Genomic DNA, 63,575 nt, shown 5'->3' with positions numbered 1-63,575 from the left:
CTAATCTACGTTATTAAACACTAGTGGAGATAATAAGAAACAACGTGTGTCCCTATCCGGTTAACAAAACCAGTGACTTGATAATGTTCTCACACCACTGTTTCTCTGCATCCGTGCCAACACATTTGCCAATCTGTTTACTCACAAATGACAAAAACCAGAAAGTATCGTGTGTTCATGTATTTGTTGCCTTACAGCTTTAAAACTGCATCTTATCCAAAAAATAAGACACTCGTTATATTTGTTACGCATATAATAACAAAATGCTAACCAAACCATGGTTATAGCCTCAATAGGAAACGTATTCTATGATCAAGGATTGATTTAGTTGCTCTAAACAACAAGTAACTAAGAAAATTTTCAACCTTAAGAATTTGATCTGCAACTTAACGCAAAAAAAAATTCAGTAGGTGCCAAACTGATTTAAATAAGTTCTCTTTATGTTGAATTGTTATCTTCCTTTTGCTCCGTTTTGCGATTTTTCTTAATTTTCCGGTAAAACTTCGAAAAAACTTCTTTTTCGAAAAATGTAATTTTTGGATTGAAGCAGGTCTCTTGAATTTTTATTTGTTATGGAGGAATATGGGTCAGTATCGTGTATAAAGAAAAGCTTCTTAAGTATTGCTTCGTTATGATTATGGTCTTTTAAGGTTAAAAAAATGTCTCGATTTTCAAGTCAGCTTCTTATAGAAAAGCTTCTTAAGTATTGCTTCGTTATGATTATGGTCTTTTAAGGTAAAAAAATGTCTCAATTTTTTCTTGAAATTTGAACAAAAGCTAAAATAAAAAAACAGTATATACAAACAGTGAGCTGTCAATTTTTGCATGCACTTTTCCAAATGTTAAGAAAATCGATTATTCAGCACAAAATTAAATCAAGAAAGCATGCTCTCAGAAAAATTCTATTGAAAAAATATTCTTAGAACTCATAATTTTGAATCATGATATTATTAAAGTATGAAAGACAGAGAAGAATAACTTCCAGAAAAAAAGGTATTTGACAATCTCAATTTAGGCATGAACGTTTTCAGTTGTTCTGAATCTGAGAAATAAATGCAGGGAAACCTTCGCCTTGTTTTTTCGATAGCAACGATTTTGCAAGCTTTCTTAAGTTGTCATGATTGTTCACCACAAAATGTTTTCAAAAAATTTAATTAAAATTTTTTAGAATACAATGAGTGTTCGATTATATCAATTATTGCTTAAATTATCCCTGTTAGAAATGGTTGTTATTTGTTATATGAGGGATTTTTCTTTGGTGAAATTTGTTTCTCTAAGAGTTTTTAGTACAATTCAAAGTGAGTTTAAACTAAAGTTAAAAAATGAGTCTAATGGTCATTCTTTTGAACAATAGTAGACTAAGTGCGAAAGATTCTGCCCAAAAGAAGGTTCAGAAAAACTTACTGCGAGGTGAAACTCTGGATATTGTGTGAAAGAAGTGAAGCAAAAATGAGCCAAAGTTCAAAAAAATTAAATGTTCTTTAGCTGAAACAATTCCTTTTTATAGGATATGCAGTTCAACTCTTCTGTAAAAGTTTGCAAAATTTACCATTTTTTTTGTCACAAATTGAAGTTCCGAGTTAGACACACATAAATTTGTTTGGAAAGGTTGGTTGGAAAGGCTGATTGTTTGGGGCAATGTATTTGACCAATATTTCAGAACCTGAACAAATTAAGTTTTGATCGAAGTAAAATTTAGATACCTAATTTTTCATGTTTTAAAGTGTATCTGAGCTTTGTTGTTTCCATGGCGATCTTCTGACACTTTTTTTGCGTTCTTCTGACATTTTTTCACCTGTTGTTTTTGTCGTTGTTTCTCCGACCTTATATGAATGTGAAAAAGATTAGTTCTGCAATGCTTTCTCTAAAACTTTGAATTCTAAATACAAGTCTGGACCAAGTCGTATAAATCTATTGCAAGTCTTAACTTCGACTTATGCGTCCTGGTAACGGTTGCACTTTGAATTGCATGTGTAAACCTTGATTTCCATTTTGAAGCGTACCTCGTGACAAAAACTTGCAACAATAGTTCTAACTGTGAAAAGTAGCATTATCATAGCTCGTAATCATTACTCAAATATTAAGTGCTCCAATTTGACATACAAGGATATCCAATTTTTAAAAATATAATCAGACAATTGTGAGACATATTTGTGTTCACAAAATTGAAGACTAATTTTGTTGGTTTTTTGTACACTTTATCAAGTGTTAGGACCATCCATTGCAATTTTCCCATCTTGAAAAGGTCGCTGTTAACACTTCTATATTAATTTATTCGACCGTGGGATAGTTTCACAAATGTAAGAGACATTTAATTATTCACTGATAGTTACTCCCTAATCTAGAACTCAATTTATTTTTTTAAAAATATGCTCGGCCATTAAAAATAATACATCAAGCTGAAACCCAATTTACCTTGAAATAACCTAATGATGACTTAGCTGATAAGCCAAACTTAAGTTTGATTGAAAATTGGCAGCTAGAGTTAACAACAATTGCGCAACTAACACCTAGTTTCCTTGCATCAATTAGTTTGTCAATATGACTGAGCTCAGACTATTATGTTTTCTTAAATTTCAAGATTTCTTGTTTTTTGGCACCTTGGCAGTCACCTTAGTCTAATTTCTGTTGCTGTTAAGCAATTCTGGCTTGCGTTTCTTAATAGCTGCTTATGCAGGATCGGAAGCAAAAAAAATAACGGTCACTTTAATGACACAGATCGACAATCGTTGGATGAAATGCTCTCGAACGATATGCAGGGCAAAATCGAGGCTTGTAACTCAGAGGTTTTTATGGGTTTATCAAAAACCCAACCTAGAGGGTTTGCGCCCGCGACCTCACGGCTTGCTGTCTTAGATCATAACCACTAAGCTATTTCTGCTTTGATACACACTCGCATACAATCGCTATTTTCGGAATCAGAGCAATTTAGGCCACGGTAAGAATAAAGGGGTGACAAATAATTTGAGAGCGAAGAATGTTCTAGAACAAAAAGCACAAGAACAAAGTTTTTGCTTAAAAAGACACTCCAGTTTACAATAATTGCTTCAAATTTCGTTCGACGACAACTAACACTATTTGTGAGAAGACTTTTTCACCACCATGAAACGACCTTGCTCTACTTTAATTGGCTATGAAAAGACTCTAACTGGGACGTTTAATTATAGTCAATATTGACCTCTGCCAGACTTTTAATATCTTTTCATAAGTGAACTGCAACAATCCTGACGCTGTGAATTTTTCAATTAACTTGCATTGTAGTTCTGATCCAGTCAACCAAATAAGGCACACTGGCAAAGTAACTGCCACCCCTGCAACTGTTCTCCAGATTGTCAAACTGGATGTTGTAATAACTGGCAACTCCCAGAACACACTCAGGCAGTCCAGTTGAGCAATGGAGGGTATATAGCGGACTTCCATCATCCATATAACATATGTTGGTGTCCAGTCCATGTAAATGTGGAAACGTACAGATTTGATCTTCAGGACATGAATCGAGTTCAAAAATCTCTTGTGAACGAAATTTGCTCTCTTTCAGTGTCGTTGCTAACGGGAATTGCTTCATCTCATTAAATTTCGTAGTGATTAAAAAATTTAAAGATTTACAAGAATCTTGCAGGCTATCTTGCAAGAGAATACATACTTCTTGTAAGATTCTTGCAAGAATCTTGCAAGTTTTGTATCATCTTGCAAGATTCTTGCAAAATTTGAATCCGCTCATCACTAGGTTTGCAAATGTTGAATAACAAACACGGGTCGAGATTTTGTCGATAAAAAATAGGCATTGCTGTGCCTAGCGGTGAAAAAAAAGTTCACGAAATAGCGTCAGCACCTTTTAGTTGAGCATACTGGGGGGGCAAACAGAAAAGACCCGGAAAATATACCAAAAGAAATAAAAAAACATGTTTGTAACATCTTAAAAAATTTTGATTCAAACAGCATTTACAGTTGACAACCAAAAAAAAAATAATTTCAGATTCAGACCCCTTCTTGTTTTTAGGCTTTTCGATTTGTTTATTAAAACTTAGACAAAAATCTATGGATTTGTTTCGATAATGATTCTTTGTTTTCATCGTGGCAATGTATAAGTCAACAAATGTTGTTCGCACAGGGGAACTCACGTGATTTATTTTTTTGTGTTTGAATAATTTGTTTCTGACAACAGCCGACAAACAACTAAACTGAATTTAGGTGAAAATTGTGAAATAAAGATTCGACTAACATTTAAGCCATATTGATGATTGGAAAAAATTGCCATATTGATGATCTTGTGGAAAAAAATAAAACTTGCAAATTCTTGCACGAAATTAAAAATGATATGCGAGTCAGCGTGCCCTAAAAAGAACGTTTGGAACAAGTATTGATTTTTTGAAGAGACTTTTTGAAGAGATTTTTTGCAGCTCCAATTGGCATTAGGAAATTCTTTCAGGAATGAACAAAGATAATAATTGTGCCACTTTTTGTTTTGTGATAATAACAAAGATAATAATTGTGCCACTATGTTTTGCCTGCTGGCTACAAGCTGGGGTTGAAGGTTTGTTGAAAACTTTTGACACTTAACCATCTGATTAAACTTACCCAAATCTTAATGGTATTGTGTAGCTCTGAGTTTTGCGGATTAAATTTTTTGTACTCTCACAAGACACTGACAAGATACATTTGAACAAACTCATACCCCCATATCTTACATAGTAAACTTCCCTAATACAAGTCTTCTTTTAATGTTATCATTATTAATATCATTATCAAGTGAACTTCTGAAGGATAAACTTAAACAGTAATTTAAATTACATGAACACGAAGCTCAATGAAAACTTTCGGACTGAATTTGATCATAGTGAATTATAGTTTTGCTTCCACACCGCATTGCCCGATTATAGGACATTAGGCCGAATTTAATGCTATTCGCATACCTTTTTGCGGCTTTTAGCAGTGATACTTCGACTCGGGCTTCCCCATAATCACAGGCTCTCCCACGCAGGTTTTATTTCTCCGCTCAAAACGATGAAGAAAATAACGGCATTGGGAATACTTTTTACGAAAATGCAGCTCAAAACTCTTACAGATTTTTGGGCTGCAATGGCCTGTGAAAGGGTAAAAGAGTTAAGACTTGCAACTTTTTACCCCATTAACAGTTCAAATATAAGTAACAGTGGTATATTAATTTTTCCACTGCACCCAACTTTTACATCATTTTATCACTCGTGGCGCCCTATTGCAGCCCCAAAAGACGTAGGAGTGATTTTACTTAAGAAGTCCTCCCATTGCATCGTCACTGTTACATCACTTCACTTTACCTCCTCCCCTTGCCGCTACCTTCTTACAGCATTTTACCCCTTTTTTAAAAAAAAGTCTCTCACTGTTGAATTTATCAACCCCCCTTGGAAACCCCACTCCTACTCAATTTTACAGCCTCTGAACGAGGTAACCACCTGGGTTGACTTCATAGTTGAAAAAGTTGCAAAGTTACAACTTCTTATTATGTCGTCTATGAAAAGTTGTATATCTAGAACTTTCATATAATGAAAAATGTAAATAAACAAATTTATAGAGAAATCATGAACACGGCTAAAACAAAGCACAAATAATGTTTTTCAACAAAATTAGTAAGAAAAAATTGAAAAAAGTTACTTCTCAGTTATACCGTATTTATGGAAAAGTTGTAGTCATAGAACTTCATAATAAAAAAAAATGCAGCCTAGTATTTAGAGATCACAATAGCCAGATGTTTCGAAAAGTTGTTATTCTACTGTAAAGTGAAATCTGCGCCTCAGGTGACCTTTTTTAGTCATAAAAATTCATAGAGCAAAACCAAATTTATGTGCTTCTTAACAGCCAAAATTAATGTTTTGAGTAACTTGATAAATTTATTTCGGTGCCGATTAAAATAGTCACACGTGATTTATGCAATATGAAAAGACTCTGGGTCGACCGATATTGGATTTGAAAAGACCGTAGGTCGACCGATATGGGACATGAAAAGACCGTTGATCGATGTATGAAAAGACTGTTGGTCGACCGTATGAAAAGACTTTAGGTCGACCATTACTAGGAGGTTGACCGTGTATTTAAGGTAAGGAAACACCCCTCCCCCCGGTCGACTTTATAAGTCTTTTCATAAAGTCGACCTCTCAACTAGGTAATCATAGAATTTTCCTTATAAGATAAAGTAGTAATCATAGAACTTTCCTTACGAGACAGTTGTAACCATAGAACTTTCCTTTATGGTAAAGTTGTAACCATAGGACTTTCCTTTATGGGAAAGTTGTAACCCTAAAAATTTCGGACAACTTTTTTCGTCTATGACATAAAGGATCCATAAGAGGAGGAAAGTTCTAGGATAACAACTTTTGGTTTACCCGGGCATACACTCTCTTACATTTTTTTCCCCTGAACAGCCCCACTCTTGCACTATTTTACACCCCTTGAGTAAATTACCCCACTCTTACATCAAGATTTTGATCATGTGGGTAATTCCCCAAGAAACCTCCCACTGGAGTCAAATGTAGCCCCACTCTTACACCATTCTAGCCCCCTGGCAAATTACCTCACTCCTACATCACTTTAACCCCTTAGACAAATTAACCATTCACTCTTACAGCAGGGTGGGAAGATTTTGGGGAAGAGGTTTTACCCGGGCTGTATTAAAATGGTGCCAGTAAAAGGTGCGGCACTTTTTTTAGTCACTGATTATATAAAAAGTGGTTTGCATAAAAAGATCCGATAGTAAGAAAAATCAATTCCCTTTTAATCCATCTGGCACTTCGATGTTATGTCTAACCGTCGACCCCATTCCACAAGTGCCAAGGACTGTCCCGTGGTTTACTGGCTCTGAACAGAGAGCAATAATTCTGTATTTTGGCATCAATAAGGTACCATCTGTAAGTCTTAATAACGCAATATCTTCTGTGTTGCTCTCATTGATGTTACTGAAGCAAAAAAAAATAACAGCTGTTATCGCATTTACTTTCCAATCAAAATGGAGACAATTTCGCCAAAAGCAGCTGAATGCTCAAAAGGAGTTCTCTCTTAATCATAATCAGGTACCAGGGGGCACACAAAAGCTGTACTATCATCCCCTGTAATTAAAAAACTCAAAATCTTGCAAGAATCTTGCAAGCCATCCTGCAAGAGAATACATACTTATTGCAAGATTCTTGCAAGATTCTTGCAAGTTTTGAAACGAACGTGCAAGATTTTTGCAGAATTATAAGTCCTGCTGGCCAGATTCTTGTAACATTTTGGATCCAGCTTGCAAGATTGCAAGATTTTGAATGCACATTTTTTTTTATTTCGTGGCTGCAGGGGGCAACTGGTCGAGCTGACAATGAACGTTAAGCACAAGGAAGTAACACAAGAAAGAAATGTCGGAAAATCATCTCATTTCAATTTAAAAAACCCGACTTTTTGATTTTTCCTTAAGATTATTCCCTTACAAATAGCTAGAGGAGAATTGAGCAGAGCACGGGGCAAAAAATCTGGCTCAAAACGCTCTCTCCAAAACAAAACAAATTAGAAAACGAATTAAAGCAAAATAGAGCACATAAAACAGCTAAAACGCCCCCACGATACAGAAACACACACACACACACACACACACACACACACACACACGCAAAAACATACAACACATACACGCATACACACAAACACGCTCAAATGCACCACCACATCACACACCATAAACACTCTTAGCTCATTTATTATTCTCACTATGCTTTTAGATTGACTGATAAGCTAATATCTGATTTACCAGAAAGTTAAGTTGGACTTTCTTAGATGAGCCTAAGTTACAAATTTACAGAGAGAAGAAAAGGTAAAACTTCAAAAACAAACTGATACTTTTGAAGTGAAATACTTACTATTGATTTCTCTATAAACAATTCGTTTGATAAAAAATGAGAGAAAAAGGTTGAAACTGGTTGTTTTCGTCGTTTATTAGATAAAATAAAGTTAAGAAAAAGAAGGATTTGGATTACTCGAGAAGGGTTCTAGTTGCTTGTTGGAAAATGGTATTTGAACTTAAAATTTTAAAAGATCTGCAAGATCCTTGCTACATTCAAAGGCTATTTTGGGAGAAAAAAGTCTATTAGAATCAGTTCTACTGATCGAAACTATTGTAAAAGTCAATTCATTTGGTTTTGAATTGGTTTTAGCTACCAAAGAAATCCAAAAATTTTCAGAATTTGAAAACTTGTTTAATCAAAATTAATTTGATCCAAAGTTGTTTTCTACGACAATAGTAATCTGTGCTTTCCGTATTGATGTAGCTCACAAAAATCATATGGCATTGCGATTGCCGATATATTGGGTTTTGAACTGTTATTCGATAAAAATTTTTGTGAACTTGTTGAGCTTAGTATGAGTAATCAGATTCAAATGATTGCATAAAATTATGATAGAATTAGGCAGTATCACTAATTGTTAATGAGATAAAATCTTAATTACTCACTTACTATTAATGGCATGTAAGATTCTGCTGTTGCCATCGAAAAATCTCAAAGACCAATGCAAAGCCAAATTATTGGATATTCTCAGGAAGACGATCAAAACCAACGAAAATCCAAAGTTCTAATTTTTAATCTTGTTACGATTACAACAGTAGCATAGTTATTCTGTGCAGCTGAACAGATCACTATAATCAACCACTCGTTTCTTAGAACTCTTCATATGGCAACAATGACAAAAACCAATTAGCGCAAAAATTAAAAAGAAGCAATCCTACTTCAAAGCAGAGTTCGGCTATCGTTGTTTTTTAGTATTATTTATTGGGCTCCAAATTTTTCTTTCAATAATGGGTTCCATTTTTTTCAATAAGCTATTATGCTTTTGATATCGGAACGAGATGTTATATATTCGTTTAAAACAGAGAACAAAAAAATTTAGAACAGCTTTATGGATCCAGAGTGGGCCAACAAAAATCATTGGGTTATCCTATCCAGACTTATTGGTATCTAATTAAACCAATGAGGCTCGGTAATGTGCGTTTGCACATAATGTTCCGACCCCGCTCATCTACAATTTTGGTAAAACTGTCTAACATATGAGAAACAGAAAGAAAACCGCCGAAAAAATGGTGTACGAAAAAAAAATTGCCCCCAGCTCAAATAAATTAGTGGAGTGAAAAAAACGTTATTAAATTAATGAGATCAGCCATTATTAAGAAAGCAGATCAAGACGAACAACAAAATTAAACAACAACAACAACTAACGTTAATTACATCCAAAATCTTTGTCCATTTTTTTATTAAAAAAGCTTAACAACAAAATCAAAACAGTTTTAGATAAAACTGATGAAGTTCATAAACATCTTACTTTACTAGAAAAATCTGGGATCAATCCATAATAGGGCTTGGTAACAATTAGACAAAAAAGAACAAAAACAATAAAGTAAAAACTGCGCATATTTTTTTTTAATCAAAAACAATTAATTTCAAAGTAATGAAAACCATTAGTTATCAGCTGAATTTATCCAACGGGCTTTAGATCACCTATGCTCCTATAGGAGAGCATTAAGACATGTCATTATTCAATGCAAGAAAACGCTGTCGAAGCCGTAGAGCCATACAAAGAAAGACATCAAAAAACACTTTTGTCTTTTTCCAAAACAATTTTTTTTCAAGGTCATGAAAGCTATTGGCTACAAATGAATAAATTTATTAGGTTCCTTTATTGGTCCAAAAAAAGCAATTGAGACATGTAATTAATCAGAATATGTCTTACGTATACAAAAGAACGTCATATCGACAAAAAGCAAATTTTTTTAACCCGTGTCGAAGCCAGCAATATCATGAAGAATTCTTTGAAAACATTAAATTTTGTACTCTTGCGCCTTCCCTCAACAATTTTAATGTCCCATGTGACGTGCAACGATACTAGGTAACAAATAGACAAAAAGAATCTAAATGTGATATAAAAAGTGTGTTTTATTATTGAAAACATTTGTTTTCAAAGTCATTGAAGCAATCAGCTATCAAATAAAATCAGAATAAAGGCTGATTTATTTCTCCATAAGAAGCCAATGAGAGTTTTCAATATCCAGAAAAATCCATACGACTTAAAAGACAAAGTAAAAGCGACAGATAAAGACAAAAGTAAAAAAAAATAGTCAAATTCTTCGTGAAAGTCGTGTTGAAGCCGTTAAAACCGTAATCTATTCCTACGAAGACTTTGTTATGTTCAATTGTGCATAATTTTGAAGGCCAATATTTGATATGTCAACCTTCAATAATGTGATTAAAGTGACAAAATGAGGAAAAAAAACGTTTGAAAATAGGCAAACGCCTAAAATTAAAAAAATTGAAATCTATTGGTATCAAATCAACAAAATCATGACGCAAAACCAGAAATAAAGACTAAATATAAATTTGCTAGAGAGTACAGAATTCTTTCTTAGCTGACACTAAGCTATAGAATGACCAAATTAGGCGAAAAATAATAGCAAAATCCAATAAGCAAATTTTTATTTAAAAATCAAATAATTTTAAATGTCAAAATGACCATAAGCTTTGGAGTAAAAAAAATCAAACACATTATTTTTGAACTGCTTAGGAGGCCAATGGTACCTATCACCATTGAGCTTTGAGTTGAACTGTAGGGTTCTTCACATTAGCATAAAAAAGGGTGAAAATTTTATTATGAGACCGACAGATTAAAGTCGAATTATTTCTAGATTGTTACAGTTCAATATCGGACAAAAACTAGCCTGTTTACTTCTATTCGTCCTGTAAGAGCACTTAATGGTTTTGAATGTTATAGATTTAGATAATTTTTAGTTGAAGTCAAAAACAGATGCTGCGTTTTTGATATCCATTGAGTAAAGTTAGCAGGTTGTTAGTGGTTTTTGGGTCTCTACTCCTGGCAAATTTAATCAAAGTTCACTGAAGAAGCTTATTTCGTACAATTTTTGAGTAAAAAGGCTGACTTTTTGGAATATTTTGCCAAAATTTTAGCCAAAAGATAAAATCAATTTAGTCAACAATATTTATTTGTCTCTAAATATAAAATCGACAACACTATTGTCAACAATTTTAACAGTTAAAATAGAAGGATTTGGATGACTCGAGATGGTTTCTACTTGCTTGTTGGAAAATCGTCTTCGAACACAAAATTTTGAAGTCAGTTGCAAGATTCTTGCAAGGGCTCACTTTCAAAGTCTTTTTTTTTGGGGGGGGGGATATATATTATAATCAGTTTACTGATCGAAACTCTTGTAATGTTTATTTGGTTTGAGAATCGAATAATTTAAAATCAACCTCTCAACCGATTTTGGTGATTTTTTTAGCCTGGGAAAATGTGGTTTCAATTCCCGGTAGAGCGTTTCAGCGCTGAACCAGCATATTTCAAGTGTAAAATCTTAATTCAGTTCTGAAACATTGCATCTCCAGAATATTTTAAATTTCTTTATCTTCAGTTTTTCTTCATTATGATAATGTTGAGGCCATGAAGTCAGCCAAGGCTAACCGTATCCTGTACAGTCTGAAAAATACTCATAGCTAAAAATTAAGTCTAAGCAGAGTAATGTCATACTTTTGTAGCTTATAACTGGTAATTACTATAGTAGTATACACGCTATTTATACATTAGCTAGTTTGTAGGCAATTACCACAAAGCCCATTTAGCTCAGTGGTTACAAATTGCTACGCAATTCAAATGTTACACGCAAATTAAATGTTAAAAGTACCCACGCGGATATTCGAATCGTATATAAATCAAAACTTGTTGGCCGAATTTAAGCTGAGCATATTATTTTTGATGTATTAAATCTTACTCAAAATTCAAGACTGGCCCGTATAGATTGTGACATGAACAGATTACTGCGCATTCCAAAAAAAAAACAGAATGCCTCTATACTGGTTCAGCGCTGATTTACTCTGCCACCATCCTCCGGGTTTTGTGCTCAAGTGAGACCAATATCCTAAAATGTTTATAAACGCATTGAAAACCAATCGCAAAATTATTTTTTTTTGCAATTAAAATGCTTTGTTACGCTGCAATGACCTTGAACATTCATTTAATGTAATATTTAAAAACTTAATTAATCAAAATTAATTTGCTCCAAAGGTGTTTTCTACAACAATAGTAATCTGACAATAGTAATCTGTTTTTGGCTCATTGATGTGGCTCACAAAATCATATGGCATTGCGATTGCCGATATTTTGGGTTTTAACTGTTATTCGATAAAATTTTTTGTGAACTTGTTGAGCTAGGTATGAGTAATCAGATACAAATTATTACACATATATGAAATTATGATAGAATTAAACACTATCACTAATTGTTAAAATTATGATAGAATTAAACACTATCACTAATTGTTAAAATTATGATAGAATTAAACACTATCACTAATTGTTAATGAGAAAATATCTTAATTACTCACTTATTAAAAAACTCAACGTCCAAAGCAAAGGCAAGTTATTGGATAATTTAAGGAAGACAATCACAACCGAAGAAGTGCCAGTATTCTATTTTTACTCTCGCTACGGTTACAACAGTTGCATAATTTTTCTGTGCAGCTGAACAGATCACTATAATCTACCACTCATTTCTTGGAACTCTTCATATGGCAACAGTGGCGAAAACCAAGTTGCGCAAATAGTAAAAAAGTAGTCTCACTTCAAAACAGAGTTTGGCTATCGTTTTTGTAGTATTATTTATTGGGCTCCAAAGTTACTTTTTTCATTAACTTATGCTACTGTTGTTATCGGAACGGGATGTTATATAATCGTATAAAAAAGAGAACAAATACAACAAAAACAGCATTATAGACCCAAAATGGGCCAAATAAAATCAACAGGTTATCCTATCTAGACTTATTAGAATCTAATTAAAACAAGGAGGCTCAGTAATGTGCTTTTGCACATATTGTTCCGATGCCGCTCATTTACATTTTTGGCATGGCTATCAACCATATGAGGAACAGATAGAAAACCTCACAAAAAATATTGTATGAACAAAAAAAAAGCCTACAACGCAAATAACTCAGAGGAGTAAAAAATGCCGCATTAGATTAATGAGACAAGCAATTATTAAGAAACCGAGTCAAGGCGAACAACAAAATCAAACAACAACAACAAACATTAATTATATCCAAAATTTAAGTCCGCTTTTTTAAAAAGCTTATTAACAAAATCAAAATAGCGTCAGGCAGAACTGATGGAGCTCAAAAAAATCGTACTTCACTAGAAAAGATATGTGACCAATCTATAATAGGGTTTGGTAACAAATAGACTAAAAAAGAACAAAAACAGTAAAAAAAAGTTTTAAAAATTGCGCTTTTACTAAAAACAAATATTATCAAACTTATGAAAGCCATTACTTATCAGCTACAATTATCCCACATTATGATGATCATGTATGCTTCCATGGAAGGGCATTAGGACATTAGTCAATTGTTATGCGGTTACAAAAAGATCAACAAACAAAGACAACAATTCAAAATTCCAATAAAACTTGCAAGAAAACGCTGTCGAAGCCGTAAAGCCATACTTTGCTATCAAAAATTGCTTGATTGCGCCTTTTTCAAATGCCAATATTATTGTATGCAACATCTAGATAATGAGACTTGGAAAAAAGTCTAGTCAATGAAACTAGGATAAAAAAAGACACATTAATTTTGAACTGCTTAGGAAGCCAATTGTACCTATCACCAGTGAGCCTCGATTTGAACTGTTCTGTTCTTTACATTAACATGAACAGGATTGAAAAAATTTTCATAAAAGATCGACTGATTAAAAGCCAAAAAAAATAATTCGAGATTGTAACATTCCAAGAATGGACAAAAACTGGCCTTGCTGGTTCTATTCGTCCCTTGAGAGCACTTAATTGTTTCGAGTGTTATATATATATATATATATATATATATATATATATATATAAATATATACAAATATATATATATATATATATATATATATATATATGTATATGTATATATATATATATATATATATATATGTATATATAGATAAATTGTTAGTTAAATTTCAAAAACAAATGCTGCGTTTTTGATATTCATTGAAAAAAATTTGCACAAAGACGTTAAAATTTGATTTCCATAGCACTCGAATTGAAACTGGAAGTACGATTTGTCTCCTTTGCAATTTGTAAAGATAATTTTAGTTTTTTTTGGTGTCTACTACCGGCAAAATTAATCAAAGAGGACTGAAGAAGCTTAATTCGTGCAGTTTTGCACGGTAAAGGCTGAATTTTTGATATATTAAGCCAAAATTTCAGCCCAAAAAATGAAATCAAATCAAATCAAACTTATTTGTGTTTAGATATAAAACCGACAAAACTTTTGTCAACAATTTGACAAATGTTATCAAAATTGACGACATTTTACGCAAAAATTCCGGAAAATGTGAAAAAAAAGTAACTCAAATTGGCCTAATTTTCGCAAAAATCTTGGCTTCGATAACTCTTTCTAGAAAATGAAACTACAGAAATCGTTTTAATTCCATATTCTACGCTGGACGGGCTTTTTAAAGATACCACTCACAACTCTCTACGATGAATATATCGTTCAGCCAAAATTGACTGAACAAAAAACCCCATTTGAAAATATAGTTCCTCCCACCTCAAGAGGGTTCGGAAGAGAAAACTTTTGTGACATGTTTAATTGAAATATCCTATTAGATAGTAGATACAGAAAACGAGAATCTAAGTAGTTCTAAAGTTAATCCTTTGTCGATTTTGATCATTCATAAATTAAGCGTTTTTACTAGTTGCCCCCAACCGTCAACTTTTAATAAAACACTTCTTTCGCCGCCTGAAAATGAAAATAAGGTTTTTGTCGATATTTTTGAGACATCCAATTTCAAATTTCCACCCAAGAACTCTGAGCAAGGGAGTTGAGCAAAATAATTAGTGAAGATAAAAGAAAATGTTTATTTTAATTTGAGAGTCGAATAATTTAAAGTCAATTTTTTAACCAAAATTGATGATTTTTTTAGCCAATGTGGTTTTACTTTTGTGCTCAATTGAGACCAATATCATAAAATGTTATAAACGCATGAAAAACCATTCGCGAAATATATTTTTTGTTCACAATTGAAATGCTTTGTTACTCTGCAGTGACCTTGCACATTCATTTGTTGTAATATTTAAGAATAATAGCTTACGTGCGGGAGGAAACATTTCCAAAATTTTTTCATTTCTTTGCGGATACCTGCTTTGCAAATACAATAACCCCCCTTTATCGTCTTTCAAAAATGGTTCCAAACGTAATTTCTCAATGAGCAAAAGTTTGGTTCCGAGCCGTTAAGTTATTTAAATAAAAAATCATTTTGAGTCCATTGCGCTGCTCTATGTGTTGATCAATAAACTTTTGAACTTGTATAATTAGAATTCCTACTTCTGCAAATCTGTAATCTAATTTTAAAGTTTTTCAAGAAAATTTGAATCGCTCGCCGTTCTTAAAGTGCACATCCACTAATCAAAATTTGAAGGTAAACTTCTGAACTTTAGCGACGACTTGACTATTGTTTTTGTAATTGTTCTTTTGTTTCTGATTCTCTGCCCTATGACATCGCCAAACTATGACGTTTGGTCCTACTCACTTTGAAAATAAGCAAAATACGCAGAAAATTTGATGACGAAAAATCATGAGGACACCAATGAGGCCTGCGCTTCAGTTCTTTTTGCGACCCTCAAAAATCTCCAGTTCTAAGTTCATGAACTGTAATTAAAAAACTCTAATTAGGGTCAGCAGAAATCTCACTGTAAAAGAAAAGTGTATCAGGAATGCAAAATAAACTGATGCCGAAAAACAATGAATGAGATATAAGCGGTAATTTGTTAGTATTTTTTTGCTGAAAATGTGGAAGTTCAGCACCTAGCAAGCGTCTTGTCTGTAAAAGGAGAAACCAATTTTCTCTAGGTTTTTAGCGGCAGGTTATTAATGAGACAGCAGTGATTTCAGCTCACATTTTTTTCGGAGATACGGCGTTAATTTGTTATTATCCCGGACTGAACGCCAAGTTATTATCAGTACTGATCACGTCTCATGTCAATTATTATATCAGTTCTCATTCAGAGCCATGATAAGGTCACTTTTTGCACTTGTCAGTCTAAAGGCAAGTCTTGCCAAGATGTGGAAGTCTAAATGCGATTCTTTGCCACGACTCTGATCACCTGGGGTGCCAGTTGATAGTTTTGGAAGGCTTTGGGGTGTTTTCAAAGCAGCTCGGGAAATTGGACAAAAATTAACCTCGAAATCGTGTTATGTTACAAAAATTTTTGAAATCAAAATTTTCACTCGAAATTTTTGAAAAATTGGCATTGACTTGGGAATCAACTTGCAAGTGTAATCCAAGTCTTAGCCAAGACTTTTCAGACTTGCAGACTTGTTTTTAGACGTGCACAGTAGTGATATGTGCATGTAGACTTGCATTTAGTACTGATCTTGACTTGCACTTCAGTCCGGGATAGCATAGAGTATCATTGACGACTTCTAGATATGCAACTTCAGTACAGAGTTAATCATTAATGGGTCTTACTTTGGTGCACGGAAAATATGGGACACTCGGTGCCACTTAGTGGCGGGTTCCCACATCCCATGAATTGAAGCAACTTCCACCGCCAAATTTTCGTCTAAAACAAAGGCATTCGTTTTTTATAGTTTTTAATATTGAAAAAATACATAGTCAATAAATTTCATAGAAAGAGAGCGATTTCTGAGCACAAGTTCCGTGGATCAGGTATCGAAATTCAACCCAACCCGGTGGATTTTGGAGGTCGTCACTCTCTAGATTGTTACCCAAAAAACTTCGAAGCAAAACATGATTGAAGCCCGAACTTAATTCAAATGCCGGAAAAAACAGGAAACACAAGAGGAAAAATTGAAGATCAACAGTGAATTATAAAAACTATTGATTAAAATTTAAAACCGTAAAAGTTAAACCCTAAACTTTTGTGACAAAACGTTGCTTGAACTGTGAGGTACAGCGTGAATTTAGACAAATCCGCAGAAATCCGTCGGAAAAAAGAAGAAAAGAATATAAAATGCTCAGATTAATTTATCAACAAATGTTTCTAAAGTCAGTTGGAGTACTTATTATAATAGTACCTAATTTCTCAATTGTGGGAGTTTTACCAGATTGTTTTGACACCTTAAAAGATAAATAAAAGTAGCAGCGGTCGGACTTTTGCACTCTAATAAAAATAAACCCTAGCAGTTAAGGAGTTTAAAATTTCTGCCTATTTTGAAATTTCTTAAAATGAGGAAAAAATCAGAAAAATAACTTTTAAAAAACCAATTTTTTTAACCCCTAACAAGTTATTACATCTGCACAAATTCGGAAATTTTACAAGAAACTAAAGTTTTTTAAATTCAAAAAATTGACAACAAACTTGCTAACCTTTTCAAAAACTGTCAAAAAGATTGTTAGCCTCATAAAAGCTGGCAACAAAATTGCTAACCTTAAAAAAATTGGCGGCAAACTTGCTAACATGTTTCCACAAATCGCATCACCTTATTTCTGATGTTTTAACGGATGCGTTTTCAGCATCTTTGAGACTATAATTGTTCAGCAGCTTGCTTGAGAACTAATTCACTTGTTTCGGTTCTAGTAGTTGGTAGCGCCAGTTATCAACTTCAGAATAATCAACTTTCGGGCAAAAAATAACTTGAGTCAAAATAAGAAATAGGTCAATTTCTTAAAAACAGGTCAATTTTCTTAAAAATAGGTCAATTTTCTTAAAAATAGGTCAATTTCTTATAGTTTCTCGCTGTTTGTGCTGCAGAAAAATTATAAAAAATTTTTAAAAGATTCGTGAGACGACAAAAATTATCTACTTATCAAGAATCAAGAACTATATCAATATCAAGAAAGTTTCTAGAAAATCAAGCTCTTTATTTATACTTCTAATGTGTTTAATCAAAACTTCTTTGGGTTCCATGTGCTAAAAATTGAAAAATTGCTCAAAGTTTTAGTCGGGTAAAAAGGAACTTCTTAGTAATATTGTTAAAAAATGAATCTGATCTGTGGGGTTGGGACGTTCAAACTATGTTAAATTTCTGAGTTCTTCTCCTCGAAGAATACGGTAAACGTGACCCACTATTTTTTCTCCAAAAATTCATTTTTAAAACATCACTCCATTGAAAGAAAAAAGAGGTATTTGAGACATTTGTAAGAAAAAGACTTTTGTACACTCAAAATAATGCATAGATAAATTTACCTGATTAGTCATGGCAGCTAAGATCATGTGCCATTAAAATTTACCTGAAAAAATTTTCGCTAAACTTGCGTGCCTGCAGGTAATTCCCGGCAGCTTTTGTTGTTTTTTCAAATGAATAAATTTCAAGCAAAAAATTGTAGAAAAAAATAATTTGTAAATTGGATAAATAGTTCTCATGAAGCTTTGCTATTACTCTTTCCAGCTGAAAAAAGGAACAGAAAAATTTTGATTTTTTAAACTCTTTCTCTGATAGTTCTAATCGTGAGACTCTTGTAATGAATGGGCATTTTTTATTTATAAATAGAAAATTGCATGCCCTACTGAGGAATATCTAGGTGAAATTTATCTTCATGGATAAAAAATAGTGTATGAAACTTTGCAAGTAAAGAGGAGCACAAATATTTCAAAGGTGTTAATATAGTTATAATGTAGTTTTATTGTAAAAACTGAACATTTTAAATAACAGTTAGTGTTAAATTGTCCAAAAAAAACAAATGAGTTTTCCCATATTGAAAAAGAGTTTAAAACTTATATCAATAAATTAAAAGATTAAAAGCAACGATAAAAATATACAGAAGTTAAAGCAAAAATTGCTGCTTAGGACTATCAATAATTGGCAAAGAAACCTCAACACAGATAAAAGATTTCCGAAAAATATCCAGCAGAATGGTATTGAAAAAATATATACTTTATCCTTGATAACTCGTTGGCATAACTGAAGATCCAAATGTACTCGTAGTAGTCCCATCAAAAACACCCCTGGCTGTTAAATTCAAGATCCGCATCAATTAGTAAACTTTAACTGAATTTGGCTCTGTTGATCAATTGATATCAAGTTATAAATATTCAAGCTAAATTATTAAAAAAATTAAGACAAAATTTTCAGTGAAATGTCTTTCTAGCCCGGATCATGGTAACATAGTAACTCAGCGCTGAATCATAGTATTTCAATTCTGCATTTTTACCCTGCACAGTACTATGTTCATGTCCTTTTTTACACTGATCATGGTAAAAATACAGAACAAAAAAAAAGGTTACTCTGAACTTAATCTGCGCAGACTATTTTTACAGTCTGTGCAAAATCTGCTCAGCCGAACTTTACAGATTGCACAGCCGAACTCTACAGACCGCATGTCTGAATTTCAGTCCGTTTTTAAATACCTACGGCTGAGGAGCAGTCCGTTTTTAACTACCTACGGCTGAAGAGCAGTCCATGATCTAGTACCTACGGCTGAGGGGCAGTCCATGATCTAGTACCTACGGCTGAGGGGCAGTCCAGGATCTAGTACCTACGGCTGAGGGGCAGTCCAGACGGCTGGACCTTCGGCTGAAGGATGATCCATGGGACCAGACCTTCAGCTGAGGCGTAGTCCAGAGGACCAGACCTTCAACTGAAGTGGAGTCCGATGGATCGAACCTTTAACAGAAGATCATTCCAATGAGCCACCCCTTCGTCTGAGGAGGAGATAAATTTAATTTGAATTAAATTGAAGCAAATGCTTAAGAATCATTGATTTATTAATAAATTTATAAATATTTGCAGTTACTAGTTCCAGTTTTAATTGAGTTAGTTGTCAATTTTATCTAGCCAATTTATTGTATTTAAAATGGTTTCGGGCAGTTTTCTGTTCGCTTGATTAAATGAATGGCTCACAAAAGTGGGCAAAAAGTCAGAGAATGGGTTTAAAACGTGACTGATAGTTACAACAAGAGAACTGTGGGGGTATTGTGAAGATGTGGGGGTATTGGGGTAGGTTAGTTAAAGTTAGTTAGGGTATAGGTAAAAGTGATTTAAAGCCCCGTGTGATTAGCGATTGGGCAAGCAAGAGAGAGATGGGTCGAAAGTGGACCACTACATGCACGCGAAAGTTGAAATCAATTTATTTTCTCAGCGACCTCAGGCTACATCTGGATACAGATCCGATCTCACTTGGCACATGTTTACTGTGACATGAGCAGTGACCCACCCAAGACGTACATAGATGCAACAGGGACCTCAAAGTGGGGTGGTAGTGCGTACAACATTGACTTAGCTCTACACAATGAAGTGTCTGCGAGTCAGCAAGACCCCGGACTTTAGTACCATAGTATCTCAGCACTGAAACATTGTATTCCAGTTGTATATCGTCGGCCCAGCACTGTATCTATTTTCGTTAGGCTAAAAACTAAAAGACATACAAAACTCCATTACAATCTGAAATAAAAACCATAAAAATTTGCAATTTCGGTCCCAATTTGTCAGGTTCCAGGCACTCGGCGTGTTTTTTCTGGTTTCGGCGTGTTTTTACTGGTTTTGGCGGTTTTTTTTGCTAATCTTAATACGTTTCTTGCGACGTTTTAAGATTGTAAGTCGTCGTCATGCTCAAAAAGTGCATCGCCCAAAATTTCAAAATTTTTTTCGAAATTTTCAATTTTTATCATGATTTTGCTATGAACATCATTGGAATCAAAACCAAGAATGCACAGTCTATTTTCAGAAAAAAAGTATCTATGGGACTTATCCTGCACATTATGAGTGCAAAATACTCTTAAGATACACTGATACAGTACTGGGCCGACGATATACAATTGGAATACAATGTTTCAGTACTGAGATACTATGGTACTAAGGTCCGGGAGACCACTTAGCAAGCCCTAAACACTCAACAAAAAATCGGCCTAGAAAGCAGCGCTTATTACTCAAAACCTTGCATTTATTGAATATGCTGCTATGCAAAGTTTCTGGCAAATAAAGTAGCAACATTATCTTAAATAAATTAGCTGGACTTTCTATAATTACTTATTAATCAAAAATTGATAGAAAGCTATAGAATACCAGAGAAATTGATTTTGTAGATTAGGAAAAGATAAGTACCTTGACTGCACTGTTATGTATTTGTTTAGATAACCCTTGTAAATTACCGCAAGATCACAACTAAGGGCCTCAAAATGAGTTTCCTTAAATTTTCAAATATTGGGGTAAGATAATATTTGACGTTTTTTTTCTACCCTCTAGTTTAATTCAGTCAAGACTTTGATCCCGTCTCTCGAAACTTGTACCCAGCCTTTAGTGTAACTAAAGTGTGGGAGTGAAAAATTGTTTTTTAAAAGTAAAAAAAAACCGAGAAAAACCGAGAACCGGAATATCTTGAAAAATGCTATTGCAAACTTTTGACAATTTGACAATTTTGACAATTTCTTACCAATTTTAAAAATTTTTTCTGCAACTTTGGGATACTCTTCAGAACGTAAAGTGCCCTCGTATCCATCAACTCCCTTCGGGCCATTAAGCTCTAGATTCTAACATATTTATAACTGAAGTCTAATTTGCTGCCTGAATTCAGTTGATTTGCCTTCAGTTGATTAGCGCCTAATTAACTTTTTTTTACGCTGAGTGTTCTAAAATGATGTTGCATTTCAAAATAAGCATGACACTATACTACAACTTTTACTTCTCTTTGGGAATCGCTTTCTCTCGGCTTCTCTTCAGCCCGTTAATAAGTCGAAACAGTCAAAAGCAGTAATCTAATTTATACATATTGTCTGTCACATTCAAAATTGAATTTTTTCCTTACATTTTGACGTTCGTTTCTCTTTGACGTGGGCTACACATTTAGCCGAAGTCATGACAAACGCAGCACCAATAATTGTAACGCCACAAAACAGGCCTGGGAACTGTCCGGATATTTACACCCCGAGTCGAGGTGTCAAGGCTAAAAACCGCTTAAAATGAAAGAATTGCGATGAATGCGGTGAAAAATGTAAGAATTGCAACTTTTAACACCTAATACGGCGAATTCGTTGAAAAAACTTCACCGCTAAGAGCCGCCAATCTTGAAAAATTCACCGCTATATTTACCAAGCATCTTCAACGCAGAAAATTTTGCAATAATAAAGATTTATGAATAGCGGTGAATGGATTGAGAGCGGTGACAAAATTGCCGCTACAAACCGCAAACGGTACAAAACTTTACCGCTAAGTTAGCACATTTTTCTATTGACTCAACTTTTTAATGATGGCGTTGAAACTTTTCACTTGCCATTTTCATTAAACTTGTTCTAGCAACCAGCAGATAAATGGAAGACTTTAAATTTTTATTAATTTCTAAAGAATCTTTAAGTCTTTAGGTAAAACAATTTATATAATTCACGAAAATGTATTTTGTTACTGTTTCTGCGTAAAATGAGATAAAAACTCAATTATATTGTTGTTTTTTTTGTTTTTGCTACTCCCACAGAAGAAATAATTTTTCTACAAAACCTCGACATATTTGAAATGACGTTTAAAAATTATAATTGCTATATTCTCACATCTCATTAGGCTGTACAAACCATTATAAGCGCAAAAAAACAGACATTAGTTTGTTCACATTGGCATTGATTACAAAAATTATGTTTGCGGGAGCTGGGACTAGTTTCCAGGCCTGTCGGTTTGTTGTCCTCCAGAAACAGCAATCGGGCGTAAAAGGGCATCGAGTGCGAGTCCACTCCATTGATGATATTATTTGCAAGAATTGATCGAAAGTTTTGACTAGGGAATAGCTGATCTGAGAAAGAGTGGAAAACTTCTCCAACGTTTTTCTGCAAGAAAGCTGCAAACAGTGTTAGGAGGATTAAATTCATTTTTTCACGCAGGGATAATAAAACTAAGTGACGGTCTCAAGCGTATTGTCATTAATTGTTTGCTTAATTGGTTGTGATCAAATTTAAGATCAGCGTCAAACAGTTCACAATTATTTCATTGTTTGTATCCAGAATCAGTTCTAAAAGGTTTGCAAGTAAATGTTGCTGTTAGGTTTGCTATTGTTCATTAGGACTTCTATCACATTTATTGGTCAATTAGAGTTCGAAGTAAGTTTAATTGATGATCAACTGACATAAATCTATTTTGTGAGTTTCCTGTTCAATCAGACTCACTTTAAATGGGTGAACGCAACCCAGGTTGAGGTCTCGGGCGGAAAGCAAGCATGTCCATCAAAAGACACAAGCCAAACTTTAAATGAACACCAAAAATTACATGTTGGCGATTCTATCTATTACAGAATTGAAAGAGGTCAGGCCACAGGCCAGGTAGCATATAGACTACATGACCATGTTTCAAGTCGCCAAGAACTTATGGCTCTTATCGAGTACTGCAAAGCGGTCCAAGATGTTGAGCCAAAATTTTGAAGTGATTTCTGCTCGTAACCTTGCTTACAACACGCAACGTGCAAGTTTTAAAATGGCAAAAGTTCATAGAAGTCAGCTTCTGTCCAGGTATACGGGAACTTTGGGCATTTTAACTCGTCGTACCGCAGACTTTTTGGCAATTTAAATGAAAACCATTAACAACGAGTGTGGAATGAAGTGTCTATTGCGCTGAAATTATAAATGTGCGTGAGTGTGTGCTTACTGTTCCGACCCCTCTTGAGAGGAGGGAGTAACTACATACTCAACTGGGTTTTTTTTGGTTCAGACAATTTTGATCGACCGATATATTCATCATAGAGATTTGTGAGTGGTGTCATTAAAAAGCCCGTCAAGCGTAGAATATTGAATCAAAAAGATTCTTCTGAATTTTGTTTTTTTACAGGGAGATATCGATGTTTAAACTTTTGAGAAAAGAGAGTGAGCTCCGTTAATTTTTTTTTTACATTTTTCCGGAATTTCTGCCTAAAATTAAGCCAATCTTGCTAAACAATGTAAAAATTGATAACAATAACACTGTTGATTGTTTTTTAGAAAAAAAAATTTTGTCGACTATTTTGATTTCATTTTTTCGGCTAAAATCTTTCGCGAAATATTTTGAAATTCAGCTTTTTTCATAAAAAATTGCCCGAAATAACCTTCTTTAGAACACTTTGATTAAACTTGCAGAAAGTACACACCCAAAACAACTAACAAAATCTTTGTAAATTACAAAGGGAACTAGTTCTACTCGACTAGTTCACTTTCATTGAGAGTAGTCGGGAATTAAAAGTTTGCCGTTTTCTGCTTTACTCTATGATTATCAAACACGCAGCATTTATTTTTGTACTTTACGCGATTTATTAAAAGTTTGCCGTTTTCTGCTTTGCTCTATGATTATCAAACACGCAGCATTTATTTTTGATCTTTAACTAACAAATTATGTAGATCTAAAAGATTCCAAACAATTGAGTGTTCTTAATAGACAAAGCGCAATACCAGGGCTGGTTTTGGTCTTATTTTGAAAAAAAAACATTCGATTTTTAACGTTAATTAAAGAACAGTACACTTCAAATCAAAGCTCAATGTTGGTAGGTCAAAGTCGCTACCTGAGCAACTCCACATTATTGTTACTAGTCTCTTCGCAGAACTACGGTTGCTTTGACTTCTAAAAATGTTTGATTTCTAATTAAACAATGGCTTTTAGAACCTTGCCACTATTTTTCTTTTAATTTTTGTCAACTTGTGGCTTAGTGTCAGCAAAAAAAGAATGCTTCTTCTTCCTCTTCCTCCTTCTGAATTGAAACTAAATTTTTTTTGCGGTTTTACGGGTTAAATTATCGGTTAAATTATGTTAAATTATGGGTTTCCGGCGTTGATATTACTAGATTTGAGAAATTGTTTTCCATCTTTAGACATTGGCCCATTTTTCACGGTTTTCTTTTCGTTTTGTCACATTATCACATTATTGAAATTTGATGTATTACAAAATTGACCTTCAAAATAAGACACAATTGAAGATATCAAAGTCTATAAAGGCATTGGTTATTGTTCAAACGGCTTCGACACCCCTTTCTCGAGGAACTTAATTGAGTTTTGTATATTTGCTTTCAACTGTTGTGTTTACTTTGTTCCTTAGTTCTTGTCAATTTGTTACCTAGTCTTGTTAATTAAAGGTCACATATGACAATATTGTCCTCGGGGGAAGGTTCAAGTGTGCTAAATCTAATATTTTTTAAAGTATTCGTTATGAATTTACTGGCTTCGACACTGGATTTTCGCAGAAAAAATAAACTAGTTTTTGATTTCTCTCTATGTTTGCCATTCTTTTTCGTAAAACATATTATGAATAATTACAGGTCTCTCAGCTTTTTTGGAATAGTCAACCAACCATTTAATTTTTTCCCTCTGTAGCTAATGGCTTTGATAGCTTTAAAATTTATTGTTTCCGAAAAATACAAAACTGTATCTTAATTTTGCTGTTTTTCTCTTTTTTATTGTCGACTTGTTTCCTTTTTTATTACTGAGAGGTTGCATACCAGATTTTTGGCGTACGAGGAACGCTTACTTGAACATTTTTTGTGGGACAAAATCTGGTTTTACGGTTTCGACGACGTTTTCTCGCAAGTTTTAATTGAATTCTTTGTTTTTTGTCTATATTTGTTGTCTTTTCTAAGACTGCATAAAAAACTGAATTAAAAAAAGTCTTAATGGCTTCCTACAGAAGCAAGTGTGATCATAAAATTGTTGTATATTTTTCAATTGCTATCTATTGGTTTTCATTACTTTGAATTAGTTTCTTTTAAAACAGTAGCCAATTTTTTATTGCTGTTTTTTTCGTTTCTGTCTAATTTATACCGAGCCTCATTATGGAGTGGCTACATATCACTTCTAATGTATTACAAATTTTTTGTTTATTTTCGATTTCATCTTGACTTGTTAACAAAATTTTTTTAAATGGACATAGTTTTGGATATAATTAATTTTTGTGTTTGATTTTGTTGTTCGTCTTGACTTAATTTCTTAATAGTGGCTGATCTCATCAATCTAATGCAGCATTTTTTACTCCACTGACTTATTTGCGTTTCAGGCAATCTTTTTGTTCATACACATTTCTTTTTGATAAATACTGTTCCTCATTTGGTAGACATTTATGCCAAAATTGTGGATGAGCGGGGTCAGAACTTCATGTGCAAACGCAAATTGTTGAGCCGCTTTGTTAATTTAAAAAAATACGTAAAGTTTCCTGTCATACTTTTTTGGACAGTTAAGGTAACAGGTATCTTTATTATTATATTATTGATGCAATTTTTAGTATAAGTGAGCATAGTTTGACACTGCCAAATTAAATGTTAGAATTGATCTAAAATTTGGACAAAGGAATAATTGATCTGTGAAAGAGTAGAAAACTTCTAGGATTTTCTGCAAGGAAGTGCTACGAGGAATAAAATTTTGTTTTCACGGAAGTTCACAAGCGTTTTGCCATTCTTTGTTTATTTCGTTGTGACCAAAACAGAGTTCAGCGTCAATCAGTTGACAGTTGTTATAAATGTGGCGCATAGGATACTAGGCAAAAACTCGCAGTTAGGTGAAGCCAATTTTTGATGAACGCAAAGGAAGCCGACGTAAAGGTAAGCCGACATAAAAAAGCCGAATTTAGATAATGTTTAAGAAATCTCTCTGAAAAAAATCCTTTGTTTATCGTTACAATTAAAACCGTGCATAGTATTTGCAACGCATAATATATTCTTACGTTTATTGTGTTTTACCGCCTTTTGTAAGTTGATTTGTTTCCAAAAGTTGTAACGAGTAAAGTCACGATGATGAAATGTTGTAAAACCGGAAATGATACTCTTGCTTGAATTGTGTAACCTGAAACAAAACATGAGCAACCAAACTAATTGAAACTTGAAGCTAAGACTCAAGACAGATAACGACCTATCACCCTTCCCAATGCGGACCAGCGGAAACATGGTGTTATCATTTTGGCGCTCCTGGGTGGGCGCCTCCAACAGTCAGCCAGCCCACTCAGGCCAACCGGAGTCACCAGCAGCTGCACCCAACAGCCTCCAGTGTTCTGCCAGCAGAACCAGCTCGCAGTAGACCCTCACTACTGCCCTCCAACAGTCAGCCAGCCCACTCAGGCCAACCTGAGTCACCAGCAGCTGCACCCAACAGCCTCCAGTGTTCTGCCAGCAGAACCAGCTTGCAGTAGACCCCCACTACTGCCCTCCAACAGTCAGTCAGCACACTCAGGCCAACCTGAGTCACCAGCAACTGCACCCAACAGCCTCCAGTGTTCTGCCAGCAGAACCAGCTTGCAGAACCAGTTTGCAGTGCAGCTCTCCCTCAGGGAACCCCCAAGTGACCTACAAAAGTCACCTATTGTCCTCCAGGGACCCACCAAGTGACCTAAAAAAAGTCACCCATTGTCCCCCAGGGGCCCTCCAAGTGACCTATAAAAGTCAACCATTGTCCCGCAGGGACCCCCCAAGTGACCCAATAACGTCGCCCATTGTCCCCAAGGGACCCCCCAAGTGACCCAAAAAAAGTCACCCATTGTCCCCCAGGGACCCTCCAAGTGACCTATAAAAGTCACCCATTGTCCTCCCGGGACCCCACAAGTGACCAGAAAAGTCACCCATTGTCCCCCACGGACCCCTTCTTTGACCTAGAAAAGTCACCCATTATCCCCCAGGGACCACCCGAGAGACCTACAGAAGTCACCCATTGTCCCCCACGGACCCCCCAATTAACCTACAAAAGTCACCCATTGTCCTCCCGGGACCCCCCAAGTGACCCAAAAAAGTCACTCATTGTCCCCCAGTGACCCCCCAAGTGACCTACAGAAGTCACCCATTGTCCTCCAGGGACCCCCAAAGTGACGCAAAAAAGTCAACCATTGTCCACCAGGGACCCCCCAAGTGACCTAAAAAAGTCACACACTGTCCCCCAGGGACCCCCCAAGCAACCTACAAAAGTCACTCATTGTCCCCCAGGGACCCTCCAAGTGACATATAAAAGTCACCCATTGTCCCCCAGGGACCCCCCAAGTGACCTAAAAAAGTCACACACTGTCCCCCCGGGACCCCCAAGTGACCCAAAAAAGTCACTCATTGTCCCCCAGGGACCCCCCAAGTGACCCAAAAAAGTCACCCATTGTCCCCCAGGGACCCCCCAAGTGACCTAAAAAAGTCACACACTGTCCCCCAGGGACCCCCCAAGCAACCTACAAAAGTCACTCATTGTCCCCCAGGGACCCCCCAAGTGACCTACAGAAGTCACCCATTGTTCCGCAGGGACCCTCCAACTGACCTACAAAAGTCACCCATTGTCCCCCAGGGACCCCCCAATGACCTACAAAAGTCACCCACTGTCCTCCAGGGACCCTCCAAGTGACCTACAAAACTCACCCATTGTTCCCCAGGGACCCCCCAAGTGACCCAAAAACGTCACCCATTGTGCCCCAGGGATCCCCAAGTGATCCAAAAAAGTCACCCACTGTCCCCCAGGGACTCCCCAAGCGACCTCTAAAAGTCACTCATTGTGCCCCAGGGACCTCCCAAGTGACCTACATACAGTCAACCCACTTGACCTGTAAGTGACCTCTAAAAGGTCAAACAGTCAACCCAATTGACATCTGAGTGACCTCTAAAAGGTCAAACAGCCACCCTACTTGACCTCTAAAAGGTCAAACAGTGAACCCACTTGACCTCTAAGTGACCGCTAAAAGCTCAAACAGTCAATCCACTCGACCTCTAAGTGACCTCCAAAAGGTCAAACGGTCACCGCACTCGACCTCTAAGTTACCCCTAAAAGGTCAAACAGTCACCCCAATTGACCTCTAAAATGTCAAACAGTCATCCTACGTGACCTCTAAAGGGTCATACAGTCAACCCATTTGACCTCTAAGTGACCTCTAAAAGGTCAAACAGTCAACCCCCTTGACCTCTAAGTGACCTCTAAAAGGTCAAACAATCACCGCACTTGACCTCTAAAAGGTCAAACAGTCAACCCATTTGACCTATAAGTGGCCTCTAAAAGGTCGAAAGGTTACTCAACTTGAACTTTAATTGACCTCTAAAAAGTCAAAAGATTACCCCACTTCACATCTAAGTCTCCTCTGGAACGTCCAAAAAATCACTCGTTGTGTCCTTCAAGGGACCTCACTTGACCTTTCAATTTACCTCTGAAGTTCAGAAAGTTAGACCAACAAAGAAAATGGGAGGTCGAAAGCCATCAATTGTTGGAACAGTTAGATTGTTTCACCGAAAATTAGACATTGTCAAAGAGCTCAAACAGGAGCTAGAATATCAAATACACTCAGGTTTGGAACCCGAAGTTGTGTCAGTAACACATGATGAATTCAAGAGAACCATGTCGCAACTAGAAGAACTTGTCGACCAGCTTACACAATCGGAAAATGTGGACGCGGAAGACTCCCTCAACGATGTACCATGCTTGACAAAGCTAAAAGTTGAAGTTGCACAAACTGTAAAGAAGCATGAACTTTCATTCCGAAACACTTCAACGCGTCCAAGCAGCGCCTCTTCATCACGCAGTAATCGAATACCTGTTCCCTCTGCACCTGAGTCTCCGGGAGTTGTTCAAAGTATGCGAGATACACGACAACAACATCAAATCAATGATTTGGCAGACCAGCAATCAACATCCAACCCGATTACTATTCATAGACAAGTGGAGTCTGCCATGGGAATTTTGCAAGAAAACTCCAATAGAGTCATCAGTTCTGATGTACAGAATAGTCTCCAGCCATCAGCACTCGAACAAACAGACTCTGACAACGTAGCAAGCAATCAACATCAGCACCTTCAAGCAATAGCACCAATTGTGAATCCAGCAATTGTTTCACAGAGCTCTATTGACGCAACTTGTGCGTCCCCACAATTGTCTACAGCTTCAAATATTCAACTGCCAGATTTTAGTGGAACATTTCCTCCAGCTGAAAATACTTTCGCCCCTCCCAGGCCCATTAACACCGGCCTAATTGAAAATGTACCTGACCATATAACACCTGTTCCAGTTTCTTTCGGCAATCGTTTTCCAAAGCCAAGCCATTCCGGCTCATTTCAGGCATATTGCCCAAACAATTGGTCAAACTTAGCAAACGGTAGTTTTGAGCCCTCAAATGTAACCCCTCGTGGACCTGTTTATCCAAGCAGCCAAAGCTTCGGTAATCAAAACTCCAACCCATATCGTCAACGGAACATTCACCGCTCAGTAAAGCTGCCGGACATCCGAATTCAGAAGTTCGATGGAGACCCACTCAAGTGGAACGAATGGAGCAGCACGTTTTCTTCGACTATCCGCAACAACGAAGACATCACTGACACTGAACGAATGAGCTATTTGCAAAGTTTAGTCACTGGACCGGCAAAGGATTGCATCTCCGGATTTCTTTGCAAACCAAATTTTTACTCTTCCGCCCTTCAAGAGCACAACCGACGCTTTGGAAACCCGCAAAACGTCGTCGGTGCCTTAACAAAAGAACTGGAAGCTTTCCAAAGACCGGCTATGAATGACCACGCAGCTTTGATAGCTTTCGCTTCGCTGTTAAGAAAAGTAGTTCAAACATTTGCCTCACATGGCTTCAGTGCCGACCTAAATGCCACGTACTTGCTCAGGATAGCCCGAGATAAGCTACCAAACCCACTCAAGTTGAAGTGGACCGAACATGTTGTTGACAACGACTGGACAAATCCAGGTCTCACAGAGCTTTCCGATTGGATGTATCGGCAATCCAGAGCCTTTGAACAATTACAAGACGCATTTTTATCAACCACTAACAACCATTCAAGTCAACAAAACCAATCACAGTGTTCAAGTTCCTTCAACAATCGGAATAAGAACCAAAATCGTACAAACTGGAAACAGAATTTCCCCGGAAGCAAAAGCTCTAACCCCAGCAATAAAAGCTTTGAACATAACAGTGCAACAATTATTAGCATCAATAATGCAAAGCCTCAGCAATCGATGGCAAACATAAGCAACAACACGAAAAGAAGCTCTTCTTTCTCTGGTTCAAAGTAGCCTATGAGAAATGCAACAGCAAATAGGAGCAGAACAAAATGTCCGCTTGATCAACAAGATCACTACATTGGCAAATGTCCGCAGTTTCTTAGTCTTGATGTTAGCAGACGCAATAGCGAAGCAAAGAAGAACTCTTTGTGCTTCAATTGCCTAAACTCCAGTCACGCCGCCAAAAACTGCACGTCAAAAATTCTCTGCCGACATTGCAATGGCAAACACCATAGCCTTCTCCACACAGACAGACAAAAAGCAACCGAATCGGCAAACGTGACAGCAATTGATCTGCCAATGTGTGAACCACTGGATCAACAAGACAAAAACAGTGACATTCCAACTCAGGTTTACAATCCTGGTTTCCCATCAAAAACGAGGAATCAACTACAGGTAATACCTGTCACCCTATTCGGAAATGATAATAAAAGACATAATTGTAATGCCATTCTTGACAATGGTAGTACCATTTCATACGTCCTCAACACGACTGCCGACAAGGTACGGGCTCCGAAGACTTCAGAATTCGATCTGAATGTATCGCACGCATTTGACGAATCCGTCATGCACGCAAATCTTGTTCGGTTGGACATTGGAAAGTTCAATAGCGATCAACCACTCTTCCGTTTAAACTACGTTCATGCCGTGAGTAATTGGACTTTCAACGATGCGCCTGTGAACGATTTGAACGAAGCGTGTTCGTCCTACCCTCACCTTCAACACATACATTTTCCTAAACTTAGTGACAACAAGATACAGATACTTTTAGGTGTTGACGCTACCCAATACATTTTGGAACGCGAGTTCCTTCAAGGACCCGCAGGAAGCCCCTTTGCTCTACGCAATCTTCTCGGTTGGACAATTACTGGCCCAATTAAACGAAAAAGTAATCCAATCCAACAGGAAACAAACTTCCTATCCCATAGTTATAGAGCCTTCAACCACGCGCTCACAAATTTAACTGTTGATACTGAGAGACATCTCAGTGAATGTGTGACCAGTTTCTGGAAAATAGAGAATACAGGAACCGAGTTTGAAGAAACTGCAGATACTTCAACAGACAGTAGAAGAGCAGCTCAAATATTACAAGATACAATCCATCATATCGGAGACAGATATGAAATTGGTTTACTTTGGAAACAGGACAGTAAATTAGAAAACAACTATCTGGTTGCCAAATCACAACTTGACAGCCTTCAGCGCCGACTCAACAAAGACATTGATTTGAAACAGTTGTATGAGAAAACTTTGGGAACAGATTTAGAGAAGGGTTATGTCAAACCAGTAACTTTCTCAAATCCAGCACCAGAGAAGATTTGGTACCTTCCCCATCACCCCGTCACCAACCCCAACAAACCTGGGAAAGTCAGGCGTGTTGCAAACGCCGCATCTGTTTTTAAAAAGCAGTCGCTAAACAAAAACCTTCTGTCAGGCCCCGACCTTCTCAACAACCTGGTCGGCTTACTACTTCGCTTTCGCCAGGATTCTGTTGCAGTAATGGCAGACATAGAGGCCATGTTTATGCAAATTTGCATACGAACAGAAGATCAGTCATGTCTCCGTTTTCTTTGGCCGTCAAACAACTCCGTACAGCAGTTCCAGTATACGCGACTCATCTTTGGAGCCAGATGTTCACCAACTACAGCAATATTTGTCCTCCAAGAAACAGCAAAAGACTTCGGAAACACCGCTACAAAAGATCTAATATTCAACAGTTTCTACATGGATGATTTTGTACATTCGTTCGTCAATGAACAGAAAGCTGAAACTGCAGTTCAAGACTTGCGACAAACACTCTCTAAAGGAGGTTTCAGTCTGACTAAGTTTGTCTCAAACTCTGTTCAATGTCTTAACAAGATACCCAAAGAACATTGTGACAACGAAAAAGACAAACATCGTGTCTTAGGTGTAATGTGGAATACAGTTAATGATACTTTATTCCACCAGAAGTTTGCCAAAGTTCAGGAAGACAAAACGGACTACACACTCAGAAAACTCCTTTCCTTAATTGACTGCTTGTTCGATCCATTAGGAATCATTGCCCCATTATTGATTACACTCAAAATCATCTTGCAGGATACCTGGAAAGAAGGACTTGCATGGGATGATCTCCTGTCAGATGAGAAACAGAAATCAATAAAAACTTGGATAGAGCAATATTTAAATGTGCCAGAAATATCAATGCCACGATGTTTTGTTTCTCCGAACGAACCATCTCCGATAAACCAGTTACATTGCTTCTGTGATGCCTTACAGCTGGCTTATGGAGCAGTCATATACATCAGGTCTCAATCAGCTACCACCATTTCAACTGGGTTTGTCATAGCTAGAGCTAAAGTTGCGCCACTAAAACAAATCAGTATCCCGAAACTTGAGTTGCAAGCAGCCGTGCTAGGATGTAGACTAATGCAATTTGTTTCCAAGCAGCTAACAATACCAGTTACCTCAAAACACTTTTGGAGCGACAGTGAAGCTGTCCTTGCCTGGATCAAAAGCAAAGACAAATTGAAAACTTTTATTGCAAACAGAGTACAAGAGATCCGCAACAACACAGACGTCTCCAAGTGGCAGCATATCAGCGGAAAACTCAACCCTGCAGACCATGTCTCCCGAGGAATACCAGCCTGTGATATCAATGTGTTGTGGTTAACGCCTCCAGCCTTCTTAAGTGATCCCGAAAGCCATTGGAAGAACTCCTTGGGTAACAAGGAGGAGACAAACGTCACAATGGAACCATCCAACGATGAATGTATTATCGACGTCAGCAGATTCTCAAAGTTAATGCGCTCTATGGCTTTTGTCATAAGGTTCATAAAGAATCTCAGATCGAAACAAAGAGGCAAACTAGAACTCGACGACATTAACGAAGCCCGAATATATCTCTTCAGAAAGTCGCAAGAGAAGTCCTTCAAAGACGCCATCAAAGACATGAATCAACACAGGCCTTTGTCAAAGAAAGATCGTCTGCTCTGTTTGTCCCCTTTCTTTAAAAGTGGACTTCCTCGCGTTGGTGGCAGAACAAAACGAAGCTTGCTACCCTTTGACGCCAAGCACCCCATCATCCTGGACTCTAAAGAGCACAGCATTCAACTCTACATACAGAAATGCCACGAAATTTGTATGCACATTGCAGTGGAATACACTCGCAACTACATACAACAGAGATGCCACATTCTTGGAATCAGACTCTTCCTGAGAAGTTTCGCCTTCAAATGTTTCGACTGTCGCCGCTTCCGAGCACAGGGACTACAGCCACCGATGGCAGACTTGCCAGACATTCGTTTCCAGGAAACACAGTCACCAGTCGTCTTCACCAATGCCGGCGTGGACTACCTTGGACCTTTTGCCGTCGTTCATCGTGTTACAGAAGTGAAGACCTACATCTGCCTATTTACTTGCTTGGTTACAAGAGCAATTCGCTTGGAAGTTGCAGAGGACCTCAGCACAGACAAGTGTTTGACAGCAATCCGACGCTTCATCGCTCGACGCGGCCAACCGCGGTTGTTCCTGTCAGACAACGGATCCAACTTCTTGGGAGCAAGAAAGCAGATCAGAAGAAGACCACTGATGTTGGAGCACGACTACATCAAAGATCAGCTACTGAACCAGTCTGTCGAATGGAAGCTCAATCCTCCTTCTGCTCCTCACTTCGGTGTGGTGTGGGAGAGACTCGTTCAGTGTGTCAAACAAGCTCTTCTCTTGAACCTTGGTTCCGCAAAACTCACTCCAGATGTCTTTGCCACGATCGTCAGTGAAGCCGAGTGTCTTGTCAACTCGCGTCCACTCACCCACGTGAGAAGCAACCACGAAGACGACAACCCGCTTACACCAAACCACTTCTTGCTTGGAAGGCCCTTCTGCAATGTTCCTGGAGCCGTTTTCAACGAGACACTTACCTTGAAGAGTTCGGCGTGGACACAGGTGAAGCAGAGACTTCAGCAGATTTGGAAGAGGCTGCTAGCCGAGTATGTTCCTTCGCTGAACAAACGACAGAAGTGGACGTCTCGTGAAGCAGCTTTGGAAGTGGATGATGTTGTCTGGCTTCTTGAAGAGTTTACACCAAGAGGAATCTGGCCGCTGGGACGAGTCACACGGACTTTCACCGGCCCCGACAACATAGCTAGGTCATGTGAGGTTAAGACCGCTTTAGGCAAATTAAACAGACCAGCAGTAAAACTTATGCATGTCTACCCTAAACCCAAAACCAGGTTAGGGTTAGGTTTTGTGGGCCCGGAGGATGTTAATGCTAGAGATTAACTTCTTACGTTTATTGTGTTTTACCGCCTTTTGTAAGTTGATTTGTTTCCAAAAGTTGTAACGAGTAAAGTCACGATGATGAAATGTTGTAAAACCGGAAATGATACTCTTGCTTGAATTGTGTAACCTGAAACAAAACATGAGCAACCAAACTAATTGAAACTTAAAGCTAAGACTCAAGACAGATAACGACCTATCACCCTTCCCAATGCGGACCAGCGGAAACATGGTGTTATCACAGTGTACCAAAGAAAAATGCCTGTCATTTTTTGGTCGTCTAGCCCCAGCAGACAACGGTCCATGGCCATGTCTCTGATGCACTGTGGGATGTATTCCGGAAACCACAGGGTTGTTATCGCGGCAAAACCGCGACACGGTTGAAGCGTGTGCCTGCCAAGGACAAGTTGAAATACAGTTAAAATACAACTATTTTCGCCTAAGTTCAACTCTCTTTCAATATTCAATTTGCTTGCACTTTGTCTTTGCTTGATCGACACCCAACTTCTGTAGAGATTAGTCAAAATTTGTCCACCGAATTGTTTTGGAAATTAGGCGAAAAATAAGTAAAGCGCCTAAAGACGACTTCAAAGCCTCACTATTATTACACTCCTCGGCGATATCTGATCAAAATTACAGCAGAAAGGGCAGAGAAATATATTTTTTTGGTTACAAAAAAGCGTCGTTTTTTAGTTTAGACTTGTGGAGCGCGCTAAACGTCAAATAAGCTGCACGTTCTCATTATTAAAAGAAACTTTTCTGGGTTTTGTAAGCTACAATTTTGTTAAAATTTGAAAATTATTTATATTCCGTCCCCTATTATTTGCACCACGTGTATTTGATTGACTCCGTGACTCAAGCAATTGTATTTGTATTGATGTTATAATTGAAGTTCTCCTTCAATGTTTTTCCTTTCCAGATAGAATCAGTTATTAGCTTAGGGAGCTGGGAATAGAGTTAGAGAGGTCTATTTCGCACGCAGAAATAAGTAGCCCACTGTATAGTCTCCTTAAGTTTGTAAAAAGAGGACATATAAGGTGTGCCTTAAAACATCATTGTGGAAACTGCTAGAAATGCAAGATATCGAGAAGTTGCTACCAGTTTTTAATTGAAGATTACATAATTATTCCCAACCTCTCACAAAAATTTCATCCTTTTTACAACCTACTATAGCATAGAGTAACCATATTATTCTCTCGTTTTCAATAATGATGATCCACAATAACGCCAAAACCCAGACTCAAACATGCAGTTTTTAAAGTTGGATTTGAACAAACACAGTTTACAATTGGTTCCATCACGCAATACATACGACGAGATTAACTGTAAAATTAACTTCTGTTACAATCTGTTTCTTTTTGGGGGTAAAATTTCAGGTCATATGTTTTTAAATCTTGCTTTGAAATGAAGTTACCTTGGCCCGGGTGAATCTAATTCCGATTTTAAAATCATCAGATTAAGCCAATGAATCACTGGACCCAACGATAAATTCTTCAGTTTCAACAGCAAGGTTTTATATATTTCATCGTTGAAAAAGTTATTGTCCCTTAGAGGCGACTAATCTGATTGAACCTGACAAAAATGTATAGCTGCTTAAGCCTCTTCATGAGCTGAAGAATATTTTGCTCCAAATTTCAGTAGATGTTCGAGTTAAAAACTGGCAAAAAATGATTTTAGTCTTCTTGGGTTATGGGTTTTCTCAAGCGGAATAAAACGTGTTTTTAATTAAGTAGAAAAATTAATTTCTCAAAAAGAGAGAATAACAAGAACGATATTTTACAGTAGAGCTAAGAGATTAACAGGAGAGATCTGATTATTAGATCAAGATGGTGATTTGATTTTTGGGATGAAAAAAGGCTCAAAAATCAGCTGTATATATATATATACTCATTATCAGTGCGAGAAAATCAAGATATAAAACTAATCTTAGCACCATGATTTACAGTGGGGGTCACAAGAGTTACTCAATATGGTTTGCTTCGGCAAGTTTCCCAGAAATCAGTTGCAGTGGGTACCATAGATGGTATGCATTTACACTTTTCTAAGAATTCGTTCACATTTACGGTGGTATCACAATCATTCAATACATGCTGGGACGATTTTACATCAAATAAACTCACTCTCATATTAGTTATCTAGATTCATCAAATTGAAACCAAAATTGATTCAAATTTCGATTTTTTGACGATTCATTTACATAAATTCTCTGATCAAAATCAATTTGCTTTTGTCTCTCTAATCTGATAAGTTAAACTTTCTTCGTTAAATTTTCACTAAGTTTAAGACTATAGTTTGATCGATATTCTAACACCCCCACTCAGACTTGAGCTGATTGCGTAGAGTCTTTTCCCATCAAAACAGTTCTGAATGTCTCCACCTTCGATACGGGTAAAGATTTCGTGAAGTTGTCGGCTGCAATTTTGACAGTAGGAACGTAATGAATTGAAATAGTCCCATCTTCTAACTTGCCGCGAATGAAGTGAAATTTTGTCTCAATGTGTTTGCTCCTCTTGTGCAAGACTGGGTTTTGGCACAATTTAATACAACTCTGGTTGTCCTCCAATTGCTACTGGGTGTTTCTGTTGGATGCCTAAATCCCCCAGAAGTTGTTTCAGATAAAATGCTTCTTGAACTGCTGCTGCCATGCCCTAAATATTCTGCTTCTGATGAAGAAAGAGCAACTGTGGCCTGCTTTTTGACACCCCAGCTGAGTGCTGCGCTACGTCCGTTGAGCTTGAAGTAGTAGCCCGTCGTTGATTTTCCGTCGTTCACGTCACTAGACCCCACTAAATCATCACTTTCCCCCACTAAATCATAACTAGTTTCTTTTGTGTAAGTAAATTTCAAACCTTTCGAACCTTGAAGATATCGCAGAAATCTTTGTTCGCACATCTAGTGTTGATTGGTAGGTGCATTTAAATGTCTGGACAGAATGTAGACTGTGAACATGATATCTGGCCTCGTCTGTTTGACCAGATAGATACGGAAGTGATCCAACAGAGTTTCTGCAGTTCCTCTGGTCCACCTCTTCGTATCCGTTCTGTGCTGTCTGAAGTTTCAAATTTAAAGCAGTTGGAGTTCTTGAGGGTTTGCATTGATCCAGTTTCAAGCATTGATTCTATGTGGCGTTCTTGGTCAACTGTGACTTTGCCCTCTTCTCGTCTGGTTCTTAGACCCAAAAAGCTGTGTATTCTCCCTCTGTTTTCCATGTCAAATGTTGCTTCGAGTGCCTTTTTGAGATCGGAGATCACTGTCATGCTTCTTAATGCCAGTATGATGTCGTCAACCCAGACCAAGATGAAGATGTGGCCCTCTGTCTCTGCTTTTTCTCCATCTGATCCTTGTTTTACAAACTCCTGTGATTGCTCCAGGTACACTTCTTCCTCTATTGGCGAGTGCAGGAAAACCGCCTTGACATCACACTGGTGCATCACATAGCCCTGCTTCGCTGATAGTTGAACCAGAATCCTAAATGTCTCTGGCTTACAGGTAGGTGCAAAAGTCTCTCTCAAAGTAGTCCAGTCCTTCCACCTATTTGACGCCCTTTTTGGCCACAAAGCGTGCTTTGTATTTTTTCACTTGACCACTGGGTCCCAATTTCACTTTGTAGACCCATTTGTCCGGTATAACGTCCCTGTCTGTGGGTGGTCTCACTAGGTTCCAAGTCTCGTTGTCTTGAAATGCCTTGACCTTGTCGTTCGTTGCTCAGTGCCACTGGTCCGAATCGTCACCATGCTAAGCTTCGTAGACTGCTTTGGGTTCCACATAGTCACCCTCAGTCACAGCAAGATGGGTCCTGACTTCTCCAAAAAATTGCAGAACATTCCTTGCTCGTGTCCCTTGTCTGGGTTCTGCCCTGTGCGCTTGCTCCAGTGCCTCCTCAAAGAAGCCAACTGTCTCTGACTGTGAGAAGCCCTCCATTTCACTGTCTTCCACAGACTGCGAGTCTCGGGGACTCTCTCTTGTTGCAGTAGATTCTTCATCCAGTGCTGCTTCCTCAACATCTGAGGCATCTCGTCTCAGTGTCTGTTCTTGAGTACTCACGCTATCTGTGTCATGCCACTCCTCCTTTATTGCAGTAGATGTGCCCTGCTCCTCTTTGTTGCCATCTTCTTGATAACCATAATCTGGTTGCCAGATCCCCAGTTGCTGTGACCCCTCATCTAGTAGGCCGGGCGTCTCTGTGTTGTCAGAGATTGAGCCCACTTCGGACTCCTTGATGATCACATCTCGAACTGCAATAACCTTGCATATGTTGGGTCCGTACACCAGGTATCCGTTGTCTCCTTCAGTGAAACCCACAAAATTTCCTTCCAGTGCCTTGGGCTCAAATTTACTGACATCTCTGCCCCAATTCCTCATGAAGACTGCGCAACCAAAAACAGATAGTTTACTATTTGAAAACTTAGGTTTTATACCTCGCTCCAGCTCTGCTGGGCAGTTTTCTTCTCCTCGTCTCACAACCAAGTTCCGGATTCTTGTTGCGTGTAGAATTGCTGCTCCCACATCATTTTGGGAAGACCGAGTCAATGAGCAAGCATATTGCTATCTCCAGCAGTGTCTTGATGCACCTTTCAGCTCACCCATTCTGTTGTGGCGTCTATGGTATGATCTTCTCCTGTAGAATGCCTGCGTCTAAACAGTACATCTTGAACTGCTCTGAGAGAAACTCCTTTGCTTTGTCTTGTCTTAGCTTCTTGGGCGTCCCCACATTGAGAAAAAACTTCTTCAGGCTGGCCAGTGCTTCACTCTTTGCCTTAAGCAAGTCCACAAACACAAATTTCGTTTACTGGTCTGCAAACACAATGCAGAATTGGAACCCTGACATTGACTCTACTCTGAAAGGTCCCATCACGTCTGTGAACACCCTCTCCAGCTTCTTTTCTGCTTGGGTCTTTGCCACTCTTGGTACTGGAGTCTTTGTGATCTTGGCCAATGCGCACACATTGCATACATCATCGAGTTCCCCCCTCTCTCTCTCTCTTTCTCTCTCTCTCTCTCTCTCTCTCTCTGGTGCATTCCTGACCACATGTGCTCGATTCAAATGACCCAATCCTATGTGCCACTTCCTTGCACGGTCAAGTTTCACGCTGTTGGAACTCATCTTGAATTCTAGAACGCTGCAGGGTAAGTAAAACAATTTTTTTGTGTTAGTTTTACCCGAGTTCCCTTCTGGAGGAGTCTCATGCAGCTATTTCCTCTCTCGAAAATGTAGCTATGTTCCCACTCCCTGAATCTTGAGACTGATAAGAGGTTCGAAGAATAGTCCCGCACACACAAAATATTTTTGAGTACGCTTTGGAATTCCCTTTTGTTTGAGAATATGCTGATCCTCACACAGCCTCTGCCCACCACTCTGGAGCCTCACTGTTGGGATTTCTGACTATTGATTGAATGGGCACGAAGTCCAAGAACGCTGTCCACTAGCATGCCTGCTGTCTTCCACTGGGTAAGAGCTGCCAGTATTCCTTGTCTGTTGAAGCCAATGTTGGTTCCATTGCCACTGACACATGTTTACCTCCATCTCTGTGTCTCTTGCATGCCCTTTCTAGGTGACCTTTTGCACCACACTTGCTGCATTGTGCTGTCTCTTTCCTCCTGCAGTCCTTGAGAAAGTGTCCAGGGATCGCACACACAAAGCAGTTTCCTTTCTTGGGCACCTTCATGAAGTAACGCTTCACTGACAGCACCACTGAACCACTTTGTCCCTTGTGCCTCTGTGCAGTGCTCTCATGGAAGTTCTGCAGCCTTTTTCTAAACTCTGTGAATTTCGTTGCCGAGTTAAAGCTTTGTTGTATAACAAAACTTTCGTATCTCATTGGCAGACCATTGAGGACCAAGGAGTTGAAGAGGGTCGTTGAGACTGCTTCACCTGCTTCTTGTAGCCTTGTGAGCGTTTCCTGTCCTCTGACGAAGAAGCTATCCAAATCCTCAGCATCCTCGAGCTGCAGTCGAACAAGCTAGGCCACCAAAGCCACCACTATCGGCGTCTCCTCACTCTGAAAACTCTTTTGAAAAACTTCCAAGCCTTTGCTCCATCTCCGATGCCGTCATCTCCCACACAGTCAAGTCTCTTCAGCATAAGGTTGTTGCATCTAGAGTCAGTGCCAGATGGCACCACACATTGTTCCGTTTCCCCTTGATGTCTGCAACTCCCTTCTCAAATGCACCCTTCAGCCCCTTGTGGTTCTTCTTTTCCTCCTTGCTCAACCCATTGGCTAGTGGTGCAGGCTCATTCTGTTGCTCTTCTGTCCCAAGTAGTGATTTTTAGAGTCCCTTCATCTGCATCATTGCCACAAATGTTGTGCTCCAGATTGGAAAGTCCTGTGCTTTTCCTATGTAGGTCAGCAGCTTCACTGTCTGCTGATCCGTCGTAAATTGAGCAGGCAAAACAGTTGTGAAAAGAAAGATACTAAGCAGAAAAGGATTATGACTGTCAACAACAAATTAGTTTTGTTTTAGAAATCAATTTAATGACTTAACACATTGCCGGCCCCATAACCTGTTGGGTTTTTGCAAGCGGAATAAAAAAGCGTTTTAAACTAAGTAGAAAAATTAAATTCTCAAAATGAGAGAATAACAAAAACTATATTTTACAGTAGAATTTAGAGATTTACAGGAGAGATCTGATTATTAGATCAAGATGGTGCTTTGATTTTGGGGATGAAAAAAAGCTCAAATTTCATCTGTATATATACCCATTATCAGTGCGAGAAAATCAAGATACAAAACTAATCTTAGCACCATGATTTACAATAGGGTTCACAAGGGTTACCCAATATGGTTTGCTTCTGCAAATTTCCCAGAAATCAGTCGCAGGGGGTGATATATAGTATGAATTTACACTTCGTTCACATTTTAGGTGGTATCATAATCATTCAATACATGTTGAGAATATTGTACATCGAATAATCACACTCTAATTTTAGTTATCTGGATTCACCAATTTGGACCGAATATTGATTCTAAGCACCATTTTTTGACGATTTATTTATATAAAATCTCTGATCAAAATCAATTTGCTTTTGTCTTTCTAATCTGGTAAGTTAAATTTTCTTGCTAATTCTCACTAAGTTTAAGATTTTAGTTTGATCGATATTCTAACACGTCCGCCTGAGACCTCAACCTGGGTTGCGTTCAACCAATTAAATGGAGCCTGACTGAACAGGAAATTCACAAAATAGATTTATGTTAGTTGATCATCAATTAAATTTACTTTGAACTCGAATTGACCAAAAAATGTGATACAAGTCCTAATGAACAATAGCAAACCTAACAACAACATTTACTTGCAAACTTATTAAAATTGAATCTGGATACAAACAATAAGAAATAATTGTGAACTGTTCGACGCTGATCGTGAATTTGATCACAACCAAAAAAGCAAACATTCGATGACAACACGCTTGAGACCGTTACTCAGTTTATTGAACCTGCGTGAAAAAATGAAATTAATCCTCCTAACACTGTTTGCAGTTTTCTTGCAGAAAAACGTTGGAGAAGTTTTCCACTCTTTCTCAGATCAGTGTTTCCCTAGTAACAATTTTTGATCAATTCTTGCAAATAATATCATCAATGGAGTGGACTCGCACTCGATGCCCTTTTACACCCGATTGCTATTTCTGGAGGACAACAAACCGACAGGCCTGGAAACTAGTCCCACTTCCCACAAACATAATTGTTGTAATCATTGCCAATGTGGACAAACCAATGTCTGTTTTTTGAGCTTATAATGGTTTGTACAGCCTAATGAGATTTGAGAATTTAGCAACTATAATTTTTATATGTCATCATTTCAAATATGTCGAGGTATTGTAGAAAAAATGTTTCTTCTGTGGGAGTAGCAAAAAAAATTTATTGAGTTTTTATCTCATTTTACGCAGAAACAGTAACAAAATACAGTTTCGTGAATTATAAAAAATGTTTCACCTAAAGACTTAAAGATTCTTTAGAAATTAATAAAAATTTAAAGTCTTCCGTTTATCTGCTGGTTGCTAGAACAAGTTTATTGAAAATGGCAAGGTAAAAGTTTCAACGCGATCATTAAAATTTGAGTCAATAGAAAAATGTGCTAACTTATCGGTAAAGTTTGTACCGCTTGCGGTTTGTAGCAGTAATTCTTTCACCACTTTCAATGCATTCACCGCTCATCATAAATCTTTATTATTGCAATTTTCTCTGCAATATTTTCTTGCAGGTTTTCTGCAACAACAGTGAATTTTTCAAGATTTCTGACTCTTAGCGGTGAAGTTTTTTCAACGAATTCACAGTATTAGGTGTTAAAAGTTGCAATTCTTACATTTTTCACCGCATTCATCGCAATTCTTACATTTTTAAGCGGTTTTTAGCCTTGACACCTCAACTCAAGACAATGCTAAAAGTGATCTGTTATTAGTTCTATGCCAGTGATTTGTTAGAGATGCATTAAGACATAGCAGTACTGAAAAAAAATTAGATGCAGGTAATTTTTTTAAAAACCAAGTTACAAAGCAACCAAGTTCAATGAAAAGGAAGACACCAATTCAATGTAGATTTTTCTTATCAACAAAGGATAAAGATATGCTTAATGTCGTTTAAAATTATAGGTAAATTTACAGAGAGTACTATTTGGATCTGAATTACATATTTTCAAAATTGGTGGCATCTTCAATAGCCAACTACTTATCTAAAAAAATAACGCAAAACTTAAGAAAAGCTTTTTTGCCGACTCAATGAAAGTGTTATCATTAATACCTCTACATACGAAAAGTGATTAATTTGAAGACAACGTTTTTTGTCCAAAATCTCTCCTACCAACAATTAGACTTTTTAGTTTTCATTAAAATCTGTAATTACCTCTAAGATTTTAATTTGTAAATAACAAATAATTTTGTTTCATGGAAAAAGATAAACTGTGAACTGGGCTACCATCTTAGTTTAGCTCTAACGAAAATCAAACCAATCCATTAAGGAGTGCATTTTCTGCACATTTTTTCATTAAGTATGAAGCCACGGGTATTTAGTCTACTGACCTTTAGAGGAATGAATTCCAAGCCAGAGTAAACTTGAAACTCGCTGCGCAGACCATCTGAGGTCCAGCTCATTGAGGTGCTGTGATCCAGAGCCTCAAGTCTCTCTCTATCTCAGCCATCTTTCGAGACAAGCAGAGCAAGTGTAGTCTGGACCAAACATGTAGTGTAGTCACTCTTTATCTTTTGGCTCTGCGATCACAATTACAACACTACTCTGTGATGTTATTTCTGTGACTATCACTACATCTATCTTGTCTGTCGTTTCATATCAGATACTAATTGTGCGCAGGGATCACACACAGTTTTCTCATCCACTACTCATCATCTTTCATTCACACAGTGTAACAGTCATCCCAAGCTCTCTCATATATCAACCATTGTAGCCCTGCGTTCGTTGCCTACTAAGTTTGGACATGCTACCTGGATCTGTCACCCCTGTCCATATTTATCAGGAAAACAACAATACTCATCAACAAGTTAGAAAGCTTAAGTGAGAAACCATCGGCAGCCTGTCTAAAATTACCCTGACTTGAGGACTTCAAAAAATAAATTCAATCAATGTTCCTAGATGATAAAGGACCTGTAATTAAGTTAAACTGAACAAAGTGTGGTTGGGGAAGAAAATTATATTTTTTAAAATTCAAGAAACAAAATCTGTTATCTCACATAGTTTAAACAGACTCCAGGTGCTATATGTGAGAATTGCGGGCATTGTCGAGAATATCACTTATGTAACTTGTCTTAATTCTGCCCCAAATTCGGTTAATTTGGAATTATTTCACAAATTGAATGTTATACACACGTCATTGTAAGAGAGTCTTTTATTATCGCATGTGATGGATTTACCATAATTTTTTTGAAGAACAGCCATAATCAGGAAATTTTAAAGGCGATAATGAAGGGATGTTATGTAAACATTACTGATGGACGTTCTATTAATCGAAAAACAGAACGCTCAGAATCAATATCAGACGTTCTTTATTGTAAATTTAAACAGAGTTACAAGTTTGAAGAAGAAAACGTGTTTATGGGATCAGCTTTCAATGTTTCTTGACGTGGTGTCTGAAACGCAGACAAAAAACAAATTTGAAAACATTACTCTAAGATATCTATCTAAATTAGAAATTAAAATTTGTTCTGAGCCGTGAAATAATCAAACTGGAAAAATGTGAGTAAACATAGTCAACTGTCAAAAAATTTGAGGAGTTTCAAGGCCGAGTGAAAGACCTATAAACTATTACAACTGGATTGATATTGAATTGCAATATTAAATTGCAAAAATAGGATGAGTTGACACAGTATGAAAATTAAAGCAATTGAAGCCAAAGACAACAAATATAAACAACGGAAAATTGTTTAAGCAGATGATGAAAAAAGGAAAGAATCTTATCTGAAAATATTTAAAAGCACGCAGCACTACCCCGCAGAATTATTTCAATTGAGCCAAAACATTAATGACAAAGAATGGAAAACTACACAATTTCAATGAATCGGAAAACACTGATTTTAAACTGTTCATTACAAAAAGTGTTAAGGATTTGAGTAAAAAGTTTACGAAAAAAGAATGTTCCTGAAGAAATTAACAAGTTCAATGTAGATTTTTCTTATCAACAAAGGATAAAAATGTGCTTAATGTCATTTAAAACTAAAGGTAAAATTACGGAGAATAATATTTGGATCTGAATTACATATTTTCAAAACTGGTGGCATCTTCAATAGCTAACTCCTTATCTAAAATAAATAACGCAAGTCTTCAGGAAAGCTTTTGGCCGACTCAATGAAAATTGTATCATTAATACCTCTACATACGAAAAGTGATTAATTTGAAGACAACGTTTTTTGTTCAATATCTTTCCTACCAGCGATTTTTTCGATTTTTTTGTTTTCAATCAAATCTATAATTACTTCTAAGATTTTAATTTGTAAATAACAAATAATTGTGTTTCATGGAAAAAGATAAACTGTGGTCTGCGTTTCCAACTCAGTTGAGTTCTGGCAAACATCAAACCAATCCAGTAAGGAGCGCACTTTCTGGACATTTTTTCATTAATTATGAAGCCTCGGGTATTTAGTCTACCGACTTTTAAAGGATTGAATTCCAACCCGAGTAAACGTGAGCCTCGATGCGACCACCATCTGGGGTCCAGCTCATTGAGGCGTTGTGTTCCAGAGCCCCTCAAGTCTCTCTGTATCTCAACCATCTTTCGAGACAAGCAGAGCAAGTGTCGTCTGGACCAAACATGTAGTGAAGTCACTCTTTATCTTTTGGCCTTGCGATCACAATTACAACACTACTCTGTGATGTTATTTCTGTGACTATCACTACATCTATCTTGTCTGTACCTTACACAGTATTCCCCACTAGAAGACTTTCATATCAGATACTAATTGTGCGCAGGGACCACACACAGTTTTTTCACCCACTACTCATCATCTTTCATTCACACAGTGTAGCAGTCATCCCAAGCTCTCTCATATCTCAACCATTGTAGCCCTGCGTTCGTTGCCTACTAAATTTAGACATCCTACCTGAATCTGTCACCCCTCTCCATAATTATCAGGAAAACAACAATACTCATCAACAAGTTAGAAATCTTAAGTGAGAAACCATCGGCAGCCTCTCTAATATTACCATGATTCGAGGACTTCCATAACATAAAATCAATCAATGTTCCTAGAGGACTACAGACCTCCTCTAATTAACTCAAACTGAACAAAACCCTGGTTGAAGATGTAAATTTTAATTTTCAAAACTCCAGAAACGAACTTTATATCACATTGTTTAAACAGACTTCAGGTGCTGTCTGTGGGAATTGCAGGTATTGTCGATAATATCAGTTATATAACGTGTTTTAATTTGCCTCGAAATTCGTTTAGAGCGGAATTATTTCCCAAATTGAATGTTATAAATACGTAACTGTAACAAAATCTTTTATTATCGTATGTGGTGATTTTACTATCGGTTGTTTGAAGAACAGTCATACGCAGGAATCATTAAAGGCGATCATTATGGAATTTCATGTAAAAATTAATGATGGACAGTCTGTTAATCGAAAAAGGGAACGCTCAGAATCAAACTCAGACGTGTTTCAATGTAAACTTAAACAGAATTACAAGTTTTAAGTGGAAAACATGTTTTATCGGATCAGTTTTCAAAATTTCATGACGTTTTGTCTGAGAAGCAGGGAAAAAACAAATTGAAAACATTACTCCAAGATATCTATCTAATTGAGAAAACAAAATTTGTTCTGAGTCGTGAAATAATCAAAGTGGAAAAATGTGATCAAATAAAGTCAGATGTCAAAAAACTTGAGGAGCTTCAATGCCGACTGAAAGACCTATAAACTATTACAGATGTATTGATATTGAATTGTAAATTCGAAATGCAAAAATGGGCTGATTTGACACAGTATGAATTTTAAAGCAACTGAAGCCAAAAAAAACAACAATAAACAACGAAAAATTGTTTAAGCAGATGATGAAAAAAGAAAACAATCTTATCTGAAAAAAATTAAAAACACGCAGCAGAACCCAGCAGAATAATTTCAGTTTAGCCAACACCTAAATGGCAAAAAGCGGAAAGACTACACATTTTCGATGAAAATCAAGACACCGATTTCAAACCATTCATTACAAAAAGTGTTGAGAATTTGAGTAAAAAGTTTGCGAAAAATGAACGTTCTTGAAGAATTCAACAAGTTCAATGTAGATTCTTGTTATCAACTAAGGATAAAGATATGCTTAATTGCATTTGAATTTATAGGTAAATTTACAGAGAGTACTAATTGGATCTGAATTACATATTTTCAAAATTGGTGTCATCTTCAATACCCGACTACTTATCTAAAAAAATTAACGCAAAACCTCAGAAAAGCTTTTTTGCCGACTCAATGAAAGTTTTATCATTAATACCTCTACATACGAAAAGTGATTAATTTGAAGACAACGTTTTTTGTTCAATATCTCTCCTACCAGCACTTCGTTTTTTTTGTTTTCATTAAAATCTATAATTACTTCTAAGATTTTAATTTGTAAATAACAAATAATTGTGTTTCATGGAAAAAGATAAACTGTGGACTGGGTTATCAACTTAGTTTAGCTCTAACGAAAATCAAACCAATCCAGTAAGGAGTGCATTTTCTGCACATTTTTTCATTAAGTATGAAGCCACAGGTATTTAGTCTACTGATCTTTAGAGGAATGAACTCCAAGCCAGAGTAAACTTGAACCTCGCTGCGCAGACCATCTGAGCTCCAGCTCATTGAGGTACTGTGATCCAGAGCCTCAAGTCTTTCTTTATCTCAGCCATCTTTTGGACAAGCAGAGCAAGTGTAGTCTGGACCGAAGATGTAGTTTAGTCATCCTTTATCTTTTGGCTCTGCGATCACAATTGCAACAATACACTGTGATGTTATTTCTGTGACTATCACTACATCTATCTTGTCTGTACCTTACACAGTTTTCCCCACTAGAAGAGTTTCATATCAGATACTAATTGTGCGCAGGGATCACACACAGTTTTCTCATCCACTACTCATCATATTTCATTCACACAGTGTAGCAGTCATCCCAAGCTCTCTCATATCTCAACCATTGTAGCCCTGCGTTCGTTGCCTACTAAATTTGGACATGCTACCTGGATCTATCACCCCTGTCCACAATTATCAGGAAAACAACAATACTCATCAACAAGTTAGAAATCTTAAGTGAGAAACCATCGGCAGCCTCTCTAATATTACCATGATTCGAGGACTTCCATAACATAAAATCAATCAACGTTCCTAGAGGACTACAGACCTCCTCTAATTAACTCAAATTGAACAAAACACTGGTTGAAGATGTAAATTTTAATTTTCAAAACTCCAGAAACGAACTTTATATCAAATTGTTTAAACAGACTTCAGGTGCTATCTGTGAAAATTGCAGGTATTGTCGATCATATCACTTATATAACTTGTCTTAATTCGCCTCGAAATTCGTTTAGAACGGAATTATTTCCCAAATTGAATGTTATAATTACGTAATTGTAACAAAATCTTTTATTATCGTATGTGGTGATTTTACTATCGGTTGTTTGAAGAACATTCATACGCAGGAATCATTAAAGGCGATCATGATGGAATTTCTTGTAAACAATAATGATGGACAGTCTGTTAATCGAAAAAGGGAGCGCTCAGAATCAAACTCAGACGTGTTTCATTGTAAACTTAAACAGAATTACAAGTTTTAAGAGGAAAACATATTTATCGGATCAGTTTTCAATATTTCATGACGTTTTGTCTGAGAAGCAGAGCAAAAACAAATTCAAAACATTACTCCAAGATATCTATCTAATTGAGAAAACAAAATTTGTTCTGAGTCGTGAAATAATCAAAGTGGAAAAATGTGAGCAAACAAAGTCAACTGAAAGACCTATAAACTATTACAGATGTATTGATATTGAATTGTAAATTCAAAATGCAAAAATGGGTTGATTTGACACAGTATGAATTTTAAAACAACTGAAGCCAAAGAAAACAACAAAAATTAACAAAAAATTGTTTAAGCAGATGATGTAAAAAGGAAAGAATCTTATCTGAAAAAAAATTAAAAACACTCAGCAGAAACCAGCAGAATAATTTCAGTTTAGCCAAAACCTAAATGGCAAAAAGCGGAAAGACGACCCATTTTCAATGAAAATCAAGACACCGATTTTAAACCATTCATTACAAAAAGTGTTGAGAATTTGAGTAAAAAGTTTGCGAAAAATAAACGTTCTTGAAGAATTCAACAAGTTCAATGTAGATTCTTCTTATCAACTAAGAATAAAGATATGCTTAATGTCATTTAAATTTATAGGTAAATTTACAGAGAGTACTAATTGGATCTGAATTACATATTTTCAAAATTGGTGGCATCTTCAATAGCCAACTACTTATCTAAATAAAATAACGCAAAACTTCAGAAAAGCTTTTTTGCCAACTCAATGAAAGTATTATCATTAATACCTCTACATAAGAAAAGTGATTAATTTGAAGACAACGTTTTTTGTCCAATATATCTCCTACCAGCACTTAGATTTTTTTTTGTTTTCATTAAAACTTATAATTACTTCTAAGATTTTAATTTGTAAATAACAAATAAGTGTGTTCCATGGAAAAAGATAAACTGTGGACTGGGCTACCAACTTAGTTTAGCTCTAACAAAAATCAAACCAATCCAGTAAGGAGTGCATTTTCTGCACAATTTTTCATTAAATATGAAGCCATGGGTATTTAGTCTGTTGACTTTTAGAGGAATGAACTCCAAGCCAGAGTAAACTTGATCCTCGCTGCGCAGACCATCTGAGCTCCAGCTCATTGAGGTGCTGTGATCCAGAGCCTCAAGTCTCTCTGTATCTCAACCATCTTTCGACACAAGCAGAGCAAGTGTAGTCTGGACCAAACATGTAGTATTGTTATCCTTTATCTTTTGGCTCTGCGATCACAATTGCAACAATACACTGTGATGTTATTTCTGTGACTATCACTACATCTATCTTGTCTGTACCTTACACAGTATTCCCCACTAGAAGACTTTCATATCAGATACTAATTGTGCGCAGGGATCACACACAGCTTTCTCACCCACTACTCATCATCTTTCATTCGCACAGTGTAGCAGTCATCCCAAGCTCTCTCATATCTCAACCATTGTAGCCCTGCTTTCGTTGCCTACGAAATTTGGACATGCTACCTGGATCTGTCACCCCTGTCCATAATTATCAGGAAAACAACAATACTCATCAACAAGTTAGAAATCTTAAGTGAGAAACCATCGACAGCCTCTCTAATATTACCATGATTCGAAGACTTCCATAACATAGAATCAATCAATGTTCCTAGAGGACTACAGAACTCCTCTAATTAACTCAAATTGAACAAAACACTGGTTGAAGATGTACATTTTAATTTTCAAAACTCCAGAAACGAACTTTATATCAAATTGTTTAAACAGACTTCAGGTGCTATCTGTGGGAATTGCAGGTATTGTCGATCATATCACTTATATAACTGGTCTTAATTCGCCTCGAAATTTGTTTAGAACGGAATTATTTCCCAAATTGAATGTTATAATTACGTAATTGTAACAAAATCTTTTATTATCGCATGTGGTGATTTTATTATCGGTTATTTGAAGAACAGTCATACGCAGGAATCATTAAAGGCGATCATGATGGAATTTCTTGTAAATAATAATGATGTGCAGACTGTTAATCGAAAAAGGAAGCGCTCAGAATCAAACTCAGACGTGTTTCATTGTAAACTTAAACAGAATTACAAGTTTTAAGAGGAAAACATGTTTATCGGATCAGTTTTCAATATTTCATGACGTTTTGTCTGAGAAGCAGAGAAAAAACAAATTTAAAAATTTTACTCCAAGATATCTACCTATTTAGAAAAATAAAACTTGCTTTGAGTCGTGAAATAACCAAACTGGAAAATTGTGAGTAAACAAAGTCAACTGTCAAAAAACTTGAGGAACTTAAATGCCGACTGAAAGACCTATAAACTATTACAGATGTATTGATATTGAATTGTAAATTCGAAATGCAAAAATGGGATGATTTGACACAGTATGAATTTTAAAGCAACTGAAGCCAAAAAAAAGCAATAAAAACGAAAAATTGTTTAAGCAGATGATGTAAAATGGAAACAATCTTATCTGAAAAAAAATTAAAAACACGCAGCAGAACCCAGCAGAATAATTTCAGTTTAGCCAAAAACTAAATGGCAAAAAGCGGAAAGACTACCCATTTTCAATGAAAATCAAGACACTGATTTCAAACCATTCATTACAAAAAGTGTTGAGAATTTGAGTAAAAAGTTTGCGAAAAATGAACGTTCTTGAAGAATTCAACAAGTTCAATGTAGATTCTTCTTATCAACTAAGGATAAAGATATGCTTAATGTCATTTAAATTTATAGGTAAATTTACAGAGAGTACTATTTGGATCTGAATTACATATTTTCAAAATTGGTGGCATCTTCAAAAGCCAACTACTTATCTAAAAAAATTAACGCAAAACTTCAGAAAAGCTTTCTTGCCGACTCAATGAATGTTTTATCATTAATACCTCTACATAAGGAAAGTGATTAATTTGAAGACAACGTTTTATGTTCAATATCTCTCCTACCAGCACTTCGATTTTTTTTTGTTTTCATTAAAATCTATAATTACTTCTAAGATTTTAATTTGTAAATAACAAATAATTGTGTTTCATGGAAAAAGATAAACTCTGGACTGGGTTACCAACTTAGTTTAGCTCTAACGAAAATCAAACCAATTCAGTTAGGAGTGCATTTTCTGCACATTTTTTCATTAAGTATGAAGCCATGGGTATTTAGTCTGTTGACTTTTAGAGGAATGAACTCCAAGCCAGAGTAAACTTGAACCTCGCTGCGCAGACCATCTGAGCTCCAGCTCATTGAGGTGCTGTGATCCAGAGCCTCAAGTCTCTCTGTGTCCCAGCCATCTTGCGACACAAGCAGAGCAAGTGCAGTCTGGACCAAACATGTAGTATTGTCATCCTTTATCTTTTGGCTCTGCGATCACAATTGCAACAATACACTGTGATGTTATTTCTGTGACTATCACTACATCTATCTTGTCTGTACCTTACACAGTATTCCCAACTAGAAGACTTTGATATCAGATACTAATTGTGCTTAGGGATCACACACAGTTTTCTCATCCACTACTCATCATCTTTCATTCACACAGTGTAGCAGTCATCCCAAGCTCTCTCATATCTCAACCATTGTAGCCCTGCGTTCGTTGCCTACTAAATTTAGACATGCTACCTGGATCTGTCACCCCTGTCCATAATTATCAGGAAAACAACAATACTCATCAACAAGTTGGAAATCTTAAGTGAGAAACCATCGGCAGCCTCTCTAATATTACCATGATTCGAGGACTTCCATAACATAAAATCAATCAACGTTCCTAGAGGACTACAGACCTCCTCTAATTAACTCAAATTCAACAAAACACTGGTTGAAGATGTAAATTTTAATTTTCAGAACTCCAGAAACGAACTTTATATCACATTGTTAAAACAGACTTCAGGTGCTGTCTGTGGGAATTGCAGGTATTGTCGATAATATCACTTATGTAACTTTCCTTATTTCGCTTCGAAATTCGTTTAGAACGGAATTATTTCCCAAATTGAATGATATAAGTACGTAATTGTAACAAAATCTTTTAATATCGTATGTGGTGATTTTGACTATCGGTTGTTTGAAGAACAGTCATACGCAGGAATCATTAAAGGCGATCATGGTGGAATTTCATGTAAACATTAATGATGGACAGTCTGTTAATCGAAAAAGGGAACGCTCAGAATCAAACTCAGACTTGTTTCATTGTAAACTTAAACAGCATTAACAGTTTTAAGAGGAAAACATGTTCATCGGATCAGTTTTCAATATTTCATGACGTTTTGTCTGAGAAGCAGAGAAAAAACAAACTGAAAACACTACTCCGAGATATCTATCTAATTGAGAAAACAAAATTTGTTCTGAGTCGTGAAATAATCAAAGTGCAAAAATGTGAGCAAACAAAGTCAACAGTAAAAAACTTGAGGAGCTTCAATGCCGACTGAAAGACCTATAAACTATTACAGATGTATTGATATTGAATTGTAAATTGAAAATGCAAAAAGGGGATGATTTGACACAGTGGGAATTTTAAAGCAACTGAAGCCAAAGAAAACAACAATAAACAACGAAAAATTGTTTAAGCAGATGATGTAAAAAGGAAACAATCTTATCTGAAAAAAAATTAAAAACGCGCAGCAGAACCCAGCAGAATAATTTCAGTTTAGCCAAAACCTAATGGCAAAACACGGAAAGATTTCCCATTTTCAATGAAAATCAAGACACCGAATTCGAACCATTCATTACAAATGTGTTGGGAATTTGAGTGAAAAGTTTGCGAAAAATGAACGTTCTTGAAGATTTCAACAAGTTCGATGTAGATTCTTCTTATCAACTAAGGATAAAGATATGCTTAATGTCATTTAAATCTGTAGGTAAATTTACAGAGAGTACTATTTGGATCTGAATTACATATTTTCAAAATTGGTGGCATCTTCAATAGCCAACTACTTATCTAAAAAAAATTAACGCAAAACTTCAGAAAAGCTTTTTTGCCGACTCAATTAAGGTTTTATCATTAATACCTCTACATAAGAAAAGTGATTAATTTGAAGACAACGGTTTTTGTCCAATATCTCTCCTACCAGCACTTAGATTTTTTTCTTTTCATTAAAATCTATAAATACTTCTAAGATTTTAATTTGTAAATAACAAATAATTGTGTTTCATGGAAAAAGATAAAATGTGGACTGGGTTACCAACTTAGTTTAGCTCTAACGAAAATCAAACCAATCCAGTAAGGAGTGCATTTTAAGCACATTTTTTCATTAAGTATGAAGCCACGAGTATTTAGTCTACTGACCTTTAGAGGAATGAACTCCAAGCCAGAGTAAACTTGAACCTCGCTGCGCAGACCATCTGAGGTCCAACTCATTGAGGTACTGTGATCCAGAGCCTCAAGTCGTTCTGTATCTCAACCATCTTTCGAGACAAGCAAAGCAAGTGTAGTCTGGACCAAACATGTAGTGTAGTCATCATTTATCTTTTGGCTCTGCAATCACAATTGGAACAATACACTGTGATGCTATTTCTGTGACTATCACTACATCTATCTTGTCTGTACCTTACACAGTATTCCCCACTAGAAGACTTTCATATCAGATACTAATTGGCGCAGGGATCACACACAGTTTTCTCATCCACTACTCATCATCTTTCATTCACACAGTGTAGCCGTCATCCCAAGCTCTCTCATATCTCAACCATTGTAGCCCTGCGTTCAATGCCTACTAAATTTGGACATGCTACCTGGATCTGTCACCCCTGTCCATAATTATCAGGAAAACAACAATACTCATCAACAAGTTAGAAATGTTAAGTGAGAAACCATCCGCAGCCTCTCTAAAATTACCATGATTCGAGGACTTCCATAACATAAAATCAATCAATGTTCCTAGAGGACTACAGACCTCCTCTAATTAACTCAAATTGAACAAAACACTGGTTGAAGATGTAAATTTTAATTTTCAAAACTCCAGAAAGGAACATTATATCACATTGTTTAAACAGACTTCAGGTGCTATCTGTGGGAATTGCAGGTATTGTCGATAATAGCACTTATATAACTTGTCCTAATTCGCCTCGAAGTTCGTTTAGAACGGAATTATTTCCCAAATTGAATGTTATAAGTACGTAATTGTAACAAAATATTTTATTATCGTATGTGGTGATTTTACTATCGGTTGTTTGAAGAACAGTCATACGCAGGAGTCATTAAAGGCGATCATGATGGAATTTCATGTGCACATTAATGATGGACAGTCGTTAATCGAGAAACGGAACGCTGAGAATCAAACTCAGACGGGTTTATTGTAATTTTAAATAGAAATACAAGTTTGAAGAAGAAAACATGTTTATCGGATCAGTTTTCAATGTTTCTTGACGTGTTGTCTGAAACGCAGAAGAAAAACAAATTTGAAAATTTTACTCCAAGATATCTATCTAATTGAGAAAACAAAATTTGTTCTGAGTCATGAAATAATCGAAGTGGAAAAATGTGAGCAAACAAAGTCAATTGTCAAAAATTTGAGGAGCTTCAATGCCGACTGAAATACCTATAAACTATTACAGATGTATTGATATTGAATTGTAAATTCGAAATGCAAAAATGGGATGATTTGACACAGTATGAATTCTAAAGCAACTGAAGCCAAAGAAAACAACAATAAACAACAAAAAATTGTTTAAGCAGATGATGTAAAAAGGAAACAATCTTATCTGAAAAAAAATTAAAAACACGCAGCAGAACCCAGCAGAATAATTTCAGTTTAGCCAAAACCTAAATGGCAAAACGCGGAAAGACTACCCATTTTCAGTGAAAATCAAGACACTGATTTCAAACCATTCATTACAAAAAGTGTTGAGAATTAGAGTAAAAAGTTTGCGAAAAATGAACGTTCTTGAAGAATTCAACAAGTTCAATGTAGATTCTTCTTATCAACTAAGGATAAAGATATGCTTAATGTCATTTAAATTTATAGGTAAAATTACAGAGAGTACTATTACGATCTGAATTACATATTTTCAAAATTGGTGGCATCTTCAATAGCCAACTACTTATCTAAAAAAATTAACGCAAAACTTCAGAAAAGCTTTTTTGCCGACTCAATGAAAGTTTTATCATTAATACCTCTACAAAAGAAAAATAATTAATTTGAAGACAACGTTTTTTGTCCAATATCTCTCCTACCAGCACTTAGATTTTTTGTTTTCATTAAAATCTATAATTACTTCTAAGATTTTAATTTGTAAATAACAAATAATTGTGTTTCATGGAAAAAGATAAACTGTTGACTGGGTTACCAACTTAGTTTAGCTCTAACGAAAATCAAACCAATCCCTTAAGGAGTGCATTTTCTGCACTTTTTTTCATTAAGTATGAAGCCACGGGTATTTAGTCTGCTGACCTTTAGAGGAATGAACTCCAAGCCAGAGTAAACTTGAACCTCGCTGCGCAGACCATCTGAGCTCCAGCTCATTGAGATGCTGTGATCCAGAGCCTCAAGTCGTTCTGTATCTCAAACTTTTTTCGAGACAAGCAGAGCAAGTGTAGTCTTGACCAAACATGTAGTGTAGTCATCCTTTATCTTTTGGCTCTGCGATCACAATTGCAACAATACAATGTGATGTTATTTCTGTGACTATCAATACATCTATCTTGTCTGTACCTTACACAGTATTCCCCACTAGAAGACTTTCATATCAGATACTAATTGTGCGCAGGGATCACACAAAGTTTTCTCATCCACTACTCATCATCTTTCATTCACACAGTGTAGCAGTCATCCCAAGCTCTCTCGTATCTCAACCATTGTAGCCCTGCGTCCGTTGCCTACTAAATTTGGACATGATACCTGGATCTGTCACCCCTGTCCATAATTATCAGGAAAACAACAATACTCATCAATAAGTTAGAAACCTTAAGTGAGAATTCATCGGCAGCCTCTCTAATAATACCGTGATTCGAGGACTTCCATAATATAAAATCAATCAATGTTCCTAGAGGACTACAGACCTCCTCTAATTAACTCAAATTGAACAAAACACTGGTTGAAGATGTAAATTTTAATTTTCAAAACTCCAGAAACGAACTTTATATCACATTGTTTAAACAGACATCAGGTGCTATCTGTGGGAATTGCAGGTATTGTCGATAAAATCACTTATATAACTTGTCTTTATTCGCCTCGAAATTCGTTTAGAACGGAATTATTTCCCAAATTGAATGTTATAAGTACGTAATTGTAACAAAATCTTTCATTATTGTATGTGGTGATTTTACTATCGTTTGTTTGAAGAACAGTCATACGCAGGAATCATTAAAGGCAATCATGATGGAATTTCAGGTAAACATTAATGATGGACAGTCTGTTAATCGAGAAAGTGAACGCTCAGAATCAAACTCAGACGTGTTTCATTGTAAACTTAAACAGAATTACAAGTTTTAAGAGGAAAACATGTTTATCGGATCAGTTTTCAATATTTCATGACGTTTTGTCTGAGAAGCAGAGAAAAAACAAATTGAAAACATTACTCCAAGATATCTATCTAATTGAGAAAACAAAATTTGTTCGGAGTCGTGAAATAATCAAAGTGGAAAAATGTGAGCAAACAAAGTCAACAGTCAAAAAACTTGAGGAGCTTCAATGTCGACTGAAAGACCTATAAACTATTACAGATGTATTGATATTGAATTGTAAATTCGAAAAGCAAAAATGGGATTATTTGACACAGTAAGAATTTTAAAGCAACTGAAGCCAAAGAAAACAACAAAAAACAATGAAAAATTGTTTAAGCAGATTATGTAAAAAGCAAACAATCTTATCTGAAAAAAAATTAAAAAACACGCAGCAGAACCCAGCAGAATAATTTCAGTTTAGCCAAAACCTAAATGGCAAAAAGCGGAAAGACTATCCATTTTCAATGAAAATCAAGACACCGATTTCAAACCATTCATTACTAAAAGTGTTGAGAATTTGAGTAAAAAGTTTGCAAAAAATGAACGTTCTTGAAGAATTCAACAAGTTCAATGTAGATTCTTCTTAACAACTAAGGATGAAGATATGCTTAATGTCATTTGAATTTATAGGTAAATTTACAGAGAGTACTATTTGGATCTGAATTATATATTTTCAAAATTAGTGGCAACTTCAATAGCCAACTACTTATCTAAAAAATTTAACGCAAAACATCAGAAAAGCTTTTTTGCCGACTCAATGAAATTTTATCATTAATACCTCTACATAAGAAAAGTGATTAATTTGAAGACAACGTTTTTTGTCCAATATCTCTCCTACCGGCACTTAGATTTTTTTTTTGTTTTCATTAAAATCTATAATTACTTCTAAGATTTTAATTTGTAAATAACAAATAATTGTGTTTCATGGAAAAAGATAAACTGTGGACTGGGTTACCAACTTAGTTTAGCTCTAACGAAAATCAAACCAATCCAGTAAAGAGTGCATTTTCTGCACATTTTTTTCATTAAGTATGAAGCCAAGGGTTTTTAGTCTACTGATCTTTAGAGGAATGAACTCCAAGCCAGACTAAACTTGAACCTCGCTGCGCAGACCATCTGAGCTCCAGCTCATTGAGGTGCTGTGATCCAGAGCCTCAAGTCTCTCTGTATCTCAACCATCTTTCGAGACAAGCAGATCAAGTGTAGTCATGACCAAACATGTAGTGTAGTCATCCTTTATCTTTTGGCTCTGCGATCACAATTGCAACAATACATTGTGATGTTATTTCTGTGACTATCACTACATCTATCTTGTCTGTACCTTACACAGTATTCCCCACTAGAAGACTTTCATATCAGATACTAATTGTGCGCAGGGATCACACACAGTTTTCTCATCCACTACTCATCATCTTTCATTCACACAATGTAGCAGTCATCCCAAGCTCTCTCATATCTCAACCATTGTAGCCCTGCGTCCGTTGCTTACTAAATTTGGACATGCTACCTGGATCTGTCACCCCTGTCCGTAATTATCAGGAAAATATTACCATGATTCGAGGACTTCCATAACATAAAATCAATCAACGTTCCTAGAGGACTACAGACCTCCTCTAATTAACTCAAATTGAACAAAATACTGGTTGAAGATGTAAATTTTAATTTTCAAAACTCCAGAAACAAACTTAATATCGCATTGTTTAAACAGACTTGAGGAGCTATCTGTGGGAATTGCAGGTATTGTCGATCATATCACTTATATAGCTTGTCTTAATTCGCCTCGAAATTCGTTCAGAACGGAATTATTTCCCAAATTGAATGTTATAAGTACGTATTTGTAACAAAATCTTTTATTATCATATGTGGTGATTTTAATATCGGTTGTTTGTAGAACAGTCATACGCAGGAATCATTAAAGCCGATCATGATTGAATTTCATGTAAACATTAATGTTGGACATTCTGTTAATCGAGAAACGGAACTCTGAGAATCAAACTCAGACGGGTTTATTGTAATTTTAAATAGAATTACAAGTTTGAAGAAGAAAACATGTTTATCTGATCAGTTTTCAATGTTTCTTGACGTGCTGTCTGAAACGCAGAAGAAAAACAAATTTGAAAATTTTGCTCCAAGATATCTACCTAATTAGAAAAATAAAACTTGCTTTGAGTCGTGAAATAACCAAACTGGAAAATTGTGAGTAAACAGAATCAAGTGTCAAAAAATTTGAGGAGCTTCAATGCCGACTGAGGGACCTATAAATTCAGCTGGATTGATATTCAATTGGAAATTTAAAATGCAAAATTGGGATGATTTGACACAGTATGAAAATTAAAGCAATTGAAGCCAAAGAAAACCACTATAAACAACGAAAAATTGTTTAAGCAGATGATGAAAAAAGGAAAAAGAGCGGAGAAACTACACATTTTCAATGAAAAGGAAGACACTAATTTCAAACCGTTCATTGCAAAAATTGTTAAGAAATTGATTTAAAAATTTGCGAAAAATGAATGTTCTTGAAGAGTTCAACAAGTTCAATGTACATTTTTCTTGTCAACAAAGGATAAATATATGCTTAATGTCATTCAAAATTATAGGTAAAATTACAGAGAGTACTATTTGGATCTGAATTATATATTTTCAAAATTAGTGGCAACTTCAATAGCCAACTACTTATCTAAAAAATTTAACGCAAAACTTCAGAAAAGCTTTTTTGCCAACTCAATGAAATTTTATCATTAATACCTCTACATAAGAAAAGTGATTAATTTGAAGACAACGTTTTTTGTCCAATATCTCTCCTACCGGCACTTAGATTTTTTTTGTTTTCATTAAAATCTATAAATACTTTTAAGATTTTAATTTGTAAATAACAAATAATTGTGTTTCATGGAAAAAGATAAACTGTGGACTGGGTTACCAACTTAGTTTAGCTCTAACGAAAATCAAACCAATCCAGTAAAGAGTGCCTTTTCTGCACATTTTTTCATTAAGTATGAAGCCACGGGTTTTTAGTCTACTGATCTTTAGAGGAATGAACTCCAAGCCAGACTAAACTTGAACCTCGCTGCGCAGACCATCTGAGCTCCAGCTCATTGAGGTGCTGTGATCCAGAGCCTCAAGTCTCTCTGTATCTCAACCATCTTTCGAGACAAGCAGATCAAGTGTAGTCTGGACCAAACATGTAGTGTAGTCATCCTTTATCTTTTGGCTCTGCGATCACAATTGCAACAATACATTGTGATGTTATTTCTGTGACTATCACTACATCTATCTTGTCTGTACCTTACACAGTATTCCCCACTAGAAGACTTTCATATCAGATACTAATTGTGCGCAGGGATCACACACAGTTTTCTCATCCACTACTCATCATCTTTCATTCACACAATGTAGCAGTCATCCCAAGCTCTCTCATATCTCAACCATTGTAGCCCTGCGTTCGTTGCCTACTAAATTTGGACATGCTACCTGGATCTGTCACCCCTGTCCATAATTATCAGGAAAACAACAATACTCATCAACAAGTTGGAAATCTTAAGTGAGAAACCATCGGCAGCCTCTCTAATATTACCATGATTCGAGGACTTCCATAACATAAAATCAATCAACGTTCCTAGAGGACTACAGACCTCCTCTAATTAACTCAAATTGAACAAAATACTGGTTGAAGATGTAAATTTTAATTTTCAAAACTCCAGAAACAAACTTAATATCACATTGTTTAAACAGACTTGAGGAGCTATCTGTGGGAATTGCAGGTATTGTCGATCATATCACTTATATAGCTTGTCTTAATTCGCCTCGAAATTCGTTCAGAACGGAATTATTTCCCAAATTGAATGTTATAAGTACGTAATTGTAACAAAATCTTTTATTATCATATGCGGTGATTTTAATATCGGTTGTTTGTAGAACAGTCATACGCAGGAATCATTAAAGGCGATCACGATGGAATTTCATGTAAACATTAATGTTGGACATTCTGTTAATCGAGAAACGGAACGCTGAGAATCAAACTCAGACGGGTTTATTGTAATTTTAAATAGAATTACAAGTTTGAAGAAGAAAACATATTTATCGGATCAGTTTTCAATGTTTCTTGACGTGTTGTCTGAAACGCAGAAGAAAAACAAATTTGAAAATTTTACTCCAAGATATCTACCTAATTAGAAAAATAAAACTTGCTTTGAGTCGTGAAATAACCAAACTGGAAAATTGTGAGTAAACAGAGTCAAGTGTCAAAAAATTTGAGGAGCTTCAATGCCGACTGAGGGACCTATAAATTCAGCTGGATTGATATTCAATTGGAAATTTAAAATGCAAAAATGGGATGATTTGACACAGTATGAAAATTAAAGCAATTGAAGCCAAAGAAAACCACTATAAACAACGAAAAATTGTTTAAGCAGATGGTGAAAAAAGGAAAAAGAGCGGAGAAACTACACATTTTCAATGAAAAGGAAGACACTAATTTCAAAGCGTTCATTGCAAAAATTGTTATGAAATTGATTTAAAAATTTGCGAAAAATGAATGTTCTTGAAGAGTTCAACAAGTTCAATGTAGATTTTTCTTGTTAACAAAGGATAAATATATGCTTAATGTCATTCAAAATTATAGGTAAAATTACAGAGAATACTATTTGGACGTGATTTACATATTTTCCAAATTGGTGGCATCTTCAATAGCTAATTAGTTATCTAAAATCATTAACGCAAGTCTTCGGGAAGGCTCCTTTGCCGACTCAATGAAAATTTAATCTTTAACACCTCTACGTTCGAGAAGTAAATATTTTGAAGCCAACGTTCTTTGTCCAATATTTTTCCTACCAAAACTTAGTCATTTTTTGTTCCATTAAAGTGTATAATTACCTTTAAGATTTTTATTTGTAAATAAAAAATAATTGTGTTTCATGGAAAAAGATAAAATGTGGTCTGGTTTACCAACTTAGTTGAGTTTTTGCAAACATCAACCAATCTAGTAAGGAGCGCACTTTCTGGACATTTTTTCATTAGGTATGAAGCTTTGGGTGTTCATTCTACCGACTTTTAAAGGAATGAATTCAAACCCGAGTAAACTTGAGCCTCGATGCGACGACCATCTCCAGCTCATGGGTCCAGCTCATGGGGATGTTGTGTTCCAGAGCCCCTCAAGTCCCTCTGTATATCGACTATCTTCCGGGACAAGCAGAACAAATGTTGTCTGGACCAAACATGTATTGTTGTCACTCTTTAACTTCTGGCTCTGCGATCAGAGTTGCAACACTACTTTGTGATGTTATTTCTGTGATTATTATCATATAGTGACTATCATCTTTCATTCATATAGTGTAGCAGTTATCCCAAGCTCTCTCACATTTCAACCATGCTAGCCTTGCGTTCTTTGCCTACTAAAAAATGTTTCTGACAGATAAGAGTTTGCAAGAGACCTTACTTGGAGTCTAGAGAAATCACTGCTAAACTATTAAAAATTCATCTACTTGTCTCGATTTCACGTTCGTTACTTTGTTGACTTTCGAATCCGTTAACTTTGACCATCTTTTGCTCATTGGAGACATTTCCACCAGGTAGAAGTCGGCGAGAAGTTTTGTTCACAGGGTTCTGCCAACGACCACTTTTGCTCCCTCCTTTTAGGGCGCTATTCGATGCTCTGCCTCAACACCTCGTATCTCAGGCTCTTGTCTGCACTGAAGTGAATTGGACTGGCAAGGAAATTCTTTGGAACAATTTGTTTTAGGTCCATAGGTGGCCTAATCAGTGCTCAATCCTCAGACTGTCAACTTAGCTAATTTCCTCTAATT

At 36.4% G+C, this 63,575-nt stretch overlaps 2 protein-coding genes across 2 annotated transcripts; one reads left to right on the top strand and one right to left on the bottom strand.

Moving 5' to 3' along the window:
- Positions 1–3,157: 3,157 nt before the first annotated feature.
- On the bottom strand, positions 3,158–22,940 carry LOC142351843 (myeloblastin-like). Its single transcript, XM_075404067.1, has 5 exons — positions 22,588–22,940; positions 21,739–21,831; positions 16,504–16,597; positions 6,747–6,929; positions 3,158–3,548 (listed from the first exon to the last, which is right to left on the bottom strand). The coding sequence occupies exons 1-5, from the start codon at positions 22,784–22,786 to the stop codon at positions 3,242–3,244; spliced, it is 876 nt and encodes a 291-aa protein (XP_075260182.1). The 5' UTR covers positions 22,787–22,940; the 3' UTR covers positions 3,158–3,241.
- Positions 22,941–30,883: 7,943 nt separating this feature from the next.
- LOC142351716 (uncharacterized) lies at positions 30,884–35,128 on the top strand. Its single transcript, XM_075403860.1, has one exon. It carries the CDS (start codon positions 30,884–30,886, stop codon positions 35,126–35,128), a length of 4,245 nt encoding a protein of 1,414 aa, XP_075259975.1.
- The last annotated feature ends 28,447 nt before the right edge of the window (positions 35,129–63,575 follow it).

Source organism: Convolutriloba macropyga, chromosome 13 (assembly GCF_964194025.1).
Source record: "Convolutriloba macropyga chromosome 13, txConMacr16.3, whole genome shotgun sequence".
Classification (NCBI taxonomy): Eukaryota; Metazoa; Xenacoelomorpha; order Acoela; family Convolutidae; genus Convolutriloba; species Convolutriloba macropyga.
Note: the sequence above shows the minus strand (reverse complement) of the source record. Positions and strands in the feature narration are given on the sequence as shown.

Excerpts from the sequence above, each read along its gene's own strand:
- LOC142351843 (XM_075404067.1), bottom strand. The coding sequence starts at position 22,786 with ATGAATTTAATCCTCCTAACACTGTTTGCAGCTTTCTTGCAGAAAAAC. Across the intron at positions 21,832-22,587 it reads GGAGGACAACAAACCGACAG|GCCTGTTTTGTGGCGTTACA; the intron begins GCCTGGAAACTA and ends GACAGTTCCCAG. Across the intron at positions 3,549-6,746 it reads GAAGTGCCAGATGGATTAAA|AGCAACGACACTGAAAGAGA; the intron begins AGGGAATTGATT and ends GCAATTCCCGTT.
- LOC142351716 (XM_075403860.1), top strand. The coding sequence starts at position 30,884 with ATGAGAAATGCAACAGCAAATAGGAGCAGAACAAAATGTCCGCTTGAT.